This window comes from Lactuca sativa, chromosome 8 (assembly GCF_002870075.4).
Source record: "Lactuca sativa cultivar Salinas chromosome 8, Lsat_Salinas_v11, whole genome shotgun sequence".
Taxonomy (NCBI): Eukaryota; Viridiplantae; Streptophyta; class Magnoliopsida; order Asterales; family Asteraceae; genus Lactuca; species Lactuca sativa.
In genome coordinates, this window is record NC_056630.2 from 159,973,095 (window position 1) to 160,045,183 (window position 72,089).

Consider the following 72,089-nt stretch of genomic DNA (forward strand, 5'->3'; position numbering starts at 1 on the left):
ACTAAAACTTAAACAAGATAAAATTAAAATCAAAGTGTATACAATTAATAGAAAAGATCAAACCACTTTGAAAAAAACATATTTGGTTGATATTTCTACTGTAATTATGTGTTCTGTGAAAGACTCACCAGGACCCAAGCGACTTTGGGTTCCTAAATCTGCTTGAATTTGCAGGTAATTAGTGACGAGTAGTTCGATGATGAATGGTATATAGATAGTGGCTGCTCGCGTCACATGATTGGAAGGAAGGAAGAGTTGAGGGAATTTCAGTCCCTGAAAGATGGTGGGTGTGTAAAATATGGAAATAACTCCTATGGAATAATCAAGGGATACTATATGATAACAATCGGAGATTTCTCGATTCGAAAAGTTGCATATGTGGAAGGATTGTAGCATAACCTCATTAGTGTGTCACAATTAGTCTTGGGCACAGGTCTGAAAGTATCATTTGATGATGAGGGCTCTAAGATAATTGAGAAACAATCCAAGAAGGTTCTGTTGAAATCTGAACGTAAGGGAGAGATGTACCCTTTAAATCTCAACCCAATACGAGGAAAACCAGCAATATGTTTGCTGTCAAAGGCTAATACAGATGAAAGCTGGTTGTGGCATCGACGATTATCGCACCCGAACTTCAAAAACATTAATAATTTGGTGCTTGGTGATCACGTTCGAGGACTTCCTCTTCTCAAGTTTGACAAGGAACATCTGTGTGCAGCATGTGAAATGGGCAAACAAAGCAGAAAGAGCCACCCTACACGAATCAATACAAAGATTATTTAAGCTCTTGAACTCTTGCACATCGACTTATGTGGACCTTCTGCTATAGAAAGCTTCAGTGGTAGTAAGTACATTCTTGTTATTGTAGATGACTTTTCACGCTTCACCTGGGTTTTCTTTCTTAAGTAGAAATCAGCTGCAACTCCCAAGTTGAAGACATTCATCAAGCAAGTGAAAGTGCAGTTGAGGAAGACGGTAAGGAATATCAAAAGTGACAATGGTCTGGAATTCAAGAATAACGATTTTGAGAGCTTTCTGGCTGACAAGGGGATAACTCACAATTTTTTGGCCCCTTATACACCACAACAAAATGGGATTGTTGAAAGAAGAAACCGTTCTTTATGTGAGGCAGCCAGAACCATGCTCAGTTTCGCTTCACTTCCGTTATATTTTTGGCCTGATGTTGTTGCAACCGCATGCTACACTCAGAATTGGTCCTTGCTAAACAAGAGATTCTCAATTACTCCATATGAGATCTTAAACAACCGAAAGCCAAATGTCAAATTTTTCCACATATTCAGTTCAAGGTGCTTTATTTTCAATTCTAAAGAGAACCGAAATAAGTTTGACGTCAAAGCCGATGAGGGAATTTTTCTAGGTTATTCACTAACATCAAAAGCATACAGAATATTGAATAAACACTCAAAACAAATTGAAGAAACCTACTATGTCACCTTTGACGATAATTACATGAAGAAAGTTCAAAGAAGTGAAAATGACTTAGGAGAAATTTTTCCAGAATCTGGACAAGTCTCGGTTCCAATAGCCAACCTGTTTGAAGAGTACATGCGGCTGTTTGATGAACCAGAGAAAGCGGTACACTCAGAAGTGAAAGCAGCAGATAACAAAATTGATAATCTCAAGGAGATTATAGATGAAGATGCCAAAGATATGGAAAGTGAACCTCCTACAGCTAAGGGTGATCCTCCATCACCAGACTCAAAGTTTTAGGGGGAAAGTTCAACTGCATCAAAAACAAACAAAGTATCTTTCGAGGGGGAGGATCCAATTCAGTCCCCACCTCATAAAGGTTCAGGCAAAGGGGAAAGTTCTACTCCAAAACCACCCAATAATAGTCCTATCGAGGGGGAGATTCCAACTCCCACAGAGGATGCAAACTTTGATGCTGCCACAGATTACACTTCACCAGTCGAGGGGGAAAAAGGAAATACAAGTGACGAAGGTAATGATGATCAATCAGAATTTGAAGTTGAAGTGAACGCTGAGTTAGATCCAGCATATGATCCAAATTATCCTCCGTTAGTAAAATGGACCAAGGACCATCCCAAAGCACAGATTATTGGTGAAACTTCAGAAAAAGTTCTTACTCGTTCTCAATTGAAAGCGAAACAAACTACAATATTCTCTAAAGTTGAATTTTGTATGTTTAATTCATTTGTTTCCAAGATTGAACCAAAAAACTGTAAATGCTGCACTTGATGATTCTGATTAGGTTCAAGCAATGCAAGATGAACTTCAGGAATTCGAACGCAACCGAGTTTGGAGGCTGATCCCTACACCAAAGGATGCGTTTGTGGTTGGCTTGAAGTGGGTATTCAGAAATAAATTGCACAAGGATGGGAATGTCATTCGCAATAAGGCTCGGTTGGTGGTCAAAGGTTATTTCCAAGAGGAAGGAATAGACTATGAGGAAACCTTCGCTCCTGTAGCTAGGTTGGAATCAGTTAGAATCTTCTTGGCGTATGCTGCTCATAAAAACTTCGAAGTTTTCCAAATGGATGTCAAATGTGCCTTTTTGAATGGAGAATTGGAAGAAACTATTTATGTTGAACAACCACCCGGGTTTGTGAACGAGAAATCCCCTGATCACTGCTATGTGCTGGATAAAGCAGTCTATGGATTAAAGCAAGCACCGAGAGCCTGGTACGAAACATTAACTCGCTTCTTAAAAATGTCAAAATTTAAACAAGGTTCGGTCGACCCAGCCTTCTTCCAAAAGAAAGAAGGCAAACATCTTATGATAGTTCAGATTTATGTTGATGATATCATCCTCGGCTCTACGAATCCTAGCTTAACAGTTGAATTCAGGAAGTTGATGGAGACTAAATTTGAAATGAGCGCAATGTGTCCAATTAATTTTTTCCTTGGTTTAAATATTAGACAGAGAACAGAAGGTATATTTATCAACCAGGAGACCTATACAAAGAACTTACTGACGAAATTCGGTATGACGGGTGACTCAAAAGTGAAGGTTCCTATGACATTTGGCACCAAGTTAATACCATCTCTGGAAAAACTTGCTGTCGACATAACACTATATCGTCAAATGATAAGGTCCCTTATGTATCTAACAGCTAGTAAACCGGATATTATGTTTTCTGTTTGTTATTGTGCTAGGTTTCTAGCTAATCCAAGAGAACCTCACATGGTGGCAGTGAAGAATATATTTCGTTACTTGAAGCGAACGTCATCTCTCGGTCTCTGGTATCCTGCAAGATCTGGATTCTTCATTCAATCTTTTTCTGATGTTGATCTTGGAGGATGTGGTCTAGATAGAAAGAGCACTACAGGTGGATGCCAATTTCTTGATGGAAAACTTGTTAGCTGGTAGTCCAAGAAGCAGACCTGTGTGTCTCTGTCAACAGCCGGAGCTGAGTATATAGCTGCATCGTCTTGCACTTCTCAAGTCATATGGATTCAAAGTCAACTAAGAGATTACAGGCTAAGTATGAAGAAGATTCCTCTCTATTGTGATTCAGAAAGTGCAATAAGGATTTGTCACAATCCAGTGCAACACTCAAAAACTAAGCACATTGCACTCAGATATCATTTCATCAAGGATCATATAGAAGATGGGAACGTGGAAGTACACTTTGTTCGATCCTCTGATCAACTTGCAGACATATTCACGAAGGCCTTACCTGAAATAAGTTTCAATAAAATATTACAAGGTCTAGGAATGATGGAAGCAGAGTCGGTACCGAATTCTCAAATTTTGCACTAAAAATTTAAATAGGCGAAATGGAGCGAACACTCGGTCTATTTTGGCTCCAAAATTATCGGGAACCGAAATGAACCGACCGCTCGGTCTATTTCGGCTCTGGAATTTTAAGGAACCGAAATGAACCGAACGCTTGGTCTATTTCGCTCCCTCCTTAAAGATAAGGTTTCGGTTGTATATTGTGTATTTTCTATAATCTCTATTCTTTTAACTACTTTCTGTTTTTATTATTTTTTTTAGACAACTTTAAAAATTCCAAAAATATTTTCTCTTTCTGTTTTTATTATTTTTCAGAAAACTTCAAAAATTCCAAAAACATTTTCTTTCGTTTGTGTACAATTTTTGTTTGTGTGGTGTGTTTGTTTGCTCTTTCTTTTAATTAGGTCACCAGGGTACCAGTATAACAGGATTTGGAGCTAAGGCAGGTACAATCTTTTACGTAAGAGCTAGTTAAGGGTCCCTAGAAGCATGCTGATGTATGTTGACCAACGCCTCTACGACTTAGAGCAAGGCCTTAATGATTAGATCTATACCTATCGTATCTTCCCAATCAGGTTATTAACATCAACTCAGTCTAGAGCAACCTTACTCTTCTCATATGAGTTAAGAGTTTATCTGCTTTGTCATATCTTTATAGCAGAAGGTACTTTCGGTTCTTTAGCCATCCTCCTTACATTCTCCATCAACTTTCGGTTCACCATTGTAACCCTTGAGACTCTCGGTCCTTACCACTGATGTTTATGGTTACATCAATTCTGTGTTTGTGATCTTAGATACGTACACCACGTGCTGAGTGAAACCCAAAATCCAACACCTATAATGAATTGACGGTGAATCACTACATTCAAGTTCTTACTGGTTACCCATTGAAATCTTATTTTTATTTTTGCGTGATCTTTTATGAATTTGTCTAACACCAAGGCTTTTCTTCCCATAAAGATCCTCTTTTGTTTGAGATTTCTATAACTTCTTTAGTCATTATACAATATATCCTACCTATTTGTTCAATAGACCACATCGGTCTCACAAGTACTTCTTCCAATGTTCGGTCTTACATTAGGAATCGACGTTCGGTTGAAGTTAAGCCACCTTAAGCCTATGACTTAAAAAGAATCTTTTCATTGTTTCTCAACAAACACTTGATCATATTTTTCGGGAAACCACACAGGCACTTCAAGTCTATCTTGACTTTGAAGGAAGCGATTCTTGCCCGGGATCACCTGCTTTCTATCTTAGAATGAGACATCACTCACATCCCATACACGTTTGTTTTATTTCTTTATCGTTTGTCACTCTATTGCACGAAGATTTTATTTTCCAACACTCTAGTTGTTGTTGGTTCAAGTTTTGTTTAAACAGGGGTAATCATATTTCTTGAAGTGACACTGAATTTCAAACGACGTTTGAGGATAAGAATTTGGGCACGTGAATTTGAACGGTTTCTATACCCACGCGTGCTGACGTTTACCTGGGAGTACCCAACCTGTCACATCGTGCTTTTTCAGGCGATGTTTAGTGATCACATCATTATCGTCATATTCATTCTCTCTCCTGGCAACGGTATATAAGGAGATTTTCCTTTATTTGTCTTTTACTAGCAACAAATTCTCTCAAGATTACAAAGCAAGTTCCAACTGTTCATCTTTCTTCTTCGTTCAACAATGGCGACTTCATCATCCGTTCACAATCAGACTGCTTCGTCTACATTGCTTTCAATCAAGCCAAATCAAAATATGATCATCGAACTTAACCCATTTTTGTATGATTCATATATGCTTCATGTTGTTGAGTGTTTGAAGTATTCTTCGCTGGTTGTAGCCCTAACTCAAGTTGAAGTCGTTCCGATGTCACTATTATCGCAGGTCTACTCTACGGCCTCATATGACAAGAAAAAAGAACGTATTTTCTTTCAAATACATAATAAGAAGGCTTCTATTTCAAAGGGGAGGTTTTGTTCGTTGATGAATCTTGCTGTTGATTCCTCCGTAATCTCACCAGACTTTATCACGACTACACAGTTGTTCTCAATGCTTTACGAGATGGGATATACGGATGTGCTCACCACAGTCACAAAAGTTAAGAAGTCTTGTTTACCTTCTCAATGGAATGGTTTGCTAACTCTTCTCATCAAGAGTTTGGCAGAAAGGAGTGGTGGATCGGATGGCACTAACAAGGGTTTTCTAACCCTTTTATACGGTCTCTACAATGGCATCAACCTTGATTATGGGACGATTATCTGGTCTCAAGTGGTGCAAAGTCTCAATACATCTACGAGGCATTCAGAGATATCATGTGGGCGCTTCTGGACGCTTATTACAAGAAGGGCGATTAACACTTTGGACATTCCTGTGATGAAGGATGCCCTAGTCGCGTCCATTGCTACGTTTCACACGAAGAAGATCATCATCTCTGATCCAACAAAGTTCCATCACAATGGCTCCATTCCTGAATCCATGTATCGCTGTGTCTCAGCTGAAAGTCATGTTATGGCGGAATACAGGAAACTTACTCCTAAGGGACCGAGATTCCTTACTCCAGAACAGCAAGCTGCCTTGGAATCTGTAGACAAGCCTGGCAACCGAGGGAAACGCACTACCACAAAGAAGAAGTCAACAGAGGAGGATAAGACTAAAGCTTCTAAGTCACGGAAGCAAAATTCTGATAAAGGAGATTCTTCCAAGCCCAAGAAGCTTATGAAAATGGCAAAAAGATCCAAGAGTCCCACTCCTCCTAGCTCAGAAAATGACAAGGAAGATGAAGAAGTGAAGAGTCATCATGAATCACCGAGAGGCAATACACCTCCCAGATCCCCAACTCCAACCGAATCCATTCATGAAAAAATTCCTACCCCACCTCCATCACCAAAACAAACTATTTCAGTTTCGGTTCCTATCAATCCTCCACCCACTACTTCACAACCAACAACTTCTTTACCACCACCTCCACCAGTTACGTCTACTCCTATTTCTACAACTCAATTACCACCTCCTATAATTTCTCAAACCACTACCACTATGATTCCTGAACCAACAGTGGAAGTCAACGTATCTGATACGGGGGCCACTACTGTAACTGAAACTCCAATCATCCATAAACCTCTTTCACCCACCCACTCAACCGATTCTGGTGCCACTCTCGGTGGTGAGAATGACGAGTATGACTCTACATACTTTAGTCCATATTAGCTACCAACTGATGAGGATGATGATGCTCCTATCACTACCCAACACTTGCAGAACATTAATGAGAAACTCGATCGATTACTTGAAGACAGCAAAGCCTATAATGATGTGGTCCTCAAAGCTTTTCTAGAAACTGCTCTGGAACAATATACGGAGTCTATTGAAAAATCCACTAAAGCTGTTGATGCTTCTACTTCCTCCTGCAAAAAGGCCTCAACTAATGTTAATGAGATTGTTCAAACAACTCGGATTTTTCTTGAGTCTCTGAAAGGGCATGCCGACACAAATGTAGCCAAGGTACAAGCCTCTGTAGATTCACTTTCTAAGTCCCTTCAAGAAGAAAGCACCAAGTTTGAAGCTGTTCGTTCTTCCAGCCAAAAAGAGAACACTTTACTTCTGAGTTCTGTGTCTTCAAGGCTGGAATCTCTTCATGCTGATCTCGCTAAAGAAAGTGCTTTAAAGGAAGAACTTTCCCATCAATCAACTCAACTTGAAGTTCATAAGGTTCAGCTCGCTCATGCTGAAAAAGAAATTTCTTTATTAAAGACCGAAAGGGCTGTTTTCCGCAGCTATGCAGGGGATGTTAAGGATATGCTCACCAACATTTTTGGTGCTCATGATCCTATTCTAACTTTGACCATTTGGAATCATCTCACCACAAAACTGACTCCTACCATTGCCATGTTACATGAAATGAAGGGTGTTTCGGAGGGATTCCAACCTCCAAAACCAGGGGGTGAAAGTGCTCAACCGAAAGTGACTGTGAAAACAGAAATAGAAACTATACAACCAGAAGTCAAAGTCACAACCGAACTGAAGGATAATGTAGCTTCAGGTTCTGGTACACAAGAAAAGCAAAAGGAGACCACTGATGATAGTGATAGTGATGTTGGTGAGACTATTGTTGAGGCTCTCAAGAGAAAGAAGAGGGAACGAGAGCTGGATGAAACTCTCAAAGTTGCAAAGGAATCAGAAGAAAAGGAAAGGAGAAACAAGGAAGAAGAAGAAGCCTTGAACTGTAAAAAAGGCCTTATTTCCCTTATGGACCAGAGAGGTACTTATCAATCAAGCTATAGAGTTTCCAAGTATTTATTGGTTGGAACCTGTTGCTTCGTTTGACTGTGATAACTCGAAGTTGCAACTATGGATCAGGAGATTGTGAAGGTTATGAATAAGAAGCCTACTATGAAGCTTACATCGAAACCTAGAGATGTAAACAACATGAAGATGGGTCAAATCGATTCAACACATTTGACTGTGATGTTTACCAAAGGCGAAGCTCACAGGTTTTTATTCGCTCTTGTAGATAAACACTTGTTTTCTACCGACTGCTTGGAGCACATAATCAACATAATTCATCGGTGCAAGCAAAACTCTGAAGCTGACAAGAAGAACTTTACGGATATGCTTCGGTGGTACATTACGATTCGCTATCATCTTTTGGCCATCATACCGAGGGTGTTCAAGACAGTGAAGAAGTCTTCTATTGCTAAACAGAATTGAGGTTTCGGCTCCAAAGACACAAAGAGGGAGATTGTTGAGTCTATTTGTGTTGCATCATGGGCCTCATGTTTTGTATCTGGATTGGGCTTGTCTATCCGTGTTTATCTAGTAGGGTTATACTATATATATATGCATGCATGTATGCATATTAAAAAGTTAATCTTGACGTTCATTGTTTTGTAACCCTAAACACCTCTACAGTCGAAGTTCTTAATTGAGCTCTTCTGAGGTGTTGAAGTATTAATCATTCGACACATTCAAAGCCATACTCGTGTTCTTGTTTACTTTCATAATTGTTTGCTTGCATAGAATCTAACGATCCTTAAAGAACTTTTGTTCTAACAAAATGATTGAAATTGCTTGTTGTTAGGAATTTAGGAACACACAAAATACACTCATATGCACATATCGCGGAATCTTGGCTCACTTTGACCAAAGTTTACCACTTTTATCTTGGTTGAAGAGGTTTGATTTGGTGACTTCTCATTTATGTGTGAATTTAGCTTCCTTACTAATGTTTAAGTCTTTCATAAATCTCTTAGGACCCCAATATTGGGATGGTGTCATTTGTGTGGGCATTGTGTACATAATTCATGTTCTATTTCACACGCACACATCAGTATGTCAACACAAGACACCCATTTTTCTAGTCGGTCTATATTACCACCCCCGCATGAGTAATTTTAAGTTCAGTTTTTTCTCGAACATCGAGGACAATGCTAAATCTTAAGCTTAGGGAGGGGTATGCATTTTATATAGCTTAGGTTCTTCATGCGCTAAAAAAACATTTCAAAATTTCCAAAAATATTTTTTTTCTATTTTAATTTCAATCGCTTTTTCATTTCATCTGAAATTTTTTTTCAAAATCCAAAAAGATTTTGCTTTTCATATTTTCATCTTATAGTGCATTTATTTCAAAGCGTCTAAAGAAAATAATTCAAAAAATAAAAAATATTTCAATCTTTTAAATTGCTTTGCATTTCACATTGTTAATCAACAAAAATTACAAAATGATTTTGTTTTCAACTTATTTTCAGTTTGCATTTCATTAAAAAAAATCAAAAAATCAAAAAACCGGTCCATCAATCATTAAAGGGTACAAGTAGTTGACCGCCTTGAAGTTCAAACACATAAAAATGACAATGAATCAAATAAATAAAATAACTCCTCACCTCGAATGTGTCTCACACAAACAGAGAATGATAGACCTTAAGGCGTTGTCCTCGTTGTGGGTTTGGTAACTCAAAAAATAGAGAGTAGATGATTTTCTATGTTAAGTTATAGAGTAAAGGAAGGTAAAACAACTTTTAAAAATACCGTGCTCCTTAAAACTCGATACTTAATGCCAACTCCTGTTTGAAAAGACCAGACATCGATCTTTAGAATTACTTTTGGATAGACATCTTGAAGGGGGATTTCATTTCATCCACTTGTACACACATCACACATCGTCTGAATTATTGAAGACTTTCTTGGCCATTTCACTTAATCAGGACAAATCTACACAAGCAAGTGATTTAAGAATAAATAAAGGCACAATTGAAGAAAGAATCCTAGAACCAAGTCTTACACCTAAGAGATTTAGAAGTAAGGAAGTCATCAAAAGAAAACAATCTTACACCTAAGAGATTTAGAAGTAAGGAAGTCATCAAAAGAAAGCAATCTTGAAAAAAAAAAGTGACAGAGAAAGCAACTTGAAGAAGCAAAAGATAAAGTTCATCAAAGCAAGTCAAAGTAGTCAGGTTGAAAGTTAAAGACGCGAGCAACACAAGATATCGGGTGGATGTGACGATTGGTACCTTTGGGAGTAAGCATGATATGGACAGTGAGACTGGGATGAAATTCAAGGTTGGTTCAACCTTGTGTACACCGATGTGAGTTTTAGAGAAGCGGACCCTTTTTAAAAATATGATAGCTTCCCGAATAAAGCAATTTGGCATCGGGGCTGTCTACATTTTCAAAATCACTAAATCGGTGACTTTCATATGACGTCTCACGACCCTCTAACTTTGAACTTTGGCCCTACGAATGTCATTTTAAGAACAATGTCTAATGTATGACTTTGTTGAGACTTTCTTGAAGTAGGGACAATAAATGGATAATATTTTGTGTTTGGGTAATTGGTACTTGACTTTCACACCCCATGTGATCGAAAAAAGTAAGGATTATGAAATTTGGATCAACAATAAAATTTTCACTTTTACTTTTGAAGCTTTCCTAAGCTTATTTTCTCAGGTTTTTTTGTACATATGCTATTTTCATTGTTTTTATCGCATACATTCGTTCTTAGATCCTTTTGGTTCTTTCTTTACCCTTTTGTTCGATATTTATTTTTGTCATCTAGAAATCATCACGTGTTATCCGATTCTCATTCTTTTATGAGGACAATAAAGGTCTAAGCTTGGGGAGGTTTGTTTAGTGTATTTTTATGCATACTTTTCCATATTTTCTACATTCATTTATATTGCATTTTATGCATTTATTTCATACTTTGCATATCATTTTGTGAAAAAACATACTTTGGTGGAGCACAATCTACTTTGGGGTATTTTTGGTTGTTTTTGTAGGTTTGTAGCGATTGCAAATGATTTTGGATGCTAAAGGAAGGTCGAGAGATGATTTTGGATGTTGAAGGAAGACCAAGTGATGATTTTGGACATTCAATTTGAAGTTGGAAAATGCCAGACAACAGCTCCAAACAGTCGTGCTGAGTTTGCAAGAATAACACGCAGCCATGTTGAGGCAGATTATGGAGGCTCTTTATGGACCACACGATCGTGCTGATTTTATCCTATCAAGTAGCACGGTCGTGTCGACGTGAAAACTGCTTGTAACCACCACCTTTAAACACGATTATTGGGTCATTTTGACCACACACTTCATTACGAGGGTGATTTTCTGGAGCATTTTGAAGGATAATTCATCTAGTTTAAGTGAAGAACATTAATTTCTTTTGATTGTACATTTATTTCTTAGATTACTTCAAGATTTAGTCATTTTATGTGGCTAAATCTCACCAATTCCAACATTAGGTTTTGAAGTATGATTCAAACTTTTATGTGAAATAATTATGTTAGATCTTCTTGAATGTTTTCATTGTATGTTTTCTTGTATTCAATTCCGGATTATGTTTGGAAACATTTTAGATTATTAATGAAATTGATCATTTTAGTAATTTTCTACTACCGTTTTTGGGAACAATTAATGGTTTTGTTTTTTTTTTCTATGAATTCAATTTCATTATAGATTCATACAATATAATTAAAGCATTCTAAATGGCGTGAATGGTTTATTATAAATGACATTTCCATCATCATCATTGCAATGTGTACCTTAAGATTAGAACCGCTAGAACTTAGTGTTGCATATTATATTTAATCAATGAACTATATTTTGTTAAATACATACATGGAATATTGTTAGAAAAGCTAAACATCACGTGTAAATACATTTCATTCTTCATAAGATCACTTCACCATAATTATTGTAAATACATTTCATTCTTCATAAGATCACTACACCAGAATTATTGATGATCATAATTTGAATCATAACAATAGATAACCCTTATGTCGAAATACTTTTTATCATTTGAATTTATTTTTAATACGCTTCATGCTAGCTGTAGTACTTTATAAAATCTAACTCGTCTTGTTTTTAATATTTTTAAGTGACGATCATACTTGTAATTGGACATCTTTGGTATAACTTGTTAGCCTCTTTCCCTGAGGACATGAACCTTACTTCCATTCATACTAATCCATCGTGTATTTAAGTTGGTTCAATTTTTTATCTTATTTCGATAATTTATTTTGTTGGATTCGACACCCCAACATGTGGTATCTATGGAAGTTTAGAAACGATAAAATTTTGCTTGAGGAAAGCTTATAAAATATGGCAATTTCGACTCCATAAGAGAATTCTCTTTTCTTTGGTATTCTAATAGGAATCGTATGTGTAATGTTAATTGGGTGTCTTGGTTACAAAACTCTCTAAACAATGTCGAATTGGTGCCCTTTTCTAGCTTTGTGCAATTTTTTCTTATTTATATATAGTTTATTTGGTTTCTTCCCAAAAAAACAAACAGACAAATGACACACAAAATTCAATTCATATATTTAGGGTTATTACATCAAGTTTATCCAAAAAAACATTATAATGCACTCAAACTACTAGGGCCATACTTGGGTTCTTTGAAATTCTTCCATAGAGAAAAGATAAATAAATGTGATGAACCATATGATAAAACATTTTCAAATTCCATCCTTACATCACTTGTAAGTTGCGTTGTCAAGTTAATTGGTTTTGAAATGTATCAATTGTGGCCATTGTACTAAACTTCCAGATCGCATCATACTGTATGGTCTTTACAGTACTTCCACAAGTCAGGTGACTTCCAATTCTAGTAAACCATATCTCGAGGCTAACTTCCAATTCTACGCTACATGTTATGTGAATTCCAAGTTATCTCCAATGCCATGTGATCATAACTATACATTTTCCTATTGACAATTGTATGACGGATGTAACGAATATCCTACCAAATCAGATAGCAAGTCAACTAAAATATGTACACTCGGCCTATAATAAACCCCACATGCCCATCTTGTCACCATAGCAAAACTGCGGAAGCAAAAGCTACATAATAGGCAATCGTAACTCGTGATTGTGTTGGACGTGTTAAAAAAAGGGGATAATAATGTTTATTAACCAAAGATAAAAAAGTGTTGAGAAACTTTGTCGAACTCTTATATTTTCACTTAGAAAAAACAATACCCTAAAACCTAAACAATTGAACCCTGTTTAAGGGACATAAAATATATCTTAATTAGAATATATTTCTTAAATATAAGAAAATAATAATTGCGACACATGCTATTCAACTAAAAGGAAAGATAATGTTAATATAAATGAAAATAATTACGATGACTCCTTAAGAAAAATAAATAGTTTTATAGAAATTAAAAAACTACTAAACAACCTAAATATTTCCCATTCTTTATCAAAAACACTTATAAAGCATAAAACAATAATAAATTATGTTTTTATGCTTTACATATATTATTTTGAGCTTAGATAAAAAAAAAAATAAAGGCTCTTTTATATTCATTTGTTATGTAGTACTTCTTTTTGTTATTATTTGTGTTTCTTTTGTTTTTATTTGTGTTTTAAAGATCGGTTGTGAATTTGTTTTGACAAATCAAAATCTATGAAATTTATGAGTTTAAGAAATTTATGAAGAACAAAGGTTTGAAATGGTAAATCAACGTTACAAAAAGAACCAGAAAATGTACCTCTTTAACAGTCTTTCGGTGAACCTGATGCAGTGAATCTGATTAGTTTTTAAGACGATTGACTAACCAATATAACTATATATAATTAGAAATGCTAAAGGATACTTAATGAACTAAAACTATGGATTTAGTGATAGTGGATGGAAAATTTTTGCAATCTATATAAAAATGGTTGTAGTTTAGTTTCTTCCAATATCTCAAAACAAAAGAAGTGAAAACAATCATCCAAAAGAAACAACTAACAAAGACATTAACAATCTCATCCTCAGAATGTATCCAAGATCATATATATTTTTCCATGTATGAAATGAGGCAACCAACCTTAATTAATATATGAAAATGTCATACGAAAGCAATGACAAACTACTATTTGTCATGGACATATTGCCATGTTGGGTTCATGCAACACATGTTAGAAACAAGAAATGGTAATTTCGTTGGAATTGTTTGAAATACTCCTATATAACATCCTCTTTCAATAGAATCTAATTTCCACATTCAATTATTGAAAACATTTCAGGCTCAAATTACACCAAATTAACCAACAACCTTGTTGATGAAATCTATAATTGAGTCTAGCGCATGAAATAATATCATAGTAAAATAGGATTGTTTGAAAAGATATTTGCATTGATCTGCTATTATATGAGTGTAACATACCCATACAGATTTCGTTAAAAAAAATAATATAAGTTGACATGAATACAAATAAATATAATTGGATAGATTTTTCAAAGTATAATGTTACAATACAATACTTGGGTAGATTTTTCAAAGCACTATGCCTTAATAAAAACAAGATGGAAACAAACAATCATATGGATTTCCGAAGTTAGCTAATGTACTTCATAAGAACTAAAAGAGACATCAAAATAGTTGAAATATTGTAACATTTAAGTCCATAAATTACGTAATTAATTCCAATTATTAGTACAATCCATTTCAAAAAAAATATACTAAAATATTAATCCCCTCAAAAATCCTAAAAGAAGAAAGTTCATAAACCACATATGGAAGATGAAGAAAATTAGACATGTCAAGAGGGTATACTTGCATTAGGCTTTAGCTTTTTTATATTGCTTGATTTCATTAATGATTCCTTCTGTAAGAGCATCCACATCGTTATTTTTTCCAAAGAATTTTATAAACTCCATATTCGGATCCATCAAGTACCTAAGTAACATATGAAAATAGTAAAAATTTTAATAAAAATATATTTACTTTTTTCAAATCAAAGAAACAGAATAAAGATATATACTTACATAATTATGGAGTGATCAACAAGATAATCTGAGCCCTCTTCCTCTGTTTTCATATAGTAAACTCTATAAGCACGAGCAGCCTTTTTAATCTCATCTGGATCACCCGTAAGCCCAATCAACTTCGGGTGAAACTCTGAAATTAAAAAAAAAAAATCAAAATCCAAATAAAATTATCAGGTTCCTACCAAAAGAAAGTACAACTTTTTTATACCTTTGACATATTCAGAAACTTGTTCTACTGTATCCCTTTCTGGATCAACCGAAATAAAAACCGGGACTATTTCAAAACCTGATTTCGCCTCTGCGAATATGGAAATAAAATATTGTTTTTTATATAATGAGCAAGGTGTATTTTTTTATGAGGAAATTTATTATTTATGTACATACTTATTTTATCGATTGCAGCAGCAAGTTTTTGAAGCTCATCCGGGCAGATATCCGGGCAGTGGGTAAAACCGAAATATATCAAAGTCCATTTGCCCTTGAAATCGTTTTCAGTGACAGATTTTCCATCATGGTTAATGAGGTTGAATGGACCACCAATGGCTGCTTTTCCAGCAGAAGGTCCTTGTTTTACTGCAGTTGAAGAAGTGTTTATATCTGCAGAAGAACAGAATGCTGATTAGATGTGTAATTAGATAGTATAACATACAAAGGACTGATTAGAAATATATAAAAACTGTTAATGTAATGTTCAATCAGAAATATAGTTCATACAAAAGGCAGGTTTATAATGTAAATGACGAAATAGTTGTAGTTGTTTGTGAAGTTCATAGAGCATGCAAAAGCTCATCTTGTGGAAGATTTACTAATAAGACGCCAGATAAATCAAGCAATTGCAGGAAATACAGTTGTTATTATAGTCTATATCTAATCATCCCTAAAACTAAACAAATACCCTACTCACCGTAGTTATCTACCTTCAATATGTCGTTTCTTTTCTTGATCATAGTAGAAGATAACTCCTGCTCCAGTCGCAACCAGCAAAAGAAAGCTCAACCAAGAAATAGGCTGCGGATCATTGCATTATTAGTTAACTTATGCTCGGTGAATTAAAGTGCAAAGAAAGCATAGATGAAAACCAACATCTCTTAGAATGGATTGATTAATGGTTTTCAGTCGTAGTCAAACCAATATCAGTATTTTCTGGTTAATCCGAAATTGCCATAGAAAATCAAGATGTAGTAAGAAGATTACCCCGCCACGAACAGATTTTCCCTGTTCTGAACTCTGATGCGAATCTCCGGATTGCTTCCCCTGATCAGAGTGAGAATCCGATGTGGTTCCTTTCAATTCTAAATCAGCTTGAGTATTAGCATTAGTAGATAGAAACCTAGGGAGCTTCGTAAACGATCCTACATCCTGAAAATTGAAGAAATAGAACACAATTTCACAACATAATTATCGAACTGATACAAGAGATAAACGAAGGAGGGCGAACCGATTGATGGAGAGGTCGGCGGAATGGTGATTTAGGAATTTCATTGGAGAGCTGTAGTGTTAGACGAGATGTCGTGTGAGAAGAGAAGAGTCGGTAAGCACGACGGAGATGAGCAGTTTTTGATAGCACGGCAGCCATGGCTGGCAACGGTGTCGCGGCGGCTGAATGGCGGAGTTACGTTTTATAATTTGTAAATCGGCAGTCGGAGAGAAGACCCGCATATAAACCTTGGTGCCTGCGCAATGGTTTTGTGCTTTTTGAGTTAATTACAAGAATCGTCCATCATATTTGAATAATTACAAGAATCATCCTTCATATTTGAGTAATTATAAGTTTTTGCTGTTTAGTTCAAAATATTTTTCACTTGCTGAAACTATAATCTCTGAATCTCTGATTATCGTCATCAGTTCCAGCTCCTTCACGCATCAATGGCGGCGATGAACCTCTCATCATCTGCTCACACCACCACCACCTCCTCTTCTCTCCGGTTACTAACTGCCTCTCGCACTTACACCTCCCCTAAATCTCTTCTATGTTTTCACTCAACCCACATCAAAAACCTTTCCTTCTTCTCATTCCCTTCTTCAGTTTCGCTCAAATCCACCCACACAATTAAAACCCGTCGTCCCCTTCTGTCTCTCGTCGTTTCTGCCCTCGGGAAGCTATCGGATATGGAATCGGTCCCCGTTCCTCCCGAATCCGACGCTGTTTCCGCCGTATTCCCCCCGGCTTCCGGTGTTTACGCCGTCTATGACAAAAACGGTGATATGCAGTTTGTGGGATTGTCCCGAAACATCCAGTCCAGCATCCTTTATCACCAGAAATCAGTACCAGAGCTCTGTGCATCCATCAAGGTACATACTTCACTTTTCCCCAAAAAAAAATGTTCTTAATTAGGTCTTAATAGCTCTCGAGATTAATTTGAAATCATATAGGTTGGAGTGGTGGATAATCCCGATAGATCAGCACTAACCCAAGCTTGGAAATCATGGATGGAAGAACACATAGAAGTCGCCGGAAAAGTCCCTCCCGGCAACGAGACCGGAAACACCACGTGGGTCCGGCAAGCACCCAAGAAAAAGGCCGATCTCCGGATTACCCCTGGCCGACATGTTCAACTAACAGTCCCTCTTGAAGAACTAATTGATCGTATGGTGAAAGAAAACAAGGTGGTGGCTTTCATTAAAGGGTCAAGAACAGCTCCTCAATGTGGATTCTCACAAAGAGTTGTTGGGATTTTGGATTCAGAAGGGGTGGATTACGAGAGTGTGGATGTGTTGGATGATGAACATAATGGCGGATTGAGGGAGACATTGAAGAGGTATAGTAATTGGCCTACCTTTCCTCAAGTGTTTGTGAATGGTGAATTGGTAGGAGGGTGTGATATATTGTCTTCTATGCATGAAAATGGTGAGCTTTCTGGTTTGTTTAAGAAGTAGTGTATCTCATTATATCATTTTATTTGATGAAATATAAATAGAAAAGATCATGTACTTGTTCATTTGAGAATTGAAATCTGCATATTTCAGTATTTGCTTTTGCTTTATCACATTAGACTTTAGAAGTGTAAAATATAGCATTTGTTTATTGTAGCATCCTACTATAATTGACTAAGTACCATGCTATAATTGAGTAAGTTATTCAAAGTATATTTATAATTAAAATAAAAATGTAAAAAATACAATGTTGCAATAGAAATAAATGAAAGTACAAAGCTTTATTTAATACACAAATAATTGAAAGTACGTTGCTATTTCAAGAACACTGAGTTTGCATGGTCATCACCGCAATAGAGACAAGGATGTTGCACAAATCCTTGAATCTTTAAAACATTCCTAGCCCTCAACACAACCTCTTTGTTACTCAAATCACCTTGATTCTCTTTCAACACAATTTCAATCGCATTACTAAAAGCACCATAAGCTTTCCCTTTACCCCCATTAGGGTTCATATCCGCTGAAGTCTCATTTGCTTGACACCCACTTAGCAAAATCCCGTTATCTTCATGTAAGGATGGAATGGAATCAATTTCATGCGAAGGGAATCGGAATCGGAGACTTGCAGTGTCTCCAAAGAGCTCGAGAAAGTGTGTGGCGAGATCGGGTGTGTTTATGTGTGTTAGTGATGAAAGATGGAGTAGAATTGATTCAAAAGGAATGGTTTTGGATTTGGTGATGGTTGGGATGGAGGTAGGGGTAAAACTGGAATTTTGGAGGGACGATGGGCCGATTTGTTCTTTTTCTTTGTCGATTAGTCCACCACTATGGCAAGAATCAGAAAGAATGGTGAAAGTTGCTCCTTTTGGCACTCGATTCACTATGTTTCGAAAATCCAGATCTACAAAATTTATATTATTATTATAGTACATGTTCAAAAGAAAATACTTAATCCACAACACTTTTTAAAACTAACCTGTAATAAGATTAAAATCGCAAGGAACGATGGCTTCATCTAAACGATGAAAAGTGTGTGGTGGTTTAATTGAAGGAACTCGTGTTCCATGACCACTATAGTGAAAGTAAAGAACATCACCTGGCTCAGCTTGGTCAACCATATGGTCAAGTGCATCCTTTATGTTTGCACCTGTTGGCATTACAAGTGAATCAGGTGCATCAGTTAGCAGATTGATGCGATTTGGGTCAAACCCAAATCGGCTAATGAGAACTTGTCTCATGGCTAACACATCATTTATGCAACCATGTAACTCATTTGGTGTGTTTGCATAGTTGCACCCTACTAAAAGAGCTAGTTTCTTGGTTTGGGTGTCTTTCATGTTTGAATTTTGATTGAGTAGTTGGTTTTTTTGTATGGTTGTTGTATGTGGATTTATAGGAAGAATGTGTAGGTTTTGGTGGTTGAAGCATATGCTTTCTTGTCTTGGAAGTGAACTTGGTTATTAACTTAGAAGCATAACTGTTTCTATTTTTGTATTTAATAGTTTTAGATGGTGTTTGATAAATTTGAATAAATAAATAGTGAAAGTTGAGAGATATGAATGATCAAGACAGGGTGAGATAATGTAGTTACCCAAGTCATAAGCTATATATTTACGTTTCTCTTTAACTTGACACACACACGCGCGAAAAGAACTTAACTTAATAAACTAAAGATTTATTTTTTCAAGTCATCATTTATTAAAATATTTTTTAATCATCATTTATAAAAGACAACTTTATTTAAACAACACTTAACTTTGTCTTACACAAATGAACCACCTAAATAACACAACAAATTCCACAACACATTCAAATTACAAACGGCTGATTTGGGGCTTCTTTATAACGGGCTTAAAACTAGCAATACCCGTGATCTCTCTACCAGTCACCAACGTGTTAATGTCATACGTTCCTTCATATGTGTAAATCGGCTCCAAATCTCCAAAAGCCTGTCACAAACCAAAAAAAAAAAAAAGTCAAAACTTTATACAATTTAACACCAAAATTTAATGAAAAAGTGAATACCTTTGCAACTAAAAAGTCGGATATTATTCCATTCCCACCAAGTAACTCACGACCCAATGCAACGGTTTCTCTAGCCCTCAAGGTGATCCATGACTGTATTGTTTGATAAGTAGGCATTAGATCAACATAGTACTATTTAATAATATAAAATAGAATTTAATGCATGAAATAGTAATGTAGAATATTGTAATAGAAATTAAAAAAGAAATAAACAAAAGTAGGTTGCTATTTGTTACATACCTTTCCCAAGCTGGCTTGACCCGGAGTCATTTTACCACTTTCATACAACTTACAAAGCCGCCAACCAATCAAAAACATGGCTTGGATATTAGCCAACATTTGAACTAACTTTTGTTGGTTGATTTGAAATGCTGCTAATGGAGCTCCAAATTGCTTTCTCTCTAATAAGTATCTATAAAATTTTAATTAAACAAAAAGAATTAAAAAACATGACAGAACAGGTTTTACTGTGTCTGACGTTGTTGTACTGTGTGAATAGGACAAAAACCGTAACTTTTTGTCTCGTCCAAAAGGGAGGTGATATTTCCATTTATGCTTTTGATTCATCCACTTGAAAAAAAGGTGTTTTGACTTTTATACCCCTCCTTTTAAGTGAGGAGAGAATAATGTTGAGGGGTATAAAAGTCAAAAACAAATTTTTTTTAAGTGGATGGATCAAAAAACATAAGTGGAAATATCACTTCCCCATCCATAAAGTCTTGTGAAAATTACGTAAATGCCCTCATCATCCTCATTACCTATGGCACATATCGTAGACACCCATTGTGATGCCGATAGGTTGCCAGGCAACCATGACACGGGAAACCGCAAGCACCTACATTCGGGTAAGGGTAAATACGTAAATTTAAGTGTATTTGTTTTCTACAATTTAAAAAAAAAAAAAAAAAAAAAAGGAAACTACTTTGCTTGTATCTTGGAAAGAGTTGACCCCAGGTAACCTATCTTCATCAGGGACAAAAACTTTTTGTAAAAGAATATCTCCATTTTGAACCATTCTGAGACCAATTTTATTTTCTATTTTTGTCGCTTTTAGCCCTGGTGAATTCTTCTTTAAAATGAATCTGTAACAAAATATTTGTTTTTTAAAAAAAAAAATACCTCATGGTAAATTTAAACATGATTGAAATATTTTTTTTTTACCCATTTATCTGGTTTGTATTTTTGTTTTTAGCAAAAATAACCAAAATATCTGCAAAAGTGCTGTTTCCAATCCATCTTTTTTGGCCTTCAATCACCCATCCTCCTTCCACCTGATAATTTAATATCATCAGAAATATAAAAAAAATTAAAATAAAAAATGGGATCATGGTGTTGAGTGTTGACCTTTGTTGCTGTTGTTCTAAGGCCACTTGCATCACTTCCATAATCAGGTTCAGTCAAACCCTAATAATAAAAAAAAAATTAGATTAAAAAAAATAGAAGAAAATAAATTGAAACTATTTTATATTTTATTAGATAAAAGCTCAATCACTCACCCAACAAGCTATAGTGTCTAGTTTTGCAAGTGAAGGTAAATATTTCTGTTTTTGTGTTTCTGATCCACATAGAGCTGTTCTTGAAAGAATAACAAGTTAGAAGATTTAAAAATAAATAAATAAATAAATATAAGTAGATTGTTATATCTTGCAATTAACCGATTTTAGAATTAAAATCAAGATCTTACATATAGTGAGCATTGCCAATGAAGAATGCACTAAAATAAAAGTAGAGCAACTTGCATCAACTCTGGCTATTTCAGCTGTAGCTAATGCATTTGCAGTGACAGAAAAACCTGGACAACCATACCCCTGAAAAGTGAAAAATTCAACTCTTTTAACAAACAATTGCAATATTTATGATCTAAAAAACAGAATTTAACACAGATATTATTTACTCAAAATACCTTGATAGTTCCACCAGCTATATTCAAAGCTCCTAGTTTCGGAACAACTTCAAATGGAAACTCTGCCTTTTCCCAATACTGCATTGATTCATTAAAACTTAACATCAGTTTTGAATATATCTAGTGAGTGTGTGTGGGTGGGTGGGTGGGTAGGTGGGGGTGGGTGGTACCTTGGTCATTATTGGAGCAATTTCTTTCTCCACACATGCTCTTACTCTCAGTCTTAGAGCTTGTTCCTCAGGGGTAAGAAGGTCAGCAAAGTGATAGTAGTCTGAGGCTGCAAATGTTAAGTAAAAAAAGGGATTATAAAGGGCAGAATACAGGTGTTGTATTTTTAACCTTAAATAGTCTTTTCAATCTTACTGCAAGGTGGAAAGATTGAAGCTGGTGTTGCTTGAGGAAATGCAATGGAGACATCCATTGGTGGAAAATTGGAATATGAGCTCTCTGAATCGTTGTTTTGGTCATCTGTGTAAAAGAAAAGGAGAAAATTTGATAATTAGAATCCATGAATCAAGTAACTATACAATGGACCCTATTTGACTATTTCAAATGATCAGAAAAAAGTGCAATTTTGGTGTCTTCTTTCTTAGGTTTAAAACCTTTCTACTAGAGTTAATATCCTGTGAATTCCTTGTCTGAAAGGTAGAAGAATATAAAAATAAACTGCAAAAGAAAAGGCGACATCGTAACTTTCTCCCTTAACGGAAAGTAAGGGAGAAAGAAAAAGGATTAAGTCAACACTCAATAGGTCCTATTTGGGGAAGTTACAGACGCCTGTACAATTACAGAAAAAAAAAAAGAACTAATTTCAAACTCGAGATCGAACTGTAGCTCATCAATCACAAAGCGCATGCACGAATCATCAAATGGATCTTAAACCATAAAGTTTTAAAAATTATGATCAAATTGAGCCAATTTCAGCATAGAGTTAAACTTCAGGTGAATGAACTTTGTCGGCGATTTTCGAATTGGAGGTCTTGGGTTTACTTTGCAAATTGCAATTAAATTAAGTACGCCTCATTAATCATAAAGCACACAAACAATCATCAACAGTATCGAAATTTCAAGACTCAATTGAGTTTCAGCGTAGAGCTGTACATAACATCAACAAAAAAGCACATGATGATGATGATGATGATGATGATGATGATAAGAACAAGTACAGAGAGAGTAATTGAAGATACCGCGAGGTTTAGATGATTGCATAGTCATGGTGATTCCCGAGACGAAGGATCAAGGAAGAGCTGAGGATCCGTATAGAGAGAAAGTGGTTGAAGCAAGACGCAATCTTGGTTTTCTATTTACTATTGTCTTCCCCCACTCCGGTATGGCAAATAGGCCCATGATCATATTCTTATCCTTTTATGAAATCAATTTTTTTTGTCAAAATGAATAAATTGTATGGAATTATAATTTTATTATATTTAATTAATATGAAACATTTTAGACAGCTTTCAATCTTAGCAGGTCTAGTTAGGCTTAGTTTGACAATTAAAAAGCTAGATTTTAGCTTATAGATTAGGTTACTAAAATAGTTTATAAGTTTATTTTATAAATCAAGATAAACTATTTTTTATAATTTTATGAAACGTTTAAATTAGAATAACTAGTTTGTTTTTACTAAATATTGTTTACGTTTGTTTGTTTGTTTCGAAATCTGTAACTTTCTGTAATAGATGAGGTGAATCAAACAGTTATAGTCTATAATAAAAAGTATGTTTATTTTTTTAATTTATGCAGGTTGCTACAATAAACTGAAATTTAAATTAACTAATTTTACAAACTTAAACTAGTTTTTATTTATTTATTGCAAGTGAGTTTTTTTTTGTTAAACATATTATATTTATTTATTTAAATTATATTTAATGTTGTGGTTGTTAATCAAATTGTTGTTTAGCATATAAGATGTGTCATGTATTTAGAACAAATATAGGAGTCACTTTACAAATACTATGTATCTACACCGCATCAAATAAAACCGATTCGAATGTTTATTATTTGAATTATCAATTTTCAATCATTGACTTTTAAATCTGTTACCAAAATAAAAATTAACTAAAAATATTCTCTCGTTAGAAATAATTCTAAATCAAAATTTTATTTAGTTTTAATCATATGTAAATCGAATATAAAGATCATTGTAATGAAATGATTTTTTAAGACATTTATATAAAATAATTAAACATAATAATTGTTAAATAACAATAAATAAAATTGCTGATTTAGCAAACAACATCTTCATTTTGTTAAATTTTTCAAGACGATTGTTATTTCTTCCGTTAGTTTTAATAAATTTGATAATTTTAGTGATTAACTCTATAATTTATTATTATTTGGTTATAGACAATATAACACAAGAAATATTTATATGAAATTTAATAAACAGTTTTAAAATTATGTAAAATATACTTGAGTTGTATATAATATCTTTCACAATATTAATAAAATAATAAACATGTTGAAAAAAACTATGTTAAATAATATTACTTAAAGTAAGGTGAGAAGAGGTTTGAAGATGAGGGTTCAGTGTTACGCTGCGCAACACATCATAAAACAGTTTTTAAGTCAGAAATCTTTTAAAAAATAAACAACTATGAAAGGTCAAGTGATGCGCATGTTCTGCACGACGCAACAAAAAGTGGTAAGAAACAGTTTTTTGAAATACAAACAACCCCTTAGTATTTACCGTGTCGAACTTTTAAAATATTTTAGCTTTTACCTTTTAAAAAAATCAAGTTAAACTAAAAGGTTATCGTATCAACGTAAAACATGTATGGAACTTTGTTAGTATATATGGTATTTTTTTTAACTATATATCACCTTAACGTTGAAGTTGAAGTTGAAGTTGAAGCATGTATGAATTATGATTGGAAATGGGGCAATTATTTTAGGGTGTTCAATTTCCGGAAGATAACAACTATGTCAACTTGAAAGTGGTTAGTATATAATGATATGTTCTAACTTATGGTTGAAGTCATATATTTTTACAATAATTGAACAAAATAATTTTTTTATTGCAAAACCTCATAAAAGGTTTAGGTAAGCTTATATGGAACAATTGTAAAACTTGATTTTTTGTCATTCATATTGTTGGTCCCAACATGTCACTATATCAGTATGCATAACCGGATTTCTAGTAATTATTACGTTGTTTAAAAACTTTCATAAAGTCTAAAATATCTCGTAAACTTTATTGCCATAATCATACCTACTAAATATAATTGAACACCCTTTCAAGTCGACATAGTTGTTATCCTCCGGAATTTAAACAGCCTAAAGGCATAAAGTTTTAAAACTACAATAAGTTGCATCAAGTAAAATTGAAAGAAGTTGTGAGATCGGGATTTATATGTTTCATGCTTTCAAGGAATATTTTTAGTTTTTTTTTATTATAATTAATTAAAAAACAAACATTATTTTTGTTTTTGAAGATAACATTATAATTTTTTATATAATATTACTTTTAATTATTCTTATTGTAAGTTATTTTTAAGTTAAATTCTTTATGATTATAAAAAATAGTTTCATGGTTTTTTTTAATTTAAGATTACAATTTAGGTTTAACACTATAATTTATAACTTTTAACTATTTATAAAATAGTATCTCGATTTTTTTCAAGTTTAACTGAAATTTTGAATTAAGTTAACCATATAACATTATATCGAAATTAATAATTTTACTATTCTGTATAAAATTATAAACAATACAAAAATTGTGACTTTAAAATGATAATTGTTTACATACGACAACATGTTTAAAATAATAAGTTAATTATAATATGATTAAAAATTAAAGTCATAATTTTTTAAATACAAATAAAATATGATATTTTAATGCTGTGGTTTAGTTAATTTATGATTAGAATTTAGTTTTTTGCATTAATATAACATTATTAACCAATTTATAATAATTATTATAACGAAATTAAAAAGTCATGAAGATTTCAAATGCATGTGTGCAACTAAAAATGTCTCATTTATAAGTATATACAGATAAATCGCCAATGTAAGCTATATTTTTATGCAATTATCCCTTTTATTAATTATAATACATGACACGTTATTTAATCAAAAGAAATTAATAACGTTCACTTCATAAACAAACGGGTTTATACGGTTTAATACAAAAAAATAAATAAAAATAAAAAGTTTATCTTCTGGAAACAAAACTTCTTCCATAGCAGGTTGTTTTTTTATTTAATTTTCTTCGAAATATATAAATAATTTATATCTATATATTATAGAAAAATGGGCACACCAATCAAGGAGGCGTTTCCCGTTCGTAACTTAGTATAAGAGAAATTGTGACTAAAACAATAATCTTTTAATGTTCTAAATTTTTTTAAAGAAAACATAAATTTATTAGTAATTTAGTTACGAGATAATAACTTGACAGGTCTTTATATTTGTTGTTTTATATTTTTTTTCAAATTTATCATTAAATTTTATATAGTTCATTTAAAATCTAATATTTTGACCGGCAATAACCGATCTAGCCAGTTTTAAACGTCTATTTTGATGGTTAATAACTTTATGTGGAGGTGGAAATTCAGACAAAAGTATCATGTCGGACACGATACGACACAATTATGTTTTACATAACACGAAAAAGATAAAACACGATATCGTATTTTTTTACATAACACGAAAACGAATCAATTAAAAAACAACAAATACGACACAACAAAGATAACATAAAATAACAAATTATTTATTTAATTAATGCTTAATCATACATAACAATAAAAACATGAAAAAAAAAAGACAAACAAATGTTAAATCATATCAATTTTATATCGAATTTTAAGCACGAACACGACACGACACAACATCATGTTTTTTGCACTAGACATGAATATGAATTTAAATTTCAATTTCGTGTATTTTTATTGTATCGTATCATCAGTTGTCACTCTAAGGCTCTCACTTTATAGTGTAACAAACTTTTGATATTATGCACATTTAGTCCTTTTGTAAACAAAATAGTATTATATTTTTGTTCAAAACATACAATTAAATTTTGTTATTTTTTAAGAAAACATTTTTACAACCTTTTGTTATAATTTGTTGTAAAAACATCTACAGTTTTTTTTTACCCTTTTTTATATTTTATATTTTTTTTATCTTTTATATATTTTTTACAAATGTTTTTATTTTATTTTATATTTCTACTTATGCTTTTACGTTTTACTTATTTAGGTAAATAATTATTATATCAAATAAAAAACTAATAATATAAATATTATTAGAAAGTCATATTTTATAAAAACAAAATGTATTTGTAAATATTACATTATGTTTAAAGTACTTCTTTAGGTAAATTGCTATTTATGTTTTTCGTGAAAAAAAATTAATCAAGTTTATCATATTTGTGTTTTCAGTGATGCATAAGCAAAAATGCAATTTACAAACGTGTTCTGTTTTTTTTTTTTTTAAATACTCTTTTTAGTAACATTTATATTGGTAGTTTTTTATTCCGATCAAAGGCTACATGAATGATTCGGCAAGGCATCTCAGCATCTTTCAAACCTTCAAAATTACTTCCTCAAACGTTTAACTCGGTTTCCTGATTTGTACCTTTGAGCATGATTAAAGAGGTTACCTTCGCCTGTGCATGCATCGATATATTGGAGGATCCGAATCGACATCAACGGAAGTAGGTCAAACAAGATCACCCAACATTTCCTCAACAAAAATGAATCGAGCGTTACCAAACCAAATATCAAAATTACAGAAAATGGATAACCACGAACAAAGTGGTAATAGACTTTGACGTTTTGTTTAATCGTGTGAGATGTGGTTGGCCAAATTGTGAAAATGATGAAATGGTTTTAAATATTGCTCTTGAATTTTTCGGACAAGAAAACAACAAACATTTCGGGTATGTAGACTTTTGGAAAGTTGTCTAATGCACCAGTACATAGTACATATTGAAGTGGTGTTATTTTTATGTTTTCATGTTTCCTATGTTTTAATTTTAAGTGTCTGATATATTTATTATCATGTAATTTCCCTTTCAATTCAATGAAAATTGTACTTTTATATAAACTAGATTGTTTAAACAATAAAAATAATAAACTTTTTGCATAGACCCCCCCCCCCCTCCCCCCCAGGAAAGAAAGTGAAGTGTTATAGCAAAAGTGAGGTGTCGCCTACATGGAAGAAAAAAATATATGGCATAGCTGTTGGCACCACTCCTCTCGGTCTTATCGACTTTTCATACATCTAAATGTTGTAGCATTCAGTAGTTACAAAATGATTTATGTATTATTGGAGTATGTATATAACTTTTCGTGTGATTAACTTATAAATAAAATGTGAAGTTATTGTACGAGTTTATAAGGTATTAATCTTCTCATTAGTCGGTGATAAAAGGATAATTTTTTAGATTTTATTTACTTGTTAGAGTGCAAAGTTCTATAAGGATCAAGAGCATGAGTGGGATGAGGTATAATGAGGAGGATGTGTATGTAGATTTTAGGTTGGGGTTTGGTGGGGAGGTATAGAGATAGGATAGGACAGAGATATTTATATAGGTATAGGTGTGGGTGTATGATCAGGGTGGGGCGGGATAGATGTGTGTGGGTAGGTGGTGATGGATAATTTGATGTTTGGGTAAGTGTAGGGTTGGGGTGTTGGCATACGCATAAACATATATGTGTGAATGTATGTGTGGGTCTAAGGTAGGGTGCAATGGCTGGAAATGGTGGGTGGGACAGGATAATATATGTGGATTTTAGAGTGGGGTAGGTGGTGTGGGCTTATAGGTGTGTGATAGGGTAGGTGTAAGAACCCTAAAATTTAGAGGGAGTTGACTTTTAGTCAACCAAAATGGAAAAATGGTCAACTATGAGAATTTAGTAAGTATATGAAGTTATAACTTCATGATATTTGCCAAGACAAGTTTAAGTCACTTAGAAGATGTTAGAAGAGTAAGTTTAAGAGAAAGAATGCATGAGAAGATGCATTTTGGTCAAAAGGATAAAAATGGAGTTTTTATGCTTTTGGGCCATGTTTGTGACTTAATAGATTAATACCCATACTAAGTCAGTGAGAAATGACTTAATAGAGTTGAAGAGTATGATCCCACTTTCGCATACATATAAAGAACATAGAAAACAATTTTAAGACAAAGAATATATGAAGGTTTGAAGACCTATCACACCCAAAACCGGAACGGCGGAAACGTTCGGGGGTGGAGGACGTCATGTTTAGTATCACGAGATATGTATATGGTAAGCAAGTAATGAACAACCATTTCATGTAGAAAGAAAGTGTTTCCAATGTGTGTGTTCATAAAACATAGAAGTCATAAATAAATAACAAAACAATACTTGAAGCTATAATGTTTCATCTTCTGAATTCCCAGCACGAGCACCTATCTAATAGTCTCCTGAGAATACAAGTTATTTGAAAGAGTTGATCGGCAATTAAGCTGGTGAGTTTATAAGATTTTAGTGATGTGAGTAAGCTGTAAAATGTGGTTGAAAATGTATATGTACAAGTGATGTAAGCTATAAGTTCTGTTTTGAAAAGTTTGCCTGTTCCCCTAGAAAATCCTATATTTCCTACTTGAATGAAAGTTAAGTAATTTGACACTACAAGCCTTTCTATGGGTACTAAGTGAATACAAGTTATATAAGTCCCGGAGTAAACAAACAATCGATTGTGCATATCTGCCATAAGCTCACAACCCAACGAGGAACAGAAAGTAAGGCGGATAGCACACATCCCATTGGTTGTTAGATCGTTGTCATATATAACCCTGGTGTATTCACTTGTTACTCATGGAGTTAGTTGTAATGCTTTCTTTATATCTAATGAAAAGTTCTTTAAGAAAACCTATATTTCTTATAGTAAAATTAGTGACTACGGTGACTACTTTCATAATAGCTTACTTTATACTGCTATATATAATCTAATATCGGATAGAAAGTTAATTGAGTGAATCTGCCCTAAGTCCACAACCCAAAGAGGACAGGAAGTAAGGCGGAAAACACACATTTAACTATCTATTGGGTATTAGTTTTATATATAAACATGGTGTATAAACTAAGGTGTTATAGAGTTACTCACCTAAAGTCTTTAAAATTGTATTGGCTTAATAAATGGATTAAGCCCTTATCTGGGAAATTTCTAGTTTTGTATACCAAAAGTAATGTGAAAAGTATGTTTTGTACTAGAAAAGTTGTACTTTGACTTTGTGTCCTATAACCTGATCCATACCTGGTACCCTTATGATGACTTAATGTATACTAAGCATAAATATATATAGAATCGGGTACATTATAGATTGGGTGAATCCGTTCCAAGCCCACAACCAAACAAGGACAAGAAATGAAGCGGAGAACACACATCCTATTAGCTGTCGGATCCTACTGGTATATATGTATCCTATGGTGTATACATTAAGGAATCATAAGATTAGCATTATGGTCCTAACTTTTTGGAAGTAGCCTTCTACCAAGACCCGACTGTTTTGAAAGTAGCCTTCTACCAAGACCCGACTGTACGACTATTATTAATTAAATCTAACCTACCTCATCGATTATGTGAATATGACACATGGTATAGGTATTAATAATATTGAAACTGGAATTTTATATCCTTCTGTAATTGTCGTATTGACAGTGTAAGTACTGTGGTATTTGTAATAAGTGACTACTTTAAGTACTATTTTGCCTTAATTGAGGGTTAAGGCATAATGTGATGGCTAGATCCTATGCTAAATGCTCCCTTGTCAATAGATTCTAGGAACTACATGCGACCCTTGCATGAGTGCAAGCCGCGAACATCCACATTACTATGATCATGTATACCCAATATAACTATCACAATGTGTTGTGATTCATTGGTATAGTTAGATCCTGAACTTGTTCCATGCTAAAGCACCTTATTATGTTCTGTTCTGTTATAGTATATTGATATCGTATTTATGAAAATGTATTCATGTATGCGTATCTATGTAAACGTATTTATGTAAACGTATTGCGTTAGTATAGACTCATGAACTGGACTGACTCTTTGTGTGCTTCATTGTACTAGAAGTAATGAATAGCATTCTCCTAAACTACATCTATAATAGTTTACTAATGCTCTACTTGGACTGTTACTGAAAAGACTCGTTTCTCTACTAAGTTATGCTTGTACTTTAAAAACGGAGTTTTGTATAACTATAAAGTAACATAACCTTTAAGAGTTTTGAAATGTTTTGACAACTTATAAATAACATAAGTAACATATTGAAAGATGTTTATAACAAACATTTACACAATTATCATTGTGTTCAACTTGTATTCCCCCCCCCCCCCTTAAAACAGTTAAAATAGTTAAAAGATTCATTACGGGGTATGAACTCACCTGATGTGGGTGATTCAAACGGGTATGCGCGTACGGATGAGAAGTTCCACGAATGAAGTCCTGAGACACAACAAGTCCTAAATAACATATAGTGACACATATTGACATGAATATAGTGTTTACCCACAACTATATGAAAGAAAACACCTTCCGGGACTAGGAAACACCTTGGTTAAGTGTTGGAATCACATGTGATTCATCAAAGGGAAGTGGAATGACCAAAACATGAGTTTAAGGTCTTGTGACCATCACTCATTGAGTTTACGGTCGTAAACCCATGAGTTTACGGCCGTAAACTCATTACACTTTGACCATTTTGAGTTTTGAAGCCTTCCAAGTCATACTAAGCATTCCTACTTCGTGGTTAATCCTTAGGAAGTGATTAGGGCATCATATCACTCCTAAATGGAGTTTACGGCCCATGGACCATTTCTCCATGTGTGTGCTGCCATAAACTCACATGGATCTTGGCATTTTGATGATTTCAAGTCTTAAACATTTCAAGGTAAAAGTCTAGGCTAGTTTCTAGGCTTAAGGAAGAAATATGGGGCATCAAAACACACCTTGGGGTGTTTACGGTTTTGGGAGATCCCCAAACCGTAAACACATATAAATGGGGTCTTTTGGTGGTTTTTGTGTGCTAAACACATCAAGGGAAGGTTCTAGGTTTGTTTCCAAGGTTTGTCAAGAGAATAGGGACACTTTGGCAACCTTTTTAGGGTTTACGGTCCAAGAACATCTTGGACTGTAAACACCTTTGATCATGGCTTTCTTGGGTGTTTTCTTGGTGTTTAGAAGTGTAACAAAGCTTATAAGACTCTAGGATATAAGTACTTACAAGGTAGAAGCTTGAAAAGGTGCTAAAAGTCCAAGAACACTAGTGTGTATTCTTGGTGAAACTTGAAGATCTACACTTTTGGAATGATTTCACGGATGAAATCATGTTAGATCACTAGATTAAGGTAGATATCAACTTATTAGGGCTTATAAATACTTACAAGTTGAAGATCTTGAAGAAAAATGGGATGATACTTGAGAGAGAAATGGCTCTAGTCTTGGAAATGTGAAAAAAATGAGAAAAATATCTAAGTCTCACTTATATAGTCTTTAGGGTTTACGGTCCCAATTCCATTTTGGACCGTAAACTCCAAACTCTTGAAGTTTTGGGCACTTATTGCTACATAATAAACCCTAGGGTATCCTCTCTCATGATATCTTCTGAAGCACTAACTTTAAACACTCAAACTTATTCCAAAAAGCTTGAAAGTTAGCAGACACAGTTTTGACTTCTGTTGAAGTGAATGATTGTACATAAAAGAAATTTTGGGTTGTCACAAGACCGAAGAAAAATGCCCCAAGGCTGTAATGGAATCGACCTTGAAGGTTGCTATCATACAGCCACCACGGCATGGTGAAAGAAGATAGCGATTCATACATAGTTCTTCTTCGTAATAGAAAGGCAATGTCCTTCGCCTCGCGGATGGTATATGGGTTCCACGACATGGTGGACAAAGTAGGATGCTAGTGGAGACAAAGCCCCACAACAAGATTAGTAGGATGCTAGTGAAGACAAAGCCCCACAACACGATTAGTAGGATGCTAGTGGAGAAAGAGCCCCACGATGCCACAAGCAGATCGCCACGGCGCGGTGGCATAAGTGGCTGCCATTGACCGAGGTCAACTGTTCACCACATCGCGGTAATGAGATCATCGCGATGCGATGTCGCAAAAAATGTAAAGGTTGTTAAGCCTTCATTCTCTCCAAAAACACCCCAAAACCCTTTGGATCTAAGCTTCGATTACTTAGAGAAGGGTAGGAGACCAATAGGCGATTAAGGGTGTTTATGTCTTGGAATAGACATGGAAAGCTCATGAGGTAATCATCTTCCCCTTTTTAAGCTAGTAGGGCTTTAATGATGTTTTTGATGAAATGAGCTAATTTTGTAAGATTGTGTTTGTAACACCGCAAATTTTCAAACCAAAATTTTCAATTTAAAAAAAAAACACATTTATAACAATTATAAAATCACAAAAGGTCACAATTTAAAATCATTAAATCTCATATACAAAAACTGTATTTATCAAAACTCCAGGATCCTCTCAAATCTAACTTTGTCTCTAATGTGTGTATAATCAAGCTAGTTGTGACATCCCCAATTTCACGGCTAGAAAAGAACGATTTGTTTATGCTTTGTTTTTAAAATCAGAGTAATCGTTTAAAGAAAACTGTTGCGGAATTTGTTCCCAAAAACAAAAATATGATAACCATTTATCCAAACATTTCTCAAAGAGAATGTATTTTCATTAAATAATAAAACCTTGGGATGTCATGTTCGATACAGACCAAAAGCATAAACAATATAAAATAGACCTTACAATAGTTATATAACTACTGATCTATAATCCAAAGTTTCTCGTCAAGTCCACCAACTTATACCCTTGTGCCATTACCTGTAATGAAAATAAAATTGAGTGGGTCAGGCTTGGGAGCTTGGTGAGCATATAGGGTTTTCAACCCACAATAATACAATTATTATATTTAATCAGCAAACAATCAACCCAATTACCCATCCCCATTATCTTCTTAAGGTTTTACCCTAAGAACCAACTATCCTTCATTCATTTATTCTTAAGGAATTGGCACGAAATCCATTGCTGCCAAAGTTTATTTATCAAGTACTAAATCCATAGTTATCAGGCGCTAACTCCATAGTCACCAAGGTTCACTTAACAAGCGCTAACTCCATAGTCGCCAAGGTTTACTCAACAAGCGCTAACTCCATAGTCGCCAAGGTTTAATCAACAAGCGCTAACTCCATAGTCGCCAAGGTTCATCAAATAGGCACAAAGTTACATCGTCGCCAAGGTTTATACAATAGGCGCTAACTCCATAGTCACCAACTATCCCATCTACCCAAGTTCTACCCAACATTTTCGTAGATATAAATACTTACACAGTTTAAATCATTTAACACTTGTATAAAACATCAATTCCACGCCCATCTCAAATAGACAAATAATATATAAACACATAGCACGTATTTCATAGCAAATACTTCATATTTATGTGTTAGAAGAAAGTAACTATACACTCACACATATAAACAACAATATACTTAATACACTCAAACCATACTTGTATTATTATCGTGTTTATGAAAGGTAGTATACACTCACTTGATTATACGATGCCCGGACAGCACTACGACTTGTAGAAGTAGTATTCTTCGGCAGATCTGGAAGATCTTCACAAAAACCGGGCTCCTCGCGGGTAGAGCTTCGGCTCGGGAATTTCACTTCTCGGGATCTTCGGGGCCTCGGGACTTGCTTCGGGGCTCGGGAATGATACCGGGGCTTCGGGATAATTCTTGCACGAAAAACGATGCAAAAACACGAGAGAAAGAAGAGAAATGAGCAATTGAATCGGATGCACTCGACTCCCTTTTATAGGGGATGGAAGGTCGATTTACGCAGGGCATAAATCCTAGTTACGCTGGGCGTAACCTGGATAGGATCGCTGACTCCCCCCCTTCGGATAATATCGGCCAATATATATATAAATAAATATCGAAAATATTTAATAAACTTCAAAAATTCATATCTCCTTCATACGAACTCCGTTTTTGACGTTCTTTATATCCACGCATAGGTGAGACTACGATCTACAACTTTCGTTTAGACTCCGTCGGCTAATTTTGAATTTATTTTTTATTATTTATTTTTAGTAGGCCGGGACAGGAAAACTCCGTTATAAAATCATAACTTCTTCATCCGACGTCCGTTTTCGCCTATCTTTTTATCGTTTTACTAAAATTAATGAGATCTTCAATTCTCATTTAGATTGTTTCGGCTAAAAACCGCTCGGTCTCAAATCAAGTATTCGGGCTGCATACCGCTAAGTCGAAACTTCGAAAAATCATAACTTCCTCATACGAAGTCAGATTTGGGCGTTCTTTTTATGCACGCTCATGGTTTAACGAACTCTACGACTTTCATTTAGATTGCTAAGGCTAAATATCACTCTAACGTAAATTCACTTTTTACGTCACGCTGTGTCGTGCCGGTTCTGTCGCGAAACTTCGATAGGTCATAACTTCTTCGTTATAACTCGGATCTCGGCGTTCTTTATATGTACGGAATCCTTGTAACATATACTACAACTTAGTTAAGATTATTCATTCTAAATAATCTTTTATCAAAAAGTCATTTTTGACGCTTATCGTTTCTAAATTGACTAGCCCTGATCTACGGGCGTTACAATTATCTCCCCCTTAGGATGATTACGTCCCGGAATCATCAACGAAACTGTCCTGATGATAAATTTCCATCCTTATTAATAACCGTGATGCTCAATCTTTCATCTGCTTTTCATACTATGTTGGACTTTCAATCGTAACCTTCAAGTTACAAAATAAATCCTTATTGTGGACTCCTTCTTCTTCTTAGGATAAATACATTCATTTATATATTGTAACTAACCAATGGGTCGTGTCCCGATGACCTCTCATCATAGTCGGACTCAATTGATATGACCACTAGGGTCGAAATAACAACGATCTTACTAGTCATTACCGAAACAATGGTAATGCCATACTTGAATAAAACGGAATCAATTACTAGCTTCTTGGTAACTTTGCGACTTCCCATGATCCAAGCATGAGTCCAGTGCTTCCGGTAGTATAGATCTCTATTACCATTCACACCTACTCATACTCGTCCCAAGCATTGTCTCGCAGTTAACCAAGTCACCATACATAAATCAAATAATCATTCAACACATCAGATAACTAAACCAGGGTTTATATTAATTCTTGAAACTATTACACAAAAGTTCAAGTTCACCCTATACTATGCCTCTAACAGGCTATGCTTCCTGATACAGACTTTATATGTTAATATGAAGTCTTCATCTTTTAATCCTCCCATCCTTTTCTGCTTCGTTGAGGAACATGTGGAATGCCCTTGGCTGTGGAGGTGTGTTTTTCTTTGGGCAGTCTTTAGAAATATGCCCTTCTTCGTTACACCTATAGCACACCTTCTTGATAGGTGCGCACTTGTTGGCGTAGTGCCCTGTCTTCCCACATTTGTAGCAAGTCATCTCCTCGCTACATTTCCCGAAGTGTTTCTTCTTATACTTCTCACACCACTTAGCTTCATCTCTTCCCCCAGATTTCGAGAATTTGCTTTCTTTGTCGATTATTGAAGATCCTTCAAGCTTCCTTTTCTCTCCAACTTTAGCTCTTTCCAGACCCTTTTCTTTTATTTGGGTCTCAACATTCTTGGCTGCCCAGATGGCGGCTTTCAGAGTGGTTGCTTGCTTGACTATCGGACCAAAGTCCGCTGGTAATCCATTGGCAAACTTGTTGACCTTGGAAAGTTCAGTTGGAATTAGGTATGGAATAAGCTTCATCTTCCCCGTAAAGCTTGTAGCATATTCAGTGACGCTCAATTTTCCTTTCTTCAGATTCTGGAACTCATTGTTGATTTCTAGAAGATCTTGCTCAGAGCAATATTGCATTTTCAGTTGCACCACGAACTCTTCCCAAGACATCTTGCTAGCTTCCCCCTTGGGCATCAAACCAGCCAGTAACTTCCACCAGCTCAGTACTCCAGATTTTAACAGAGGGATTGCAAGAGCGGTCTTCTGTCTGTTGCTACACTCGCAACTTTCAAACATTGTCTCCATTTCGGAGATCCAGTCCATGACTTGCACCGGTGTCGGGCTCCCAGAAAGACATGGTGGTTTGGATGCCATGAAATCCTTGTACTTGCATCCACGTCCGTCATTTCCTCCATCCTGGTTGTTTTGGCGAACTATTGGTGGGTTGGCTTGACCAACGGTCCCACTATAGTTTCCTCCTTCAGACTGCCCTCCATTTACTTCGGGCTCTTCAACTTGAATTGACAATTCTTCGCGATTCTGCCTAATCAGACGTCTGGTTTCTTCCATCTGATTATCCAACATTGCCTGGATCATCACTTGAACTCCGGCCATTGTCATTGGTTCAGGTGCTGCTGCTACAACAGGTATTTGTTCAATCACTGGTATTTGATTCCTGTTTTCATCAGCATTTCCAACTCCACTCCTCGTTCTCACCATTTTTGATCTATACACCGAATAAGGTGAAATTAGATCCTTATTCACGATAGATATTCAAATCATCCTTATCACTCCGAAACGTTTACATGCTAGTTCTAATATCGTAGACGCACGCTTAGAATCCTAAACACATAAGGTTTCCAGATCCGGTCGGCAACAGACCATAGATCCGAACAATTAACATCATATATGGCAAACATATAACAATTAGCACATAATAGCATTTTAGGTAATTTTCCTAAAATAAACTAGTGCCTGTGTCAATTTAGGTGTATTACCTAAAATATAATGGACACACTCAACTCACAATCATTGCTTAGCATTCTAAGTTTAAGTCTAGAAATAAATCCATATTCCTAGTTCGCTTAAACTAATGCTCTGATACCAACTGTGACATCCCCAATTTCACGGCCAGAAAAGACCGATTTGTTTATGCTTTGTTTTTAAAATCAGAGTAATCGTTTAAAGAAAACTGTTGCGGAATTTGTTCCCAAAAACAAAAATATGATAACCATTTATCCAAACATTTCTCAAAGAGAATGTATTTTCATTAAATAATAAAACCTTGGGATGTCATGTTCGATACAGACCAAAAGCATAAACAATATAAAATAGACCTTGCAATAGTTATTTAACTACTGATCTATAATCCAAAGTCTCTCGTCAAGTCCACCAACTTATACCCTCGTGCCATTACCTGTAATGAAAATAAAACTGAGTGGGTCAGGCTTGGGAGCCTGGTGAGCATATAGGGTTTTCAACCCACAATAATACAATTATTATATTTAATCAACAAACAATCAACCCAATTACCCATCCCCATTATCTTCTTAAGGTTTTACCCTAAGAACCAACTATCCTTCATTCATTTATTCTTAAGGAATTGGCACGAAATCCATTGCTGCCAAAGTTTATTTATCAAGTACTAAATCCATAGTTATCAGGTGCTAACTCCATAGTCACCAAGGTTCACTTAACAAGCGCTAACTCCATAGTCGCCAAGGTTTACTCAACAAGCGCTAACTCCATAGTCGCCAAGGTTTACTCAGCAAGCGCTAACTCCATAGTCGCCAAGGTTCATCAAATAGGCACGAAGTTACATCGTCGCCAAGGTTTATACAATAGGCGCTAACTCCATAGTCACCAACTATCCCATCTACCCAATTTCTACCCAACATTTTCGTAGATATAAATACTTACACAGTTTAAATCATTTAACACTTGTATAAAACATCAATTCCACGCCCATCTCAAATAGACAAATAATATATAAACACATAACACGTATTTCATAGCAAATACTTCATATTTATGTGTTAGAAGAAAGTAACTATACACTCACACATATAAACAACAATATACTTAATACACTCAAACCATACTTGTATTATTATCATGTTTATAAAAGGTAGTATACACTCACTTGATTATACGATGCCCGGACAGCACTACGACTTGTAGAAGTAGTATTCTTCGGCAGATCTGGAAGATCTTTACAAAAACCGGGCTCCTCGCGGGCAGAGCTTCGGCTCGAGAATTTCACTTCTCGGGATCTTCGGGGCCTCGGGACTTGCTTCGGGGCTCGGGAATGATACCGGGGCTTCGGGATAATTCTTGCACGAAAAACGATGCAAAAACGCGAGAGAAAGAAGAGAAATGAGCAATTGAATCGGATGCACTCGACTCTCTTTTATAGGGGATGGAAGGTCGATTTACGCAGGGCATAAATCCTAGTTACGCGGGGCGTAACCTGGATAGGATCGCTGACTCCCCCCCTTCGGATAATATCGGCCAATATATATATAAATAAATATCGAAAATATTTAATAAACTTCAAAAATTCATATCTCCTTCATACGAACTCCGTTTTTGACGTTCTTTATATCCACGCATAGGTGAGACTACGATCTACAACTTTCGTTTAGACTCCGTCGGCTAATTTTGACTTTATTTTTTATTATTTATTTTTAGTAGGCCGGGACAGGAAAACTCCGTTATAAAATCATAACTTCTTCATCCGACGTCCGTTTTCGCCTATCTTTTTATCGTTTTACTAAAATTAATGAGATCTTCAATTCTCATTTAGATTGTTTCGGCTAAAAACCGCTCGGTCTCAAATCAAGTATTCGGGCTGCATACCGCTAAGTCGAAACTTCGAAAAATCATAACTTCCTCATACGAAGTCAGATTTGGGCGTTCTTTTTATGCACGCTCATGGTTTAACGAACTCTACGACTTTCATTTAGATTGCTAAGGCTAAATATCACTCTAACGTAAATTCACTTTTTACGTCACGCTGTGTCGTGCCGGTTCTGTCGCGAAACTTCGATAGGTCATAACTTCTTCGTTATAACTCGGATCTCGGCGTTCTTTATATGTACGGAATCCTTGTAACATATACTACAACTTAGTTAAGATTATTCATTCTAAATAATCTTTTATCAAAAAGTCATTTTTGACGCTTATCGTTTCTAAATTGACTAGCCCTGATCTACGGGCGTTACACCGGTGCCTTCCCGCGATCCTAAGAAAACCTGAAACACATAACACGTAACACGGTAGGCACGAAGCTTAGTGAGTTCCCCAAAATACCACGTACATCACGTTAGCCACTCGATGCTATAACTCTGTAAGATCATCTGGTCTATGCGTCTCAGTAGGACCCTTCAGTCCCATGGTTCGTTGGACCCTCCGGTTCAGTCTACGTGAGGACCCTCTGGTCTCACAGCTCGTTGGACCCTCCTGTCCGGTCTAGGTAACACATAACATAGCATATATATCACACAGACAAAATGCATTACGCAAGTAAGCACATAAGACCCTCTGGTCATGCATAAATACTACTCAAGGTAAAGTATAGTGAGAAGACTCACCTCGACAGCAAGCAAGCATCCTTGCACTCGAATCTCGATCTAGCCACCACCTAACACATAGGGTAGTTATCTCAATAAATACTCGATTCTTGACTCTAAATAACCAAATGCTACTCCACTCTTTCCAACTCTCGAATCGGGTAAAAGACCATTTTACCCCTCCATGGTCTCCAATACTCATGTAGACCAAACCCTAAAGTCAACAGAAGTCAAACTCGAGTCAACAGTCCATGTTTGACCCGAATCGTCGAATACACTCTTGCGACTCGTTGAGTTCCCTCGTTCCAATAGAAGTCTCAAGAAAGTGCAGCTCAACTCGTCGAGTTGACCCCCAACTCGCCGAGTTATCGCACGATCAAGCTCATTGGGACAAACCCTCACCGACTCGTTGAGTCAGGCCATGGACTCGGTGAGTCCCATCGATCTGATTCCTCATTCAAGTGATTTAATTCAGATCTATAACCCCACACTCCAGATCTATCCTCCTAAGGCTCGAAAAGCACGTAAAGCTGCAAGCTTTACGTTCATGCATGGTATAAAAGGCTCATAATGCCAAAACATGCTCCAACAAGGGCTAGATGCACAAGAGCTTGCTTCCAGCTCAATAAAGCTTGGGTGTCTGGACTCACAAGGCCACTCATAGTCCAAATCTGAGGTTCCAACCTCAATCCATACGCTAATCACTCCATGACACAAGATAAAAGGAAGAAATCCCTAAAAGTTCCCTAAAACAAGATCTCATAAGGAAATGATCAAGCTAGCATCTTTTTACCTCCAACTGAAGCAAAACACTGAAGAATCTCTGGATCCAAAAGCCTTATCTTGATCCAAGCCAAGATTCTCTCCACATCCCTCTTAAAGTTGCACAAGAACACCCAAATTAGCCTCTTTCTCTCTCACAATGGATGGAACTGATCTAGGGTTTCCCACAGGGCTCTCTGGAGATAAGAGGGGAGGAAATGAGGGCTTAGGGCCCTTTAAATATGACACAGACCCGGAAAAATTAAGGTTTTTCTGCACAGCACCTACTCGGAAATTTGGCTCTCTGACTCGTCGAGTCCATTCATTAAAGCCATGCGAACAACTCGAATCTACTCGACGAGTTAGACTCTCAACTCGCCGAGTCGCTCCATAATTATTCAAAAATTTAACATACATTAATGTACCTGAAAGTCAGGATGTTACAATTCTCCCCTACTTGAATTAGATTTTGCCCTCGAAATCGCTTCTCAACAACACATAAATTGAAACCAATATCCCGAAAAGCACCACCGAAAGGATCTCATCCCACACATTTATCCTCTTCCCAGGACACCTGAATCCGAACCGGAACTTCCAAATCCAGAAAAGGTCAGACCCCTCTGCTGACACGATGCCCTCCCTGACTCTCCATAATCTGGATACCCTAGTGGCCTGTCTCACTGCCAGACCACCCTCTCAAGATACCACCATGTAATTGCTCCTCGAATAACAGACCCCGATAACTCACTACCCCTCTGATTCTTTCGTTGCGGCTGATAAAACAAGTCAACAACCCAAAAATAGGCTTCCAATCACTTAAATCTGATGTATTAAACAATTCAGGTCATGCTCCAAAATGAAAGGATCACATCAAACCAGGAACCCCTCCACGATACTACAATCAAAACCCATTTGATCAATGAACTCTCAACACCCTGTCCTCAGACCCATGAAAATTATCATACTAGCTCAGAAGTATCCTTTGACATCTACAATCATAAGCCCCAGCTCCCTCTCAGATATCCTTTCAATACTAAGCACCAGGTCAACTCCCGACCCCATAGTTGAACCTCCAAAGGTTACCTATTGCATGCCCCAAAATTTCTCACTGACTTCATTCTCACAATAACTATCTCGGCCCATTGTGACACACAAGTCACGGAATTCGCTTTACCCCCAAGCGAATATTACTATTCCAACTGAAAACATCTCACCCTCTACCTCTATCGTCTACCACTCATTAACTCTATACATCTCACGGTTCTTCCCATACAAATGATTTGACCCACTCAGGTCTAAAACATCAAATGACACACAATACCCCTCAAAATGAAACCCATCTTTGAATCTGGAATTTCATTCGCCTACTCAAAACATCACCAAAGCCAAACTCAAACTCGAGAGTCTGGTCTGACACAAAATTGGAACCACTCGTCCCAATGAAGCACTCAACTCATGACCCATGACCCGAAACCCACGCATACATCACTTATCCAATTCCTTTTTGATTGCGATAACCACAACTTAACTCAGAATATAACGATTCTCGACAAATATGGAGACCTCTGTCTCACCCCTGGTCTGACCACCAGGTCCCCAAAACTCAAAGAATAAGGCTACCCAAGCCTAAAAGCTCTTCTGCGTCATGCCCTGACTAGCGAATAATACAGCTCCCCGTAGAATCATAACATTCCCTCTCATTAACCTATGAAGGCTACGGCTCACCGCAGGCCTACGACACTTTCTCCCTAATTGGTGAACACTACGGCTCCCCACAGTATCACAACACTTTCTCACTGACTGGTGAACACTACGGCTCCCTGCAGTATCACAACACTTTCTCACTAACTGGTGAACACTACAGCTCCCCGCAGTATCACAACACTTCCTGTTGGGTCAAAATATGGTTTATACTTTGGTTTTCTGGGCAATTATATTTTTCTATAATATTTTTGGAGTTTACGGTCATGTTTACGGTTGAGTTTACGACCGTAAACCCATTTACGACCCATGTTATCCGGCCCATATTCTCCAAGTATAAATATAGGTGTTAGGGTGAGGAGTAGAGATTGATGAACCCTAGAGATTGTACGGCCAAGAGAGAGAGGAAGAGAGAGCATATTGTGTGAGAGAATCTATTGTAAGGAATTTCATTCATATCATCAATACAATCAAGATTCTTAATATTCTTCTTAACCTTCTCTTCTTATTGTGATCTGGCATCATCCGTTTGATTGGGATTCCGCACCATCAAACGGATCTGATTGATACACATGCAAATTAGAGACTTACAATTGGTATCAGAGCCAAGTTGTATCAGTCAATTTTGTTAGATTTGGGGCTTTATTTGATCTTATTTTTAAAATATTCTTGCGTTTTTGGATAGATCTCTGAAAAATAAGGGGGGTTTGTTCTTCGAGTTTTTCATAAAAAAGGGTTTTGGATTGAGTTTTGGAGCAAAAAAGGGCAAGGGGGTGGCGGCCAGCAGCTAGGGTTTCCGAGGAGTTCACGGCCCGAGGTTTGCGGCCTCGGCTCGGAGTATACGGCTCAGCAGTTTGCGGCTCGGTCTTTCCGGCTTCTGAGTTCTCGGCCTCGCAAGAACCATCCTTGCTTCACACATATTAAAAAAAATCAGAAGCGCATTTGGAGGTGCCATGTTTCGAACCCGCGACCTCCTGCTAATCAATTCATCACCTTATCCAACTCAGCTACATGATCACTTGTTACATTCCTTCGAATATTAAGCTATAACCCGTCTTTTTCGCAGCAAGTTTTCCTATTTTGACACTTTTAACCCAAAATTCAATTCCTTTTAAATTTTAAATTCCTTTTTCATCCAAAATTTAAAAAAAAATTATATAAACAAAAATAATAATAATAATAATAATAATAATAATAATAATAAAAATTATATAAACAAAAAATTATTTTTGACTTTTATTTTTTGACTTTTTATTTAAAATTTTGACTTTGACTTCCAAGTTTGACCTTTGATTTTAAACTTTGACTTTTTTGTTTAACTTTTAAATTTTCAAATTTAGTTTTTCGGTTTGACTTTTGAGTTTAACTTTTTAAATTTGACTTTTAAGGTTGACTTTTGAGGTTTATAATCAAAGGGTTTTACTTTTAAGTTTAATTTTGGTTTCTAGTTGTGCTTTTTAATTGATTTTAAGGTCTACGAGGGAGTTAAAACATGAAAGAGAGTCGTCAGGATATGTTAAGACAAAATTTCAACATTTTCGATTATATCCCTGGAGAAACCCTTGAAACTCAGTTGCAACGATTTATCACACTCACTACTGAGATGAATATAGCTGGGATCTTTTTGACCAAATCTGAGATAAACAAAAAGCTGTTAAATGCACTTCTGAAATCGTGGGATATGGACGTGGCTGACATCAAGAAGACAAAAGATCTCAATCGTCTTAGTCTGGCTGATATAATTGAAGAACTTAACGCTTTGAATTGTTGAAAAACAATGAGTTCAGCAAACCTTCCGGTCAATGAAGTGTCGTGTTCTCATTCATGTGAAGTTTCATGTTCTCAATCATGTGAAGATACGATTAAATTTCTTCGGGAACAAATTGATTTATTAAAAAGGGAAGTTGAGGACCTGAGATATCAAGGATATCAACTCAGGAAAGGACAGAAACCCCTGAAGGCTGAATTAGAAGCAAAAACCAAGGACTTTAGGAAACTTCAGGAAGAGTATAGAAACAAGTGTGAAAATTATGATTATATTAAGAGACAACTTGCTGCTGTAACTGAAGATCTTGACGCTTTAAAAATTAAGTGTGGAAAAACAGATGTCAGTTTCAAAAATTATACTGCGTCAAGTCAGATAGTCGAGTCCTTATATGAAACCCAATTAAAATTCAAAGAAAATCAAAACAAAGGTCTAGGGTATGATAGTGTTCCTCCACCTTTCAATCATAACTACACATTCATTCCTATGACACAAGACGGAATTGACAGGGAGGCACATCTTCGATATGGCAAACCAGCTGGATTTGTGTCAGGAGGATTTATTCAGGTTGAAAATACTAATGTTTCTGCTTCATGTGCAGGTAAAGTAGCAAAAGATGAGAACAAGGAGAAAACCATTGAACAAACCAACATCTCCTTGAACTCTGAATTTGTTGCTTCGAACTCAACTGTTTCTGATCAACCTGTTGTTGAGAAATACAGGCCACCAATTCGAACGCAACAGAGTTCTTGTGGCAAGTGTGCATGTGGGAACAACAAGAGACAAGGCAAAGATACGCCACCAGGGGCAGGAAGAAATAACTTCACAATGAAGAAAAAGACTTGTTTTCATTGTGGAACACCTAGACATATTGCCAGAAATTGTCGTAATCGCGCATACGTTCCCTACTATGGACAAGGGTGGCAGAACGCGCCAAGAGGGAGATACTCCAAAAGAAACCCCTCAAGGTCACGTTCAGACAATGCTGACTGGAATTCCATGAAGGACAAGAATTCAACTCCCAAGGCCAAGCATCTAACTCCCAAGGTCAAGCATCCAACTCCCATGAACAAGAAGGGAATGCTGGCCCAGAAGTCTAGTTCAAGAGATGCTCCTGTGAAACCAAGACCGGTTAGGTCAAAGTCATCTAGGCAGACGACTTCAAGTTCCAAAGCAAGTGCCGAGGCACCCATCGGATCGAAAAAGAAATGGGTTAAACCCGAATATAGATGGGTACCAAAGGTGAAAACTCCCAAATCTTCTAATGAATCTAATATTTCATTGTCTTCTGTTTGTGATAAGCAGGATATGTCATGGGAGAGAGTACCCTGCATTGATGACAAAGGTCGACCCAGTTTCAAAATGGACTGGGTTCCAAAGACCAACTGATCTCGCTCTGTGTCGGAGCAGCCATGGAGGCATATCATCATACTTCGTTTTGTTGGTAGTGGCTGTTCCAGGCACATGATAGGAGACATCTCTCAACTGTACAACACTCAGAACATTATTTGAGAGTATGTATCCTTTGCGGGAAAGGAAGAAAGGAAGAGATCACAAATGGGGTTAGTGCTTAATCATATGATGAATTTTCAGATCTGTTCTGAGATTATGCTTGCTGTTCTCAGACCTTCTGAATGCATATTCAATCGGTGAATTACGGTTTGCGTTTTCTTCTCTATACTCCTGAGTTTTTCTTAAGCTGATTCGCTTTAAAGACTAATTTTGTTTTAGGATAGTTTAAATTTGCGCATTTACTTTCGTTTCTCTCCTATGCACAAATTTAGGGGGATAAATAAAAACAAAACAAAAATTTAAAAATTTAAAAAAAAAATCAAAAAATATTAGAAAATCAAAAAAATAAAAAATATAATGTTAATGGAATGTGCTTGCAGGAGATGTTTTGGGAAATGAAATTAGCAAGTGATAACGGGCAATCTGAATCGGCGTAACGTACCTAAGTTGAATCGTCTACGCTCTGTGTTCGATGCGCTGGTAGGCACGAAAGATTTTAAATGGACCTAACTAGGGAGAGTTGAACCTAATGAATTTAAGGACTTGACAAACTTTGACCTAGTTAGATCCGTTTAACCTGATTTCACGACGCTCGGATAGGTTGAGCAGGGAGATATACATGGGAATCTATCGGTCACATTAAATAACCCGTATCTAGAACTGTGGATTCACTTTTCCTCGATGTGCAGATTCTGTCCTTAATTCCGGTTGGATGGGGCGACAGGTAAATTCCGATAAATTAGGTCTGTAGAATATCATTTTCTTTCTTTCTGTCTGTTAGTCATATGTTGTCTCCTTTGTGTGACTTCCAATCCGACCTGGTACACAACATATGCAACTCTATTTCTCTGCATGTTATATATATGAAATTCCTCCTATCTGTTAGCCATATGCTGTCTCCTTTGCGTGACTTCTAATCCGACCTGGTACACAACATATGCAACCTTCTACTTCTCAACCCCTCTGAAACAATAAGTAGTAGCAATCTGATTCTGTTCTCTCTCTAAATGATTGTCTGCTCACCCGGTGTAAGGAGTACTCTGGAAGTTCTTGATGGCTGGGGCATATCAGGAAGCGGGAAACACATTCTAGTACACTTAAAATTGAACACATACAGATTGTCTGTAGATCTCGCTGCTCAATTTAGGTGGACAACAATATCCCTGGTTGTAGTCAGTTAAATGGTCTTAAGAAAAATTTATTTAAGAATTAGGGCCAATCATGATAATAAAGTTACAATTAGATATATGCATGTATCATTTCATTGGTAAATTGTCCAAAATTGTCACAAATTTTTCGTGTTTAAGTGGACCACGATACTGGCGATTGATCAGACGAAGATGTGAATATAAGGGTACCGACAAGTGGAATAAGGTTGTCCAACAACTTTGACCCCAAATCACTCTTAAAGTTAGCTATTATTTTTGTTTTTGTTAAGTTTGTTCATAGTGTTCTGCTAATTTAAATATTAGGGGATAACTTAAAAAAAAATAGTGTTATTTCTGTTTTATTTCTTTTTTCAGTATATATATATATATATATATATATATATATATATATATATATATATATATATATATATATATATATATTTGTTTGTTTTTGTTTTGTGTGCTAAGTTTTCTTTTAGTTTTGTTTTGTCTTGAAAAGTGATTTCAGGTATAGATAAGACTCATGGAGTTTGTGTTGAAGATTTCTAAGCCAAGGCTTCGTCCGTGAGCATCGAAGAATTCTCATTTGAAGGAGCAAGAAATGAAGATTATTCTTTCGACATTCAATCCTTCAACCCCAGAAGCAAGGTGAAGCAGAAATTGAAAATTATGTGACGGATTGCATTGAAGCCTCCTCAATCAGTCTGCTGTTATCGTTGTACCTGCTGAAGTGATCCAGAAGATTTGTTCTCTTTGAAGATTCTCAAGCTGAAAGCACCACTTTTCAAGAATCAGTACGCCAAGCCTCCTCACCTAATGTGCGTTCAGAGTCAAATCTTGAAGAAAAGTTCAAGTGCTCAAGATGAAGTCATTCATTGAAGATTCATCAAGTTCATCTTGAAGTTGTGAAGAATTTGAAGATAAATGCTGAAGCCAATCTCCCGATGAAGATCAACAAGAAGAGCCAGCTACTTTTTAGGGGGAGCTTGTTGGGTCATTAAGAAAAGAAAGCTATAAACCAAGGGGGAGATTGTTGGGTCAAAATATGGTTTATACTTTGCTTTTCTGGGAAATTATATTTTTCTGTAATATTTTTGGAGTTTACGGTCATGTTTACGGTTGAGTTTACGGCCGTAAACACCTTACGACTGTAAACTCATTTACGGCCCAGGTTATCCGGCCCATATTCTCCAAGTATAAATATAGGTGTTAGGGTGAGGAGTAGAGATTGATGAACCCTAGAGATTGTACGGCCAAGAGAGAGAGAGAGGAAGAGAGAGCATATTGTGTGAGAGAATCTATTGTAAGGAATTTCATTCATATCATCAATACAATCAAGATTCTTAATATTCTTCTTCTCCTTCTCTTCTTATTGTGATATGGCATCATCCGTTTGATTGGGATTCCGCACCATCAAACGGATCTGATTGATACATAGGCAAATTAGGGACTTACATTTCCTTACTGACCGGTGAACACTACGACTCCCGACAGTATCGCAACACTTCCTTACTGACTCGCCATGGGCTCACTCCATGGTTTTCCCCTAATAATCCGAAGTGATTACTCCCACTCGGACCCACGCACCCTCTAATCCCCCATAGTTCCTCCTTGAGTCATCACCCCACTAAGTTCACTACCGAAAACTCCACGGCTCAACATAGATTGGTACTCACACCCACCCAGGTTAAGCATCACCACTCCTGACGCCAACTGTCATGACCAAGGCTTTTCTCGCTGCAATTCACATTCTTGGATACTCCCGCTAGAACCATAGTCACTTGATACCTCACCTGCCATCTCATAACTCAAGTCTCAAAATAATCTGAAATTCAGGGCATTCAACTCGGATACTTCGGTACACCATCACAGAAACTCACGATGTATTGCCTCAACCACTTATCTCCTTCTTACGGCATCATACTCAGATACAGCAATGCATCCTTTCAGAATCTCATAACTGATCTTCCTCTCACACAACTCGTAACTTCGGAATATTCTAATTCTCAATTGAAACATGGAGGAATCATCAATGGATCAGAACACGTTGACGACCATCTGAAACTCCCTCCTCTATTGCTCAAAACCCATGCAAGAATACACATACCGACCCTGAAGTTGGTTGCCCAATCAACTCCTACCCTTCCTCAACCACTAACTATCCTTACGAGCCACCCTCCTCGAATTAACCATTACGACCTCGAAGTGTTCCTAACCACCACAAGGTCTCCGACCAACGGTCACCTGCTGTGGATACACTCATCCTTTCCTGACCATGTACAACCTACATTATCTCGCTCTGCACCTCGCCTCGACCACCAATAACCCTGGTCTCATGCTTCCGTACCGTAAGTCACTATATCCAATCCTCTAACCGCTCTTGGAAAAATATCTAATACTCTCAATAAAATACCCGGTTCTCCCCCACTCAGGGTTCGAGCTATCACCATTTGGCACACCAACAATCTATTCTACGGGCTGCTTCACCATGTACATCCCACTTACTCTTGGAAAGTACCACATAACACTCAGTGATCTTCCTGATAGAGACCAAGCAACTCCAAACATCCCGAATCTCAGATAAAATCCTTGAAAAACTTCCCAACGTGTTATCCAAAATCTCACACTGATACACTAGCAGACATCTCAACTGTCCCGTAGTAGCCATGACTCACAATCTGAAAATAATGAACTATCACACTCCTCATCTTCGACTCCCCAACCGACGTCCCATCATGAGAATTATCATGATAGAAGAGACCTCACCCCCACACTCGATATCCATCATAGAAATGAGAGCCACCGTCCTAAAATACTCCTCTTGATCACCCGACACTGCTGCCAACATATGCCCTACTATACTCAAATAGGGTATATCTTTGTCCTTGACTATCTCGGTTCCCAATGATGACCCTCTTATGCTATAATATCACCTTGCAGCAGACATATTGCCCAGATACTCTGGTGAAAGATCGCAACCACTGCTACCCCACAGGGTTTACCTCCAAGCTCGGAAACCGAAAGCTCAATAGCTCTTCTGCTCCTCACATGAAACGGAAATAGCACAACTCTGGTCACAGAAAGTGACATCTCCACTATTGGCTGATTGCTCAACTCATATTGTAGTGCTTCATAAAGCACCATCTCTACTCATCCCCGAGTCTTGCGACTCCAACTGACATCTCACCAAAAATCTCCAGAAACTAACTCGATTTCCCTCTCAAGGTATGCTCTATTGAAACTCGTTCAACTTGGCCTTCTGGCCCCACACTCTATCACATATGATCTCAGTCTAATCAATCACAACGCGATAAATGGTAAAACCAGAAGCACTAACCGCTACGAGTCATGGTACTCGAACCATGTGACCACTTCTCGATTAGCTATGAATCATGGTACACGAACCATGTTATCTCCTCTCAATCTGCCACGTAGAACCTCTGGAACTCTCCCTGTTTCAAGTATGGGTCCTCTACTTTCAGTAGTACGGGCCCATACTACCTGCCACATCTACCCATACTTTCCACACAGATCGTCCCAGATTTCCTAAGTGGTTGTTCAACCTTCTCGATCACCAATCCTATTAAACCTGGTCGCTCCCTAGCGAATACTCTAATCTATCAGCGTACTCATCTGACTAAGGTCACTCCCTAGGCTCTTCCTAGGTTCTCACACTTCTCTGCCATCAGCTGCTGAAGAACCCCTTATGATGCCAGCCATCTACCTCTTGAATATCGTCATATTCCCTTACTAGCTGACCCCCATCGTTGAGAGTTCCACAAAGCACGAAGCAAGCAACATTCGGGCATCGAATAATCTCCACCAGTACGTAAAACAACTCTAGATTACAACTCTATTTGCTCTACTCACACTCAAAAGGTGTCACCGAATGCGGGTATCTAGCTACTCTCTTAGTAGGCTCCTCCAATGCTCATCTAGGTATCTCTCCTAGATTACTCCTCTACTCAAAGCTCTATCTCTGCAATATTCTTGCTGGATACTCTTACTCCACACATACTCAAAGCACATCACAGACTGCAAAACCCTAGGCTAAGGCATCACAAATCAGGCAATTCTATCCTTAAAATATGAAATACCTAGCCTACTCTCTAGCATACATAATATATCTCATAACACAAAAGTAAGGGTATTTTGGTAAATCACCGTTCGGGCTCTGGCTGATTGTACACACTGCTCTTTCTCGTTTTTCTCTTAGAAACTCTTACTCATTTTAGAAAAATTGTTTCTCTTGAAAAAAAAATTCCTCAAACCCTCAGTTTGAGTCCAGACATACCTGAAGGTGCATCCGAATCCCTCAAACCAAGGCTCTAATACCAACTTGTAACACCGCAAATTTTCAAACCAAAATTTTCAATTTAAAAAAAAACACATTTATCACAATTATAAAATCACAAAAGGTCACAATTTAAAATCATTAAATCTCATATCCAAAAACTGTATTTATCAAATCTCCAGGATCCTATCAAATCTAACTTTGTCTCTAATGTGTGTACAATCAAGCCGGTGCCTTCCCGCGATCCTAAGAAAAACTGAAACACATAACATGTAACACGGTAGGCACGAAGCTTAGTGAGTTCCCTAAAATACCACGTACAACACGTTAGCCACTCGAGGCTATAACTCTGTAAGACCATCCGGTCTATGCGTCTCAGTAGGACCCTTCAGTCCCATGGTTCGTTGGACCTTCCGGTTCGGTCTATGTGAGGACCCTCTGGTCTCACAGCTCGTTGGACCCTCCGGTCCGGTCTAGGTAACACATAACATAGCATATATATCACACAGACAAAATGCATTACTCAAGTAAGCACATAAGACCCTCTGGTCATGCATAAATACTACTCAAGGTAAAGTATAGTGAGAAGACTCACCTCGACAGCAAGCAAGCATCCTTGCACTCGAATCTCGATCTAGCCACCGCCTAACACATAGGGTAGTTATCTCAATAAATACTCGATTCTTGACTCTAAATAACCAAATGCTACTCCTCTCTTTCCAACTCTTGAATCGGGTAAAAGACCATTTTACCCCTCCATGGTCTCCAATACTCATGTAGACCAAACCCTAAAGTCAACAGAAGTCAAACTCGAGTCAACAGTCCATGTTTGACCTGAATCGTCGAGTACACTCTTGCGACTCGTTGAGTTCCCTCGTTCCCTCAGAAGTCTCAAGAAAGTCCAGCTCAACTCGTCGAGTTGACCCCCAACTCGCCGAGTTATCGCACGATCAAGCTTATCGGGACAAACCCTCACCGACTCGTCGAGTCAGGCCATGGACTCGGCGAGTCCCTTCGATCTGATTCTTTATTCATACGATTTAAGGCAGATCTATAACCCCACACTCCAGATCTATCCTCCTAAGGCTCGAAAAGCACGTAAAGTTGCAAGCTTTACGTTCATGCATGGCATAAAAGGCTCATAATGCCAAAACATGCTCCAACAAGGGCTAGATGCACAAGAGCTTGCTTCCAGCTCAATAAAGCTTAGGTATCTGGACTAATAAGGCCACTCAGAGTCCAAATCTGAGGTTCCAACCTCAATCCATACACTAATCACTCCATGACACAAGATAAATGGAAGAAAGCCCTAAAAGTTCCCTAAAACAAGATCTCATAAGGAAATGATCAAGCTAGCATCTTTTTACCTCCAACTGAAGCAAAACACTGAATAATCTCTAGATTCAAAAGCCTTCTCTTGATCCAAGCTAAGATGCTCTCCACATCCCATCTCAAAGTTGCATAAGAACACCCAAATTAGCCTCTTTCTGTCTCACAATGGATGGAACTGATCTAGGGTTTCCTACAGGGCTCTCTGGAGATAAGGGAGGCAGAAATGAGAGCTTAGGGCCCTTTAAATAGGACACAAACCCGAGAAAATTAGGGTTTCTCTGCCCAGTACCTATTCGGCGAGTCGACTCTCTGACTCGTCGAGTCCATTCATTAAAGCCACGCGGACAACTCGACTCTACTCGACGAGTTGGACTCTCAACTCGCCGATTCACTCCATCATTCTTTAAAAGTTTAACATACATTAATGTACCTGAATGTCCGGATGTTATAGTGTTAAGAAAGTTTGTTAGTAGTGATTAATCAAGTGTTGAGATGTCTTGAACAAGCTTTGTATGTGATTTCCATGGTGAAATTTGTATATATGAGAGTTAGGGTTTGAAACCCTAACTCGTGATTATGAGAATTGATGCATTAGAGTAGATTATAATGAATTAAGTAATATGTGATGCTTAATTCATTGATTACAGTAGATTAAGTGATATAAATTAAGAAGATATAGCTATGATTCATTAAATGATTATTTTGACTTAAAGACTCAAAAACTCTTAATAGGCTAAGACAAGTATTAAGACACTTGTATAAGTGTACGAGTAGGCCTAAGAGTAAAGAAGATGGATCAAGATGCATCAATGATAGAATTATATATATATATATATATATATATATATATATATATATATATATATGTTTATGTTATTGTATTCTAATTAATTATTGTGTGGATGTAGCAATGATTGTGGACCAGTCATTTTAATTATTTTAAGAAAGACATTTATCTATAGTATTAAATTAAAAAAAAAAGAATAATACCATTTAATTAAAAGAAGGGTAAAAATATACATTTTCATTACTTTCAAATTATGAAACTCAATTTTAGAAAAGAAATTTTCGGATTTTAAGGGATTTTTTATTATCTTAATTTTGAATTCTGATTTTTTTAATTAATTCAATTTTAATTATGTTAAAAATGTTATTATGTGAGAATGATGTTCTGTGATATTGTTTTGTTAGAATGTTATTCTATTAGAATATTAATTAAGAATAATAAAATTCTTGAACCTGAAATTGAATAATAACAACATTCTAATATACTCATACACTGAACTTAAATACAAATTCATAAATATTCTTACAGACTGATACATTTTAATATAATTGGATATATTCTAACAAAATGTCATCAAAATGAATAAAATTCTTAAGAATAGCATTATCAAATATACAATTATTGAACAAATATATTTAATCTTCTTCAACGGTCCAAATAATCGACTTGTTTACACTTCATCTTCTTCAATGTAACTTGTTATTGAACTTAATTCCAAGTATTCATCTTGTATGATCAATCATTGATTCTTTCTTCAAGCTATTCTGAAAGAATAACTTATTACCAATGAAAGTGAAAAACTAAAGTCCTTCATACAAATTTACAGACTTGTGAATTGCATCAAAACTCATAACCAAAAATGATAGAAAATGCACAAATCATAGAGAAAATATCGAGATTCCATTCCGATATAATCAAAATTTGAGGTTCCATTCCGACATAATTAACAGGAAAAAGAAGTCGTAGACTTGTTAAAATTGGAGTGTGGAAGGAAGATCAAACAAAATATAGCTAAGAAATTAGTCAAATAAAAGTTTAAAGCTGAGAAATCCAGATTATTTCATCTTAAATTATTAACAATTTTCATTGAATGAATCAGAGCATCAAACTAAAATTAATTACTAAATGAAATCAAAGTAAAAAAAAATACATAATTTAAGCCTTATTGGTGATTTTAACGATCTAAAAATCTAAGATTAACCAAACACTTAATTCAGTTAAAATTAAAAACTCAAATGATTAGCATACAAAAAAAAAAAAAAAAAAAAAGAAAAAAGAAAACTTGGGAGGAATCTAACCTTGGACTGTCATTCTGACGAGAAGAAAGAAATTTTTTTCTTATTTGCTGTGAAGTAAGAAAACAATCCAAAAAGAATTATTTCTTTTATTTGCCTTGTGGTTGTAGCCCTAGAGTTATCATTTTTTGTTGCACATAAGAAAGGAGATAATCGTTTCCTCCCAACCCACTGAACCTACTGTCACATCAATTTGTGTCTCTTCTTTTCTTCATCTTTCTCGACCCATAACACATTAAAATTCTATATTTTTCAACCCACTTAACCCACTCAATTAAAAAAAATACAAAACAACTAAAATGCACGTTTTAAAACACATGGTACAAGAGGAAATAAGAGAGAAAGTAGAGAGATGATGAAGTGAGTTAGTGAAACCAACTAACCAACCCATTGAAACGGGAGTAGTACCGCCGGTAACTCTATTGCTAATTAAGATTTCACATTTGATTGTTTTGTATTTTTTTTTTTAATTGAATGGGTTGAATGGGTTCAAAAAAATAGGGTTTCCGTGTGCTGTGGGTTGGAAAAGATGAAGAAAAATAAAAAAGAAAAAATGATTTAGCAGTGGGTTCAGTAGCGAGTTGGGAGGGAATGACTCCCTCCTCCATAAAAACCAAGTGAAAAAAACAAATCTTTATTGTTATTGTTTAAGTGAAGAATGAATTTATTTTTTCTTATTTGCCTTGAAGTAAGAAAACAAACCAAAATGAATTATTTTTCATTAGAAGTGATTATGTTAAATAAATATGAGCTCTTAAAATCAAACCTTCCATCAATCAATATACGTACCTTGCACCTTGCACTAACCATAATCCAAACGGAAGTCGCATAAAATCCAATTTGTAGGCTCAAGAGCAGTAGCCTAAAAGAAGATAGTTGTAGTCATGGTTGTAAAAACGGAGGCGTATGAAGGGACCACTTATAGGTGGCAGCTTGTTGTTTGCATCGCATACACACATGCGAATAGGGTGGGTGTTTCCTCCTAGGCCGCGACACCATAATCGAAACCAATGGCCGGAGAAACAAGAGGGAGGATTGCAGACGAGGTGATTAGGTAGAAGAGGGTTTTTGAAAGTTATGAGGGAATGACTGTAGATAAAAAAAAAAGAAGGAAGAATTAGGTTAAAAGTTAGCATGATTATAGGAAGTATTCGTGCAAGTTATTTATTAAATTACTTAATTATTTTTATTTATTTATTTTTTTAATTTTGATTGGTCCACAATCAACACTACATTCACACAACAGATAATTAGAATATATATATATATATATATATATATATATATATATATATATATATATATATATATATATATATATGGAAAAGTTCAATAGAAAACCATAATTATGGTTCTTTAAAGAACCAATTTTTTTTTTTTTCAATTTCTAGAGCTTGTTCTTAATCGAAAAAAAAAATCTGAAAATATCTAAATTCATATATTAACATTGTCAATGTGAAAAATATTTTTCGGATTCACCATGTGAATCCGGATTCACGTTGTGAATTTTCGAAGATTCACATTGTGAATTTGACGTAAAAAAAATCAAATTTTATATCATTGGAAAAAGGATAAAAAGTTATAAATTTCTGTATTTTTAGTTTTTTTTTAATAAAAATTAAGTTCTAAAAGTTGTCCAATGTCTAATTTTCGAAGATTCACATAATAGTACGTCGTTTGGTATCATATATATACATTATAATTGTCCAATGTTCTTATAATTCAACTTATAACTTGATTTACTTCCAAGATTTTTATAAATTTCACATTTATCTCTCTTACATAATTTTCATTTTGAACTATAATATATATAGCCTACTAGGTCTTTGGCAAAAAGATGTGATGTAAATGAAGATAATAGTGAAATTTCGAAAATCTTAATTGTAAATCAAGTTAGGAATTGAAGTTAAAGAGCAGTATAATGAATATATCTAACAAAACGACGTATTATGGTGGGTTTGGTTATTTAAGCATATGTATCTTTAAGGGTATATTCACTTTTCCCATATATATATATATATATATATATATATATATATATATATATATATATATATATATATATATATATATATATATATATATATAGAGAGAGAGAGAGAGAGAGAGAGGAGGTTTCAATTGAAAAAAAAAGGTTGAGAATGGGGGAACCATTCTCAGCCAATCATTTAATGAGCTTAAAAAACGCACGGTGACAAACTTGTAAATAATCCAAATACATTAATGAGCGGTGGCAAATTTGTAAATAATCAAAAAACATTAAACCGTCAGGGCACTTGAGTAATTTGATATCACGTCAAATCTCGACAGAAAAGCACCATTTCCCTCTTCGATACACCATAACTCGAAAACCATTTGAAGAACAATCGACAAGAAGAAACACATTTGCAGAAGCATCAAATAACATAAACGACGAAAAATGTCTTCCAATGAAAACATGAACGAGACCATTTCCTCACTCTTGACAATGAAAGGTAACCATCGACGTTTTTTCTCGAGTTTTTAACGATTTCGAATCATTTTTAAAATTATCACTTGATTACTTGAAATTTCTCGTAATGTTCGAAAATGATTAGTTGATTTAGAACTAAAAACATTGTTTTCACACTGTTCATTCTTCAAAAAAGGTTGTTTACTTCAATTTTACTTGAAATTTATGATACTCGTTCATTCTCGTAACCCTCATTCGTTATTACTTTATTTACTTGAAATTTTTGTAAGAATCATCCATTATTATTTGATATATAAATGATTTTACATCATCTCTTCATTTTTCATCTTTATTCAAAACTATTATGTCAAAATACAAACGTTACTTAACATTTTGCTTAAGTTTTCCTAATATTAACTACTAACCCTTACAGAAACGACACCAACGGTGAAGAATACATATAAACGAAAACCAAGAACAAATCAAAAAGGTAAATAAAATATGTTTTGTTTACTTCTGAACACAAGCAAAATTAATATTTATTCGTGAATATGTATAGCTTTCTGCCATACATACATTATTAATATGTGAATACAACAAGAATTACTTACATATGTTCTATTCACATATGAATATAACAAAACATATTCATATGTGAATAAAGAAAATATGAATACATATGTTTTATTCAAATATTCATTCATGAATATGTATGTTATATTCACATAGAACATAACTTGCTGCCATACATACATTATTAATATGTGAATACAACAAGAATTACTTACATATGTTCTATTCACATATGAATATAACAAAACATATTCATATGTGAATAAAGAAAATATGAATACATATGTTTTATTTAAATATCCATTCGTGAATATGTATGTTATATTCACATAGAGCATAACTTGCTGCCATACATACATTATTCATATGTGAATACAACAAGAATTACTTACATATGTTCTATTCACATATGAATATAACAAAACATATTCATATGTGAATAAAAAAATATGAATACATATGTTTTATTCAAATATTTATTCATGAATATGTATGTTATATTCACATAAAACATAACTTGCTGCCATACATACATTATTAATATGTGAATACAACAAGAATTACTTACATATGTTCTATTCACATATGAATATAACAAAACATATTCATATGTGAATAAAGAAAATATGAAATCATATGTTTTATTCAAATATTAATTCGTGAATATGTATGTTATATTCACATAGAACATAACTTGCTGCCATACATACATTATTAATATGTGAATACAACAAGAATTACTTACATATGTTCTATTCACATATGAATATAACAAAACATATTCATATGTGAATAAAAAAATATGAACACATATGTTTTATTCAAATATTTATTCATGAATATGTATGTTATATTCACATAGAACATAACTTGCTGCCATACATACATTATTAATATGTGAATACAACAAGAATTACTTACATATGTTCTATTCACATATGAATATAACAAAACATATTCATATGTGAATAAAGAAAATATGAATACATATTTTTATTCAAATATTAATTCGTGAATATGTATGTTATATTCACATAGAACATAACTTGCTGCCATACATACATTATTCATATGTGAATACAACAAGAATTACTTACAGATGTTCTATTCACATATGAATATAACAAAACATATTCATATGTGAATAAAGAAAATATGAATACATATGTTTTATTCAAATATTAATTCGTGAATATGTATGTTATATTCACATAGAACATAACTTGTTGCCATACATACAATATTCATATGTGAATACAACAAGAATTACTTACATATGTTCTATTAACATATGAATATAACAAACCATATTCATATGTGAATAAAAAAATATGAATACATATGTTTTATTCAAATATTTATTCATGAATATGTATGTTATATTCACATAGAACATAACTTGCTGCCATACATACATTATTAATATGTGAATACAACAAGAATTACTTACATATGTTCTATTCACATATGAATATAACAAAACATATTCATATGTGAATAAAGAAAATATGAATACATATTTTTATTCAAATATTAATTCGTGAATATGTATGTTATATTCACATAGAACATAACTTGCTGCCATACATACATTATTCATATGTGAATACAACAAGAATTACTTACAGATGTTCTATTCACATATGAATATAACAAAACATATTCATATGTGAATAAAAAAATATGAATACATATGTTTTATTCAAATATTTATTCGTGAATATGTATGTTATATTCACATATGAATAGAACATAGCTTGCTGCCATACATACATTATTCAAATGTGAATACAACAAGAATCACTTACATATATTCTATTCACATATGAATATAACAAAACATATTCATATGTGAATAAAGAAAATATGAATACATATTTTTTATTCGAATACTCATTCATGAATATGTATGTTATATTCACATATGAATAGAACATAGCTTGCTGCCATACATACATTATGTAACGCCTGTGTTTCCGGGCTTGCCATTTTTAGCAATGTAATAGTCTAGGTTAACATTTGTAACCCATTTTGAAATAATAAGATTGTATTATTTGAGTATTATGTGTTTTGTGCTTAATTGCTTAATTATGTGGTTGGATTAATTAAGAATAAAAATAAGTGTCAAAATTTAAATGTAAAATAAACTTGATATCTTTGGTTAATGTTGTATTAGTTGAAACGAGGTTTCCGAATATATATAGAACGCCCAAATCTGACTTCGTGTGAAGAAGTTATGATTTATCGAAGTTTCGGCTTAGCGGTGTGCAGCCCGAAATACTCGATTTGAGATCGAGCGGTTTTTAGCCGAAGCAATCTAAATGAGGATCGAAGGTCTCGTTGCTGGTATCGAAGCGATAAAAAGTTAGGCAAGAACGGACGTCAAACGAAGAAGTTATGAATTTATAACGAAGTTTTTCTGTCCCGGCCTATTAAAAATAAATAATAAAAATAAAGTTAAAATTAGCCGACGGAGTCTAAATGAAAGTTGTAGAGCGTAGTCTCACCTTCGCGTGGATATAAAGAACGTCGAAAACGGAGTTCGTATGAAGAAGTTATGAATTTCCGAAGTTTATTAAATAATTTGTATTTAAATTTAATCTTTAATTCGGATGATTATCCGAACGAGTCACCGATCTGATTCGAAGTATGCCCCGCGTACACCGAGGGATGTCGACACTCGCACTCGAGCACTTCAGATACGTAAGCAGTGACGATTTCGGAGCAGTACGCCCCGCGTACTCCGAGGCTCCAGCCTCCTATAAATAGAAAGCGAGGGCAGCCGAGTTCTTTTGCTCTTTTCTCTCTTCTCTCTCCCGTTTTGCATCAATTTGCGTGCCAGAAATACCCCGAAGCCCTGGTATTATTCTCGAGACCCGAGGCAAGTCCCGAGATCCCGAAGATCCCGAGAAGTGCGGTTCCCGAGCCGAAGCTCTGTCCGCGAGAAGTTCGATTTTTTGTGAAGATCTTCCAGATCTGCTGAGGATTACTACTTCTACAAGCCGTAGTGTTGTCTGATCATCTTCTGATCAAGTGAGTGTATACTACCTTTCATAAACACGATAATAATACAAGTATGGTTTGAGTGTATTAAGTATATTGTTGTTTATATGTGTGAATGTGTATTCACTTTCTTCTATCTTATAGATCTGATTATTTCTCTATGAAATACGTGTTATGTGTGTGTGTGCCTCATCTATTATGTGGAATATGTATTGATTAAAGCATGCTATATAGGTTTTTAACTATGTATAAAAATGTATATTTTTATCTACTAATATGTTGGGTAGAACATGGGTAGATAGTTGGTGTGTAATAAACAGATGAGAGGCCTCGTTGTTGTTTGATTTAGTCATCTAGTGGAGTTTAGATGACGACCACGGAATTTTCTATACAGTCTTGTGGAAACATTAGTAGGTTCGCCACCTGTAGGTGTTAATGAACTTGGGTGTTCATTCGCTGTACTCCATCCCCCTCATGGTTGCCTTATTTGACTTATATTGCTGATGAACCCCCGAAGCATGTGTTGTCGCCCCGATGAAATATTCTTATACTAGGTCCCTTATGTTAGTTGTCTTAGGGACATAAAGTGAGAATAACGGGAATGGGTAATTGGGTTATTGGTGGTTGGTGGAAATTAAATATGATTATTTATTGTGGGTTGAAAACCCTATATGCTCACCAGGCTCCCAAGCCTGACCCACTCAGTTTTAATTTGTATTACAGGAAGTGGCGTGAGGGCATAAGATGGATGAACCATCAAGTTGTTTTGTTTACAAGTCTGCATATGTATATATTTGTTGAATGACTTGTAATGTTATCGTTTATGCTTATTGGTCTGTATCGGAACATGACACCCCGAATTTTGATTATATAATGAAAAATACATTTCTTTTATGAAATGCTTTGGTAAACATTGTTTTATCATGTTTTGTTTTTGGGAACAAATTCCGCAACTCTTTCAAATCAAAAGGATTTACTTTGAAATTATTTTAAAAGCATAAATGAAAATCGGTCTTTTCTGGCCGAGATTTTGGGGATGTCACAGTTGGTATCAGAGCTTTAGTTTAAGCGAACTAGGAATTTGTAGGATTTCTAGACTTAAACTTAGAATGCTAAGTGAAGTTTTGAGATGTGTGTCTGTTATATTTTAGACACGAGCACTAGTTTATTTTAGGAAAGTTGTCTAAAATACTTTATGTGCTAAATGTTATATGTTGCCATATATGATATTATTTGTTCGGATCTATGGTCTGTTGCCGACCGGATCTAGAAACTTTATGTGTGTAGGATTCTAAGCGTGCGTCTACGATATTAGAACTAGCATGTAAACGTTTCGGAGTGATAAGGATGATTTGAATATCTATCGTGATTGAGGATCTAATTTCACCTTATTCGGTGTGTAGATCAAAATGATGAGAACAAGAAGTGGAGTTGGAAATGCTGACGAAAACAGGAATCAACCACCAGTGATTGAACAAATATCTGTCGTAACAGCAGCACCTGAGCCAATAACCATGGCTGGTGTGCAAATGATGATTCAAACGATGTTGGATCGTCAGATGGATGAAACCAGACGGTTGCTTCAACAGAATCGTGAAGAACTGTCAATTCGTGTGGAAGAGCCTGAATTAAATGAAGGGCATTCGGAAGGTGGAAACTTCAGTGGGTCTATTGGTCAAGCCAACCCACCGATAGTTAGGTAAAACAACCATGATGGAAGGAATGATGGAATGGGATGCAAGTACAAGGACTTTCTAACTTGCAAACCATCGACCTTCAATGGAAAGGAGGATCCGATTGGAGTTATGGATTGGATCTCGGAAATGGAGTTTGCCTTGCGTATCGTCCTAGACGAGCTTACAAAGGTGGACCGGTATGCGAAGGGACTCCCATGGGAGTACAAGGTGCCAGTACGTCAGGCACATACTCTGGAGGCAGCTATCTGGGCTACCAAGTCTGTTGAGAACATGATTAAGGGGAGAACCACCGACAAGGTTGAGGTTGGTGAGAAGAGAAAGTTTGAGAGAACATCTGGTTCCGGTAAGAAAAACAAATTTTCGAAATCTGATTCGAAAAAGTTTGGTGGAGGAAAAAGAGGCGAAGCGAAGTGGTGTGATAAGTGTAAGAAGAAGCACTTTGGGAAATGTAGCGAGGATGTAACCTGCTACAAGTGTGGGAAGGTTGGACATTTTGCCAATGAGTGTCCGAACAAAAAAAGGATGTGTTTTGGTTGTAATGAAGAGGGGCATATTTTGAAAGACTGTCCGAAGAAGGAGGAGGCAGCTAGGCCCAACATTCCACCAAAACCGAAGGCGAGAGCCTTCCAGATGACACTTGAGGCTGCGAAAGATGAAGCTGATGTCGCTTCAGGTACCTTTCTTGTTAACGAACTACCTGCTCAAATTTTGTTTGATTCTGGAGCCAACTACTCCTTTATTTTGCATGAGTTTGGTAGAAAACTAGCTTTGCCTGTTGATAGACTAGATAATGCTTTATTAGTCGAAGTAGCTAGTGGCAAGTTTGTACTTGTTAGCCATCGTATGAAAAACATCTTAATCGACCTTAATGGGAATAAGTTTCACGAGGAATTATTGCCTATCGAACTAAATGGTTTCGACATCGTGTTGGGAATGGATTGGCTTAGTGCCAATGATGCCGAAATTTTATGCAAGAAGAAGATAGTTAAAGTAAACCCGCCTGGGAAATATTCATTTATGGTGTATGGGGACAAACGGCGAGTAAATTCTAGAATCATTTCCCTAATGAAAGCCAGGAAGTGTTTGACCAAGGGATGTACATCATATTTAGCATTCGTGATCGATGCTAAGAAGGAAAAGAAGGTGACGCAGAGTATTCCAGTGGTGTGTGATTATCCGGAAGTATTTCCCGAAGATCTTCCTGGATTACCACCTGATAGACAAGTGGAGTTCAGAATAGACTTGTTACCAGGAACCACGCCAATAGCAAAAGCACCTTACCGATTAGCACCGACGGAGATGAAGGAGCTAATGATGCAACTTCAGGAGTTATTGGAAAAAGGTTTCATTAGACCTAGTTCATCGCCCTGGGGAGCTCCGGTGTTATTCGTGAAGAAGAAAGATGGAAGTATGAGAATGTGCATCGATTACAGAGAGCTGAACAAGGCAACAATAAAGAATAGATATCCGTTGACGAGGATTGATGACCTATTTGATCAATTGCAAGGTTCGAGCTATTTATCGAAGATCGATCTTAGGTCAGGATATCATCAGCTAAAAGTAAGAGAGCAAGATATAGAGAAGACTGCATTCAGAATGCGATATGGACACTACGAGCTCTTGGTTATGTCGTTTGGACTAACCAATGCTCTGGCAGCATTTATGGATTTAATGAATAGGGTTTGTAATCCTTTCCTTGATAAATCCGTGATAGTGTTCATAGACAACATTCTGATTTACTCGAAAAGCCAAGAGGAGCATGGCAGACACTTGCGAGAAGTGTTAGAAGTCTTGAAGAAGGAGAAGCTGTATGCAAAGTTCTCTAAGTGTGATTTTTGGATTCGTGAAGTCCAATTCTTGGGTCACGTGGTCAACCAAGAAGGGATAATGGTTGATCCAGCGAAGATCAAAGCTGTGATGAAATGGGAACAACCAAAAAGTCCCACGGAGATCCGAAGCTTTTTGGGATTAGCCGGATATTACCGAAGGTTTATCCAAGGCTTTTCTTCGATTGCTACTCCATTAACAGCTTTGACCCACAAAGGAGCTACTTATGCTTGGAGTGATAAGCATAAAGAAGCATTCAAGAAGCTAAAGATGAAGCTATGCGAGGCACCGATACTTTCTCTACCCGATGGAGTTGAAGACTTCGCTGTTTATAGCGATGCGTCTGGTGTTGGATTGGGTTGTGTTTTGACCCAAAGAGAGAAGGTGATAGCATATGCGTCTCGACAGCTGAAAGAGCATGAAAAGAATTACCCGACTCATGATTTGGAGTTGGCAGCGGTAGTTTTCGCTCTGAAAATATGGAGGCATTAACTCTATGGCACGAAGTGCAAACTTTTTACTGATCATAAGAGTCTCCAATATCTCTTTAATTAGAAGGAATTGAATATGAGGCAACGATGCTGGCTAAAATTACTTAAAGACTACGACTGCGAGATACTTTACCATCCCGGTAAAGCTAATGTTGTTGCTGATGCTCTCAGTCGGAAAGTCAATCTTGAAAGGAAAAGGCCAAGAGCGTTGAGAATTGAAGTTGTCTCGACCATTGTGGAAAGTATAAAGAAAGCTCAAGAGGAAGCTTCTGAGAAAAATGACCGAAAGGAGGAACGTTTGGGTAAAACGTTGGTGTTCGGTGTAAACAGTCATGGACTGAAGGTGTTCCAAGATTGGATTTGGGTACCAAAGTCAGGAGGAATTAGGGATCTTCTGATGGAAGAAATTCACAAGACCATGTACTCGATTCATCCCGGTAGCACTAAAATGTATAGGGACCTGAAACCCTACTACTGGTGGCCGACGATGAAGCTTGATGTTGCAAAGTATGTGGCCGAGTGTGTGACTTGTGCGAGAGTCAAGACACAACATCAGAAACCGTACGGGAGTTTAGAACCATTGCCTATGCCTATGGGTAAGTGGGAAGACATTGCTATGGATTTTGTCACTAAACTGCCAGAACAAAGAATGATCACGACATGATTTGGGTGGTCGTTGATCGATTCACTAAGAGTGCGCATTTCATAGCAGCTAAGGAGAAATGGTCTATGGAGAAGGTTGCGAATTCTTATGTGAAGGAAATTGTGAGGCTTCACGGTGTTCCATTAACGATTGTGTCGGATCGTGATAGCCGTTTCACCTCGAGGTTTTGGAAAAGTCTACAAGAGGAATTGGGTACCAAGTTGTGTTTAAGTACAACTTACCATCCGCTGACTGATGGTCAGAGTGAAAGAACAATACAAACACTTGAAGATATGCTGAGAGCATGTACCTTGGAATTCCTAGGTAATTGGGATGAACATTTACCTTTGGTAGAATTTTCCTATAATAATAGTTTCCACTCGAGCATAAAGATGGCACCTTATCAAGCTTTGTACGGACAGAAGTGTCGTACGCCGTCTTGTTGGCTTGAGGCTGGAGAAAAGCAGTTTATGGGTCCCGAGATGGTCCATCAAACTGCTGAAAAGTTGAAAATAATTAGGGAAAGAATGTTAGCAGCTCAGGATCGTCAAAAGAGCTATGCTGACAAGAAGCGAAGACCGATGACTTTTGAAGTTGGATATTCGGTTTTGCTTAAAGTCTTGCCGTGGAAGGGACTTATAAGATTTGGTAAAAGGGGAAAGTTGAGTCCAAGGTTTATTGGACCGTTTAAAGTTCTTCAGAGGATTGGGAACCAAGCTTACAAGCTCGAATTACCCGAAGAACTGAATGTAATTCACAACACTTTTCATGTGTGTTATTTGAGGAAGTTCACGGGAGAAGTTCCCGACATAATTCCAATTTCTGAATTGAGAATTGATGAGAACAAAAGGTTGATTGAAGAACCAGAGGCAATTGTTGACCGAAAGACTAAGAAGTTGCGACGCAAAATGGTTGGGTTAGTGCTTGTCCGATGGAAACACACGAATGGGCCGAATCTCACCTGGGAGACGGAGAGTGACATGTTGAGTCGCTATCCGCATTTGTTTGTTGATGTGTGATTCCGGGGACGGAATCATTCTAAGGTGGAGAGAATTGTAACGCATGTGTTTCCGGGCTTGCCATTTTTAGCAATGTAATAGTCTAGGTTAACCTTTGTAACCCATTTTGAAATAATAAGATTGTATTATTTGAGTATTATGTGTTTTGTGCTTAATTGCTTAGCTATGTGGTTGGATTAATTAAAAATAAAAATAAGCGTCAAATTTTAAGTGTAAAATAAACTTGATATCTTTGGTTAATGTTGTAGTAGTTGAAACGAGGTTTCCGAATATATATAGAACGCCCAAATCTGACTTCGTGTGAAGAAGTTATGATTTATCGAAGTTTCGGCTTAGCGGTGTGCAGCCCGAAATACTCGATTTGAGATCGAGCGGTTTTTAGCCGAAGCAATCTAAACGAGGATCGAAGGTCTCGTTGTTGGTATCGAAGCGTTAAAAAGTTAGGCGAGAACGGACGTCAAACGAAGAAGTTATGAATTTATAACGAAGTTTTCTGTCCCGACCTATTAAAAATAAATAATAAAAATAAAGTTAAAATTAGCCGACGGAGTCTAAACGAAAGTTGTAGAGCGTAGTCTCACCTTCGCGTGGATATAAAGAACGTCGAAAACGGAGTTCGTATGAAGAAGTTATGAATTTCCGAAGTTTATTAAATAATTTGTATTTAAATTTAATCTTTAATTCGGATGATTATCCGAAGGAGTCACCGATCTGATCCGAAGTACGCCCCGCGTACTCGTGTACGCCCCGCGTACACCGAGGGATGTCGACATTCGCACTCGAGCACTTCGGATACGTAAGCAGTGACGATTTCGGAGCAGTACGCCCCGCGTACTGTAGTACGCCTCGCGTACTCCGAGGCTCCAGCCTCCTATAAATAGAAAGCGAGGGCAACCGAGTTCTTTTGCTCTTTTCTCTCTTCTCTCTCCCGTTTTGCATCGATTTGCGTGCCAGAAATACCCCGAAGCCCCGGTATTATTCTCGAGACCCGAGGCAAGTCTTGAGATCCCGAAGATCCCGAGAAGTGCGGTTCCCGAGCCGAAGCTCTGTCCGCGAGAAGTTCGATTTTTTGTGAAGATCTTCCAGATCTGCTGAGGATTACTACTTCTACAAGCCGTAGTGCTGTCTGATCATCTTCTGATCAAGGGAGTGTATACTACCTTTCATAAACACGATAATAATACAAGTATGGTTTGAGTGTATTAAGTATATTGTTGTTTATATGTGTGAATGTGTATTCACTTTCTTCTATCTTATAGATCTGATTATTTCTCTATGAAATACGTGTTATGTGTGTGTGTGCCTCATCTGTTATGTGGAATATGTATTGATTAAAGCATGCTATACAGTTTTTTAACTATGTATAAAAATGTATATTTTTATCTACTAATATGTTGGGTAGAACATGGGTAGATAGTTGGTGTGTAATAAACAGATGAGAGGCCTTGTTGTTGTTTGATTTAGTCATCTAGCGGAGTTTAGATGACGACCACAGACTTTTCTAGACAGTCTTGTGGAAACATTAGCAGGTTCGCCACCTGTAGGTGTTAATGAACTTGGGTGTTCATTCGCTGTACTCCATTCCCCTCATGGTTGCCTTATTTGACTTATATTGCTGAGGAACCCACCCCCAAAGCACGTGTTGTCGCCCCGATGAAATATTCTTAGACTAGGTCCCTTATGTTAGTTGTCTTAGGGACATAAAGTGAGAATAATGGGAATGGGTAATTGGGTTATTGTTGGTTGGTGGAAATTAAATATGATTATTTATTGTGGGTTGAAAACCCTATATGCTCACCAGGCTCCCAAGCCTGACCCACTCAGTTTTAATTTGTATTACAGGAAGTGGCGCGAGGGCATAAGATGGATGAACCATCAAGTTGTTTTGTTTACAAGTCTGCATATGTATATATTTGTTGAATGACTTGTAATGTTATCGTTTATGCTTATTGGTCTATATCGGAACATGACACCCCGAGTTTTGATTATATAACGAAAAATACATTTCTTTTATGAAATGCTTTGGTAAACATTGTTTTATCATGTTTTGTTTTTGGGAACAAATTCCGCAACTTTTTCAAATCAAAAGGATTTACTCTGAAATTATTTTAAAAGCATAAATGAAAATCGGTCTTTTCTGGCCGAGATTTTGGGGATGTCACACATTATTCAAATGTGAATACAACAAGAATCACTTACATATGTTCTATTCACATATGAATATAACAAAACATATTCATATGTGAATAAAAAAATATGAATACATATGTTTTATTCGAATATTCATTCGTAAATATCAAACTCATTTATCTTCTACTTACTATTGAATGAAGGTAAGAACACTAACATTTCCGATAAAGATTCACCAACAATGAGAGAAACAAGATCAATGCAGAAGAGGAAAAATGCGAAAGGTACAAAATTCCTATCATATCTAATATATTCATATATAATAAAATTGTATATATTAGTTATATTTTTGAAATAAATAAATATTAATAAATCAACAAGCATATATCATATTCATATATCAGTAACTTATTCAAATATTATATGTTTTCATTTCCCAGATAAAAAAGAAACAAAAGTACCAAAGAAAATGAAGCATCAAAGCAGGAAAAGTCCATCAAAAAGGAAAACTCCTGAAAAACAACAACTACCAGATTCAGACTCTGATTTTGAAAGTAGTCATCCATCGAAGAAGGCAAAAAAAAAAGGAGTCACCAATCAAAAAAGACAAAAAAAAAACCAATGGTAAAAGAATTTTACTCAATGAAAAACAGATGTTCACCAGAGGCATTACTATCTATAATCCTTGGGATGAGCAAAGAACAAAAAGAATCTATAAGATCTATGGGTTTTGGAGCTTTGTTAAAAATGAAAATCACGGATATACCACTGAAGCTGGGATTTTATGTTCTTCAAAAATTTGATTCTGAGAGAATGGTGATAGATATTAAAGGAAAGGAATTGAAAGTAACAGCAGAGTCTGTTCATGACATGTTGGGCATACCAATTGGTGGAACCAAACTTACACAACTGGATCAATGGCCTAAGGATGATACAAGTTATGATGAATGGAAGCAACAATTTAAAAAAGATTCAATCATCCGACTGAGTGCAATAAAAAACGTTATTGTTTCTACCACACAAGCTGATTTTAATTTCAAATTGAACTTCTTAGTTCTTTTTGTCAACACTTTTTGCGGGTCAATATCAATGGGAAGATGCAACCTGTTTCCCTTGAGTTATATTTCAAGAAAAACAGATATCAACAACATAGACTGGTGCAGCTATGTTTTGGACTGTCTTGTCAGAACAAAAAACTCATACATACCATACTCAGATAACAACTTCTTTGTTGGACCTTCAGCTTTCTTGGTGGCAAGTTATTATAATGTTTATACTCAATTTTTAATAATATTGATTATTCATAATCTAATAGCAAATATTCATATATGAATAAGAAAAATATATTTGTTCACACGTAATGCTTTACATTACTTATTCATTTATGAATAAGTAAAAAATAATATTACTTGTTCATATCTGAATATCAATTAGTTATCATTTATGTGCAGTTGTTCTATGCTGATAACATCCACTCAAAAGCTTTAACAGTAACACGTAAACGTCCAACAATTTGTTATTGGAGTTCAGAGAAGATTAGATATCGAGAGACATTTGAACAAGAAAAAGGTAGATTTGGAGTTGGAGAATTAAACGAAGAATTTGTTAATGAACAAAATGAAGGAGATACAGATCTCAAAGACAGTGATTCTGATAAAGATGAAGATCATTCTGTTGAGGTAATTAGTTTTAACATGTTAATAATATATGATTACATTAAATTATTATATTAAATTCTAATCATATACTTCTTTTTGTTACATAGGCATATGAATCAAAAATATCAAAAATGATTAATAGTTTTGAGAGGATGAAGGAAAAGCTGAATTCAAAGCTTAATGATGCGATGACAAAGTTCCCTGAAAAGGAAAGTTTTAGAATTTTCAAAGAAAAGATGAAAAATATGATTGTTGAAGAAAAAACTGAAAGCACAACACTTTTTAATTTTCCAATTAATGAAATTGGAGTTGAAGGAATCAATTTGACACCAATAATGGGTCAAAAAACAAATGATCAAACAGAAAATGAAGATAACGAGGGAAATGGTGAAGAAGACAGTGATAATGGTGCAAGTCAACCAGAAGTAGATTATTTGCTTGATTCAAATGAAGCAGATAATGAAGGAATAAAGAATGATGCAGATAAGAATAAAAAAGAAGGTGAAATTAGAGTAAAAGAGAAAGATGCAAAGAGGAATGAAAATCAGAATGATGAAGAAGAAAAAGATGATCATGCTGAGGAAACAAATAATCATGAAGAGACTATTCAACAAACTGAAAATCAAAATTTGTTGGATAAAGTTGTTGACAACATTGTGGACAATGTCCTTGGAATTGGAGTTTCAAGTTTAAATAGTCAAGAAGATGAAATCTGGAATCACTCTGAAATGAAAACTATTTTCGATAATATTAATATAGGTAAATTTTATCTTAATTTTATTTTAAAAGAATATATAAAAATATCAATACACAATAACAATTTTGTTTGTTAAATTTTGACCAGGGTCACCAATGAGTACAGGTAAAACTAATACTTTTGCAGAAAAGGAAAAATCAGAAGGTGTACATGAACAAGGAACAAAAGTTGAAAAAACAAAGGGAGATGATACAGGTAAATGAATGATTTAAAATATATTACAATATTTATATTGATTTTTTAATAACATTGTTTATTCATAAATAAATAATATACTATATAAATGAATAAAAAATAAAAAATATTCATATATGATGTATATGTTTCAGGCAAAGAAAACTCTGTAGATAGAAATGAAGGAGGAACGGAAGCTAAGAACACGAAAGATGGAGGTGAAGAAAAACAAACAGAAATTGAAAAAGGAAATACAGAAGATAGAGGTAAATAGTTGATTCACTAATAAATGAATATAGTAAGTTTTATTATTCATAAATGAATAACACAATATACTAATAAATAAAAAATATAGTATTACTTATTCATAAATAATGATATGTATTACTTATTCATAAATGAATACATTACTTATTCACATATGAATTACTTAATCACAATTCTTTATCATTCAGGAAAGAAAAAGTCAGAAAATCAAAACAAGAAAGGAGAAAAAGCTGACAAGACAAAAGGAAATAAAGGAGGTAACAATTTGGATAAACATTTCAAAATATAAACTCAAATATTATAATTAACTTACAACTATTTATATGATAAATCTCCTGGCATGCAGATACTCATCCAAGCTTTAGTTTAGGTCTCAGTCAAGATTCAGATCAAACTTCAAGTAAAAAATCTAATGAATCTTCACTAAAAAAAGCACTTACAAAGAAACAAATCAAAGACGACCATCAGAAGGTTGTTATCAGATTAGTAAAGAAAAATGTTCTTAATCCAAATCCAATCTCTGTATCAATTCCTACTGAAGTAGGACCATCAAAGCATGATCTGGATCAACCAAGAGAGAAGAAGCTTGCTGATGCTTTCAAATCACCTTTCAAATGCAGAATAACAGACACAAAACCCAAACTGACACATCAGGAAAGTATTGTCTGTGAATGGTTGTTCAACTTACAAGGCAACACATCGTAAGTAACTTTATTT

The 72,089-nt window shown here is 35.6% G+C and overlaps 4 protein-coding genes across 4 annotated transcripts; 1 reads left to right on the forward strand and 3 right to left on the reverse strand.

Moving 5' to 3' along the window:
• Positions 1 to 14,594: 14,594 nt before the first annotated feature.
• On the reverse strand, positions 14,595 to 16,653 carry LOC111908622 (protein SCO1 homolog 1, mitochondrial). Its single transcript, XM_023904438.3, has 7 exons — positions 16,425 to 16,653; positions 16,181 to 16,345; positions 15,904 to 15,994; positions 15,371 to 15,583; positions 15,195 to 15,284; positions 14,984 to 15,116; positions 14,595 to 14,894 (listed from the first exon to the last, which is right to left on the reverse strand). Exons 1-7 carry the CDS (start codon positions 16,560 to 16,562, stop codon positions 14,777 to 14,779), a joined length of 948 nt encoding a protein of 315 aa, XP_023760206.1. The 5' UTR covers positions 16,563 to 16,653; the 3' UTR covers positions 14,595 to 14,776.
• Positions 16,654 to 16,775: 122 nt separating this feature from the next.
• Positions 16,776 to 17,955, forward strand: LOC111908624 (bifunctional monothiol glutaredoxin-S16, chloroplastic). The gene is made up of 2 exons (XM_023904440.3): positions 16,776 to 17,278; positions 17,360 to 17,955. The coding sequence occupies exons 1-2, from the start codon at positions 16,853 to 16,855 to the stop codon at positions 17,861 to 17,863; spliced, it is 930 nt and encodes a 309-aa protein (XP_023760208.1). The 5' UTR covers positions 16,776 to 16,852; the 3' UTR covers positions 17,864 to 17,955.
• A 97-nt stretch (positions 17,956 to 18,052) lies between these two features.
• On the reverse strand, positions 18,053 to 19,398 carry LOC111908623 (metacaspase-9). Its single transcript, XM_023904439.3, has 2 exons — positions 18,837 to 19,398; positions 18,053 to 18,761 (listed from the first exon to the last, which is right to left on the reverse strand). The coding sequence occupies exons 1-2, from the start codon at positions 19,195 to 19,197 to the stop codon at positions 18,175 to 18,177; spliced, it is 948 nt and encodes a 315-aa protein (XP_023760207.1). The 5' UTR covers positions 19,198 to 19,398; the 3' UTR covers positions 18,053 to 18,174.
• A 136-nt stretch (positions 19,399 to 19,534) lies between these two features.
• Positions 19,535 to 23,132, reverse strand: LOC111908625 (acyl-coenzyme A oxidase 4, peroxisomal). The gene is made up of 13 exons (XM_052766822.1): positions 22,976 to 23,132; positions 22,152 to 22,256; positions 21,959 to 22,065; positions 21,789 to 21,866; positions 21,570 to 21,693; positions 21,382 to 21,455; positions 21,230 to 21,289; positions 21,047 to 21,156; positions 20,808 to 20,967; positions 20,644 to 20,720; positions 20,126 to 20,297; positions 19,886 to 19,978; positions 19,535 to 19,809 (listed from the first exon to the last, which is right to left on the reverse strand). Exons 1-13 carry the CDS (start codon positions 23,001 to 23,003, stop codon positions 19,675 to 19,677), a joined length of 1,323 nt encoding a protein of 440 aa, XP_052622782.1. The 5' UTR covers positions 23,004 to 23,132; the 3' UTR covers positions 19,535 to 19,674.
• Positions 23,133 to 72,089: the final 48,957 nt, after the last annotated feature.

Coding starts and splice junctions, on each gene's coding strand:
- LOC111908624 (XM_023904440.3), top strand. CDS start 16,853: ATGGCGGCGATGAACCTCTCATCATCTGCTCACACCACCACCACCTCC. Junction 17,279..17,359: donor AGCTCTGTGCATCCATCAAG/GTACATACTTCA, acceptor GAAATCATATAG/GTTGGAGTGGTGGATAATCC.
- LOC111908622 (XM_023904438.3), bottom strand. CDS start 16,562: ATGGCTGCCGTGCTATCAAAAACTGCTCATCTCCGTCGTGCTTACCGA. Junction 16,346..16,424: donor GCCGACCTCTCCATCAATCG/GTTCGCCCTCCT, acceptor TTCAATTTTCAG/GATGTAGGATCGTTTACGAA. Junction 15,995..16,180: donor GAAAATCTGTTCGTGGCGGG/GTAATCTTCTTA, acceptor AATGATCCGCAG/CCTATTTCTTGGTTGAGCTT.
- LOC111908625 (XM_052766822.1), bottom strand. CDS start 23,003: ATGACTATGCAATCATCTAAACCTCGCG. Junction 21,867..21,958: donor TTGCTCCAATAATGACCAAG/GTACCACCCACC, acceptor GAATCAATGCAG/TATTGGGAAAAGGCAGAGTT. Junction 21,694..21,788: donor TAGCTGGTGGAACTATCAAG/GTATTTTGAGTA, acceptor TTCACTTTTCAG/GGGTATGGTTGTCCAGGTTT.
- LOC111908623 (XM_023904439.3), bottom strand. CDS start 19,197: ATGAAAGACACCCAAACCAAGAAACTAGCTCTTTTAGTAGGGTGCAAC. Junction 18,762..18,836: donor CGATTTTAATCTTATTACAG/GTTAGTTTTAAA, acceptor TAAATTTTGTAG/ATCTGGATTTTCGAAACATA.